At 45.8% G+C, this 57,098-nt stretch overlaps 1 protein-coding gene across 3 annotated transcripts; it reads left to right on the plus strand.

Moving 5' to 3' along the window:
• The first annotated feature begins 21,257 nt into the window (after positions 1-21,257).
• PRSS23 (serine protease 23) lies at positions 21,258-40,914 on the plus strand. 3 transcript variants are annotated; one of them, XM_053385545.1, is made up of 2 exons: positions 21,258-21,698; positions 39,765-40,914. In XM_053385545.1, the coding sequence occupies exons 1-2, from the start codon at positions 21,691-21,693 to the stop codon at positions 40,894-40,896; spliced, it is 1,140 nt and encodes a 379-aa protein (XP_053241520.1). In that variant the 5' UTR covers positions 21,258-21,690; the 3' UTR covers positions 40,897-40,914. The 3 variants fall into 3 exon arrangements, with proteins under 3 accessions (XP_053241520.1, XP_053241522.1, XP_053241521.1); XM_053385547.1 differs by lacking the exon at positions 21,258-21,698 and adding an exon at positions 21,735-21,874; XM_053385546.1 differs by lacking the exon at positions 21,258-21,698 and adding an exon at positions 28,449-28,552.
• The last annotated feature ends 16,184 nt before the right edge of the window (positions 40,915-57,098 follow it).

A 57,098-nucleotide genomic window follows, 5' to 3' on the forward strand; every position in this document is an offset into this window, starting at 1 on the left:
TACTATTAAATAGGATGCCCCTATTTTCATCGGAGGTGATGGACTCTCCTTCCTTGGAAGTTTTTAGGCAGAGGCTGGATGGCCATCTGTCATGCACTTTAGTTGAGATTCCTGCATTGCCGGGGGTGACTCTCTTCCAACCCGACGTTTCTGTGATTCTATGAATGAGAAGATGTATAAGTACCTCATAAGCAAATCTGAATGAGTGCTCATCGTCATACAACAATCCCACAAACAATTCAGAATGAAAGCTCAATAAAGACTGAGTCTATCCTCCTCGTAAGCTAGGTCCAAACCACTCTAAAGCTGGCAGTAAAAAGGTAAAGGGTTAAACCACAGAGCCTAGGACTTGCCGATCAGAAGGTTGGAGGTTCGAATCCCCACGACGGAGTGAGCTCCCGTTGCTCGGCCCCTGTTCCTGCCAACCTAGCAGTTCAAAAGCACGTCAAAGTGCAAGTAGATAAATAGGTACCGCTCTGGCGGGAAGTTAAACGGCGTTTCCGTGCTCTGCTCTGGTTCGCCAGAAGCAGCTTAGTCATGCTGGCAACATGACCTGGAAGCTGTACACTGACTCCCTTGGCCAACAAAGCGAGATGAGCGCCGCAACCCCAGAGTCAGTAACGACTGGACCTAATGGTCAGGGGTCCCTTTACCCTTTACCTAGTCCCCAACTCACCAAGGGTTTGTGAACCATCAACTAACCTTACTTGGTTTAGCTGGCCAGTTGAAGCCATTCCTGGGGTGTGGCTGCTGTTGCATCTTGACAGCTTCCAGGAGCCTCAGGGCGAAAGGTGCTTCGTTCATTCACTGGCATCCCTGACATTAAGCTTCATGAGGCTTATTTGCACTGGATTGTGGCCAAGATGCCTAAATTGTGAATCACATCAGCCTGAAGTTCAGAGGGTATTAAACAGCAGAACAGTTTGTCTGTCCTACACTGGGTCATACTGGGTTATTTTTAAATGAAAACGACTTGTACTTATGATTTTCTTCCCATACAAGTATTTTAATAAATTAAGCCTTTGGTGATCAAGAGGCATATTTTAGATGCTTGTAACATATGTAAGGATGTGAAATGGATGGGGGGTGGGGTGGGACTGGAAACTTTCAGGCCTACATTCGCCATCGTTTCCTTGCAAAGGGGAATATAAGAAGTTGATCTCAGAGGCCTTGACTCTTAACTTTCATCCACCCAGCTGAACCACTTCGTTCAGCACCTGGCTGTGGTGATCCAGGTCAAAAACAAAGAAGACCCCCTTCCCTAACCCTAAATCTTCCCAGCCTCTGTGGCATGACCCGTGCATGTTTATCTAGACTCCCTGGATGTGCAGCTGTGCAGCAGGAAACTCATTCTGTGTGACAGGGACAGTGGAGATGTTCTGCCTCCACGATCCAAGGCTTTATGGCCCCTGTATACCAGTTACAAGGGATCGCAAGTGCAGAGATTGCTAAGGCACTCAAGTACTGTTTGAAAGGTTTCCCACAACCACAGTGAAAATAGGATGTGGGACTAGATGGGCCTTTGACCTGATACAGCAGGCTCGTCTTATGTTAAGGCTCCTTCCTCCAATATAATAATAATAATAATAATAATAATAATAATAATAATAATAATACCCCATCCTCCCTGGCCAGAGCCGGGCTCAGGGCGGCTAGCACCAGTAAAACTACAGTAAAAACATAATAGGGGAAAAAACCCAATTTAAAATAGAGGTTAAGATGCAATTTAAAATGCAGCCTCATTTTAAAAGTAGCCCATAGATGAAAACCACAAGGGGAGGGAAACATAAAGGACAGACTGAGTCCAAACCAAAGGCCAGGCGGAACAGCTCTGTCTTGCAGGCCCTGCGGAAAGATGTCAAGTCCCGCAGGGCCCTAGTCTCTTGTGACAGAGCATTCCACCAAGTCGGGGCCAGTACTGAAAAGGCCCTGGCCCTAGTTGCCCTGGCACTAGGTACAGATGCACCCCTCAGCTGTCCCAGTAAGACATCCCATTATTTCCTGTGACAGCATGACAGCCACTTGGGGTGCTGCAATCTCACACAATTTCATGCTGTGATTTCACCCTGAAAAACAACAACACTTTTTCGGGGCCGTGATTTAGCAAAGTGCCCTGAAACGCACCTTTTGGGGCACCGTGCCCCAAAAAGCACTTTTTTCCAGAGCTGCAATCTTGCGTGGGTCATGTGACTTGTACGGGAGTGTGACCCTCAAAAGATGGCATCCGGGCATTTTGTTCCAACATATTGGAGGGTATGAAACTGCCCACTCCTTTTACTTATGACATTTGCTTCAGAACACATGAAAACTGAACCAGATGGACCTTAGTCACATTTTTCAGAAAAGAATGCACCTTCCTATCTCTTACATCAGAAGCCACAAACAGCTTGGTACGTTGGTTCTCAGGACTGGGGTGTTTCAACTTTACTCTCAGTGTACTATATAGATGTGTTTCAAAACTGCTTACATTTGTGGATAATTATCCGCCCCGTCAAGGGAGTCCTCTTTCTGAGGCATGCTGGCAAGAATTAGCCTCAGAGCAAGAGTTTGTTCCAGGGACAGCACCCAAAACTTCCATATAGACTGCAGTTTCCATCCAAAGCTAGCCATTTTTACAGCAGGATATCCCAGGAACTCCAAGAAAAGCAATCCAAGGCCGGAACTCCTGTCAGCCAGCCCTACTGGATTCAATTCCACCTCTCCAACAAGGGTAACCAAACGGACAGAGAAAGAGACGAGGCAGGTCAGGTTGCCTGAAGGGATTCATGGGTAGGGATGGAGAGAGTAAGACAAACAAGGTCAGCTTTGAGACCCAAGCCAACACTCCTAAAAGGATAGGGCTTCAGGTGCAAAGCCTGCTTGGATTTCCCAGAAGGCTTTGCAAGTTGCTGTGCTGTTAGCTAAGAACAAACAAGAGCTAGCCATCTCTGCATATGTTAATATAACCATTCAGATCAGTTTTCCACTTTTACATCCATCAAAAATTCTTTACTTGTTGAACTTATCTTAATGCTGCCAGCTTTTTCATCTGCATACAATTATTTCCCACATATTCAATAAATGTTATCCAATCTTCTTTAAACACATGCTTTTCTTACTTCTCTTATTTTATATGTTAAATCTGCAAGTTGTACATATTCTGTCAATTTAAGTTGCCAATCTTCTTTAGTTGGGACCTCGCTCACTTTCCATTTTTGGACTAACACATGCAACAGGCCGCAGTTGTTGCATGCCTAAATAACCTTTTCTGACACCTGGGGATTTCAGTCTGTGTTATCCCCAACAAAAAGGACTCTGGGTTTTTGGGGAGAAGGTAGTTTTGAACATTTTTTTCAATTCACTATTAATCATTTCCCAATGTCTTACTGCTGATTTTCGTAAGTTTCTCTGGCAGCATTTTGGGTAAAAGGACGGGGTGCAATGATAGGGCCCTTTTTTTCTTAATATAGAGTCAATAAACAACCAAAGAGAAAACAAGCTAGCAGGGCAGATGTTGAACATTAAAGTAAGTAAAGAGCAGGCGTTCTATATTTAAAAAATAAAGAGTGAAACACACCACTGGCAAGGCTCTTAATACAGGCCTGCAGCAGGGCTTTTCCTAGTCTATGGATGGAAACAGGGAGTGATACTGGGCTGTATTTAAAGGGAAGGCACACAATTAAGTCAGTGTGCCTGACTTCAAGAAAGAGAGCAGGAGGCTGACACCTGCCCCGGCAGCTACGGAACTGAAAAGGAAATGCTTGACTTGTTTTCTTAATAGCCTTGTTGTTCCCTTTCTCCTTTACAGAAGATATTATCAGCTCCAGTGGCTTGGCTCTGAGGCTCCAGATCGCCCTCTCTCAGAGTCTCTTGTTCGCTTGACTCTTGGATCAACTCTTCCGCTGGCTGCGCTCGGAAAGTCCCATCGCGAGCTGCTTGTTAACATTTAACCGAAGCAAGCCTTAAATCATAAGTGGAAGCTGTCCAGCCCTCATTCCAAGCGCTGCCTCCATGCCAGGTCTGAGGAACGCTTCAAGGTGGGGTTGACTTGCTAGGAGTGATTTGTGTGTTTGCGGTGACATGTTTCTGGTGGCGGTTCTGCACTAACTGGGACATACAGCACAGGCCTGCGTTTCTGACCCAGCAAAAAAGAATTCAGCCCACTGGCCATCAAGTGAGTCTACCAGAATCTTGACAACTCTCTCCCTCTGACCCCCAAGAGCAAAACAGAAGGTTTGTTGATGAGGGACTGTGCCATTTCATGAGAAGGAGGTGCCACAAGTTCTAGAACAGTGTTCCCCAAACATGGGTCTCTGGCTGGCTTTGGACTACAGCTCCCATCATCCCTAGCTAGCACGACCAGTAGTCAGGGATGATGGGAATTGGAGTTTGAAAACAGCTGAAGACCCAAGTTTGGGAAACAATGTTTTAGGATATTGCTTTACAGTGGAGCAGGGGAGGGCTAGCCTGTGGCCCTCCAGATGTTAATGGACTACACCTCCCAGAATCCCTGGCCACTGGCTACGCTGACTGAGACTAATGGGAGTTGAAGTCTAGCAACATCTGGAGAACCACAGGTTCACTCCCCCTGTTTTACAGAAATCCAGCCATGAAGAACATGGGGTGCCTCCTGTCGGTATTTTGCAGGAATAATTGAAGCACATACTGGGAAATGTAGGTTTCCACAAATAAAGTCAATTAAAGCACTCTACGCTTTGCAACAAATCCACTTAAAAAAAACCACAAACGACTTTTTGCTGTTAGGAAAGCGAGGAGATGCATTGAAAAATGCAGGATGAATGACTGACCAACAGGAAGATGAATAGCAAATCAAGATGAATAGATATTGTTGTATAACCTCCCTGTAAACAAAACAATGAATTCTGAATAAGGACCTGATATAATCTGGCCTCCATGGGAGCTTTGTACAAGCAAAGCTGGTTGAATGCTCAATAAATAGGTTGTCAGGAGAAGCCCATGGTTGATGTAAGGGAAAGATTTATTTGGCTGAATGCCTCCCTTGAGCAGTGCGTGCAGGTTTTACCACTGCAAGGGAAACTCTGTTTGATCTGCTTTCACTCTGCTACAGGGATGTGAGAGAATTCTGTCAAAATGTGAAAGGGATCAGTAATTGTAATTAGCAGTGCTTTCTAAGGCCCATTAGACTTCGCTCTTCAGGATGTCTGGCTCAAGGTCAGCAACTACATTGTCTGGGGTGTCTGGGACATCCCTATTTTTCTGGTATAATTCCTCTGTGTATTCTTGCCACCTCTTCTTGATGTCTTCTGCTTCTGTTAGGTCCTCACCACTTTTGTCCTTTATCATGGTAATCTTTGTACGAAATGTTCCTTTCATATCTCCAATTTTCTTGAACAGATCTCTGGTTTTCCCCATTCTATTGTTTTCCTCTATTTCTTTGCATTGCTCGTTTAAGAAGGCTCTCTTGTCTCTCCTTGCTATTCTTTGGAAGTCTGCGTTCAATTTCCTGTATCTTTCACTATCTCCCTCACATTTTGCTTGCCTTCTCTCCCCCCCTATTTGTAAGGCCTCATTGGACAACCACTTTGCTTTCTTGCATTTCCTTTTCCTTGGGATGGTTTTCATTGCTGCCTCCTGTATAATGTTACGAGCCTCCATCCATAGTTCTTCAGGCACTCTGTCCACCAAATCTAAATCCTTAAACCTGTTCCTCACTTCCACTGTGTCCGTGCTCTGGTCCATGGGGTCACGAAGAGTTGGACTCGACTAAACGACTAAACAACAACAAAAACCAGTAATTGCTTCAATTCACATGTCCTTCTGCAAACAGGAATGGAAACGAGGCAGGAAAATACGATTGGCATTTGCCGTCAAAACACCCCATCCCCAGTATGCTACTGATGGCATTTCTACGCACCCAGCTAGCATGGCCAATGGTCAGGGATGGTGGGAGTTGTAGCCTAGCAACATCTTCAGGACCACAGGTTCATTCCCCATCCCTTACTTACACATTTAGAAAAGCAACAACAGGCATCTCCACCAGCTGTCGCTGGCCAGGGTAGAAGGGGGTAGAAGCCCTTGATGATCATAGATGATTACATCCAATTCCCTACACCTGCAGTTGAATTGAATTGAATTTTATTATTTCGGTCGCAGACGAGTTCCAGCCCACATAAAATATCAAGGAAGTCATAAAAAACGATAGGGATACATTTGAATTTGCAATTAGGTATAACAGGGACAATACAGATATAGCAACAGTTAAAAATATATGTAAATTAAAACTTAGTCACTAACATATAACCTAAAATTATCATTTAAAACCTGAATCATTATGATAGCACAGCTTGTTCCCTAAGTTTAATGGCAATCACACAGAATTTGGCTACCCTTAACGTTATCTCGGGGTCCTTGTCCTCTACCAGGGATTTCAGACATTGAAGTTCGGATTCATTTGGAGATTTTTGCATAGCAGGGGTAATACCAAGTGTGTATCCCCTAGAAACGCCAGCGTAACAAGGCATGAGAAAGTTTCTACCTCCATCAAGCCGCAGGGGCAGACTTGTTCCGCATATGGTTTACCCTCGAATCTGCCCTGCAATAAGGCAGATGGCAGCACATTGTACATCTGCAGTTGTAGGAAGCGAATTCAGAAATATTACATGGCACTGTCCTTCAGAATGAAGGTGCTGCATGCTGGAATGTTTCTCCACAGTGAAACTAATTCCCTGCATGTAGTAAAGTAGCTTGTCAGGGAGAAGGTTAGGCTAGAACCCTAACCCTTCAAGAGCCAGTGTGGTGTAGTGGTTAAGAGCGGTAGTCTCATAATCTGGGGAACCGGGTTTGCGTCTCCGCTCCTCCACATGCAGCTGCTGGGTGACCTTGGGCTAGTCACACTTCTCTGAAGTCTCTCAGCCCCACTCACCTCACAGAGTGTTTGTTGTGGGGGAGGAAGGGAAAGGAGAATGTTAGCCGCTTTGAGACTCTTTCGGGTAGTGATAAAGTGGGATATCAAATCCAAACTCTTCTTCTCTTCTTCTTCTTCTTCTTCTTCTTCTTCTTCTTCTTCTTCTTAACATAGTAATTTGGTTAGAATACATTTAGGGAAAAGGTATGACCAGATGCAAATGCGAAAATATCCTCTTTTGGGCGTTTTAGGAACTTTGCACTGACAGGGTCCAAGTAACTGAATGTTTCCACTTGCCCTTGCTTCCCACAGGGTATTCCCCCTCCCTCCAACAGCTCTCTTGGCTGTTCAGCAATAGCTTTAGGCCAGCACAGAATTCAACATGCTTCACCCCATTAATTTCAATGGGTGTTTGCAATCATAACTCTGTATTAGATTTAGGCCTTAGTGCTCGCATTGTGGTTATAGGTTTCCTGCCATATAGTGTGTTGCCAGGAACTAGGCTGGAGACAAGCAATGATAAAGTCTGAGTAGATCAGGAAGTTGGGGGGAAGAATACAGATAAAACTGTCACGGCACACCAGCTGTCTCTTCTTGAAACAGCAGTGCAGTGCACAGCCCAGAACTGGAGTTGTGGGACAATTGTCCCATACGTCTAATAGTCTGGCCATGCCATATTATTATACCAAATGGAGCAGGAGGCATGGTTGGAAATGAACCTGTGCCATAATTGTTTTGATGCCATGGCCTATTGTGAAATTATTCTCAACTGTTTTTGCTCTCTTTTGACAAATGGGTGTAGAAATTCTGCCATACTCATTGGCACCAGGCTAGGAAATTTGGGTGAGTGATTCACCTGGATTCTCTCAGCTCAGGCTTCCCCAAACTGGCACCCTCCAGATGTTCTGGACTACAACTCCTATCAGCCCCTGTGCTGACGGAATCATAGAAATGTAGAGCTAGAAGGGACCCTGAGGATCATCTAGTCCAACCCTCTGCAATGCAGCTGTCCCATGTGGGGATCAAACCTGCAACCTTGGCGTTATCAGCATCATGCGCTAACCAACTGAGCTATCCAGGCCGAGTTGTAGTCCAAAACATCTGGAGGGCACCAGCTTGGGAAAAGCTGTCTCCCTGGCAGCAAGCGAAGCATTCTTGCTCATTTGTCGAGTGCCAGCTAAATAATGTGTTTATTCACAATGATGAATTATTTACATTCGACGGCGATTTGGTGCCTGCAGAGTTTTATTGGTCATAAAATTATTTGAGAATAAACTGTGATGTGCTTTTGATTTCCCAGTGAATAAACATTTGGGTTGAATTTGTCCCCACCCCTCTCAGCCCTGATCTTGATGTGGGAAAGAACGGCCGTGGTGATGTTGACCTGGGACATTTCACGGAGGTAAGTATTCAAGGAATTTATGTCGCTAATCAGAACAACGTGTCTTGCAGTACCATAAAGACAAACAGATTTATTGAGGCATTAACTTGCTTAGATGCACAAAGTTCTGGTCTAAGACAGCTTATGCCACAGTATGGGCTGTTTTCACCACGGCGGTCAAACACAACCCCTCCCTCTTGCAATATTTCACTAAGTTAACCTTTCACATAACAAGCAAACTTTGCAAACTGTTCTCTTTCTTTGTTATGTCCAAGTCTTCCCCCCTGCCAGAAGGATTCTCAACTGATTTACTCATGTTTAAATGCACCTAGGCCCCCCTTAAGGTGATGGCTGCCAGAACAGATGCCTTTTTGGGGGGACTATTTAAATAAATGGGTAGGGATGTGGGTGGCGCTGTGGGTTAAACCACAGAGCCTAGGACTTGCTGATCAGAAGGTCAGCGGTTCGAATCCCCATGACGGGGTGAGCTCCCGTTGCTCGGCCCCTGCTCCTGCCAACCTAGCAGTTCGAAAGCACAAAGTGCAAGTAGATAAATAGGTACTGCTCTGGGGGGTTGGTAAACAGCATTTCCGTGTGCTGCTCTGGTTCGCCAGAAGCGGCTTAGTCATGCTGGCCACATGACCCGGAAGCTGTACGCCGGCTCCCTCGGCCAGTAAAGCGAGATGAGTGCTGCAACCCCAGAGTCGGTCATGACTGGACCTAATGGTCAAGGGTCCCTTTACCCTTTACCTTATTTAAAGAAATATTGCGGTATGATGAACGTGAACAGGATTTGAGTTATGACCAACAGAAGTAATTAGAGTATAATACTGTGGTTAGGATTTAATAGATAGAAGGTAGGGTGTAGCAGAAGGGGAGAAACAACAACTGCATGGAAAACGGGATAAAAATAAGAGAAACGGTGAAATTGTGCATATGTTAAAGAGGCAGCAATGCTTCTGAAGATCAGTTGCTGGAAACCACAAGGGGTGAGAGTGTTCCTGTGCTTGAATCCTGCTTCTGGGTTTCCCACAGACATCTGGTTGGCCACTGTGAGGACAGGATGCTGGGTAAGATGAGCAACTGATGTAATGTCAGGAGCTGGACTCAGGAGTAGGTCAGGCCTCTTCTTATGTTCTTCTGTAAGGGCAAAAGCCCCAAGATGGCCTACAAATATAAATAAATAGTGCGTTTATTTAATGTATTTATATCCTGTCATTCTCCCAAGTTGGGACTCAAGGTGGCTTGCAACATTTATTGACTTTCAAAACAAAAAACCTCAAAGTGGCTTACAAAAACCCCCCAGTAAAAACAATTTAAATCATTCAAAAATCAAGTTCTCGCCGTCATGCTTCTTCAGCACCTCGGACAGCTCCAGAGACAGCACAGACTTTGCTCCGGCAGCGCTAACGCTCACCTGAGCCCTTGCATTTCTCAATGCTTCAATGCCATCCCTCCCTTGATGCCGCTGGGGATTTGAACAGTGAGTTCTCTGCCTTGGAATCTGTATTGCTATGCTTTCGAATGGCTTCAGAAGTTGTCCCCCTTTCTGCTTCCTCAACAAGAGAGCAAGTAGTTCTTAACTGTTAATGCACTAACAAATCCCCAGCAGCATGAAGGGAGGAGTTCAGACTCCCTGGAAGATGCTGTTCTTTGGTTTGGTGGTGACCTACCTGTCACAGATGAGCTATAGGGAGCATTGAGTGAAAGTCAGGAGCCAAATTAGAAAGCCCCACCAAAGTTTCCAGTCAAAATTCTCCACCTTCTTGTCCTATGGAATTCAGTGGGGCTCACTCCCAGGTATATGGGGTTAGGATTGCACCCTTAGTATTTTTTGGGGGGGGGTGTTTGCTAGTTTTATTGATGGCTTTTATTAATGAGTTTATGGTTGTACTTGTACATATTATATTATATGACTCGGTCCCAGGCTACCTGAAAGATTGTATCTCCCTATACAAAGCTGTCTGTGTGCTAAGATCTTTGGGTGAGCACCTTCTCTCCGTTAACATCAAAAGTATGGCTGGTGGTGACACAACTAAAAACATTCAAAAATACAAAATCAACGCTAAGCTTAGAAACAGATCAAACCAATTCAGCATTCTACAGGTTTGTCTAAACAAAAATGCTTTTAGCAGGTGCTACAAACCATTTGGGACACGGGTGGCACTGTGGGTTAAACCACAGAGCCTAGGACTTGCCGATCAAAAGGTTGGCGGTTCAAATCCCCGCAACGGGGTGAGCTCCCATTGCTCGGTCCCTGCTCCTGCCAACCTAGCAGTTCGAAAGCATGTCAAAGTGCAAGTAGATAAATAGGTACTGCTCCGGCGGGAAGGTAAACGGCGTTTCCGTGCACTGCTCTGGTTCACCAGAAGCGGCTTAGTCATGCTGGCCACATGACCCGGAAGCTGTACGCCGGCTCCCTCGGCCAATAAAGCGAGATGAGCGCCACAACCCCAGAGTCGGCCACGACTGGACCTAATGGTCAGGGGTCCCTTTACCTTTACAAACCATTTACTCCCCCTTTCTGCAGGATGTGGGTGCAGGATGAGCTAGCAAGGTCCCTGCAGGTAACTATAGTATAGTATAACTGTTTTATTATGGTTAATGACCAGTATCAAGATAAAATTTAAATACAACATATAATGACTAGCACCCAGGAGTAGTATAATATATTGATGGATGGTCATCTCTAGGTCAGAAGGGTTCCTTCTGACAGATAAATGACCACCTAGAACTGCTTGTTTATGTATGTGTGATTTCATACTATTTTATTTTGTTCTGAGCTTTTAAATTTTGCATTTGGTGTTTTTATCTTGATACTGGTCATTGAGCATAATAAAACGACTTAAAGAAGGACGTTGACATATTGGAGTGCGTGCAGAGGAAGGCAACCAAGATGATCAAGGGTCTGGAAACCAAGCCTTATGAGGAACGGTTGAGGGAGTTGGGTATGTTTAGCCTGGGAAAGAGGAGACTGAGAGGAGATATGATAGCCATCTTCAAATATCTTAAGGGCTGCCACATGGAAGAGGGAACAAGCTTGTAGGACCCGAACCAATGGCTTCAAGTTACAAGAAAGTTCAGGCAGAACTTTCTGAAGGTAAGAACTGTTAGACAGTGGAACCAAAAGCAGACCAACTTTGATAGGTGGGTGGTCCAAAACTGGCCCATGAAGTTGGGTTGGGGAGATTAAAATCTGGCCTGTTGGGCTGAAAAGGTTCCCCACCCCCATACAAATGGGCCAGTCGGTTTTACTGCATTATCAGAATGAGTAGCCATGCCTCATGATCAGAACATGTTGTAATTCTCTGTGTCAATATACAATGCTTATCAGTACTAAGGCTGGTCCTTGTTGACGCCTTATAACACATGATGGTTTCTCGCGCTGCTTCTGTTTCCTTCTCGTGGGTAAACAGTGTTCATATCAGTCATCTGATATGGCTAGATGACATTGGATGTAGTCAAGTCGCACATGCAGACAAGTAGTCATGGAGGGTGGCCTTTTGCTAGCTTTGTCTGCTGTGCCAGCTATGGCCCTGTCAGGATTGGGGTCACTTGGCCACTGCAGCCCATGCATGGGTAAGCTACCGCAATGTGCTCCCTTTGGGGTTGGCCTTGGGTCTGCTCCAGAAGCTCTCGCACAGGGGTAGGCAACCTAAGACCCGTGGGACAGTCTGGGAATCAGCGTGTTTTTACATGAGTAGAATGTGTCCTTTTATTTAAAATGTATCTGTGGGTTATTTGTGGGGCCTGCCTGGGTAGGAAGGTGGAAATATCTAAATTAATGGTTCTTATTAGTCTGAGTAGCACCAAGTTAAAAACAAAAGAGGAATGTAAATGGGTAAAATTGATGCTAATTGCAGCCAGACAAGTTATATTGAGTAACTGGGAAAACGCAGAAGAGCTAGGGGTGAACCAATGGAGGAAAAAATTGAATAATATTATAATTTTAGAATATCTAATTGTGAAAATACACAGAATGAAAGGCTGTAAGGTCAGTGAGAAAGAGGAGGCTTGGATTGAGAAGATATTGAATTATCTGGGTAGGTTTGAACAATTTGGAGCAATTAAAATGTTAAAAGTTAAATAACCATGTGGAAGGAGGAGTGTTAATGTATATAGAATTGTACTTACGGTTGAATTGAATATGTTATTATTGATTAAGGATACCCCATGTATCAGCTGCCTGGGGGGTGTCACTGTTTGTGTTTTGGTGGTTGGTAAAAATAAAAAATATTTTTAAAAAAATGTCTCTGGGTTAGTTGTGGGGCATAGGAATTCGTTCACACACACCCCCAAAAATAGTCCATCCTTCCACAAGGTCTGAGGGACAGTAGAGTGGCCCACGGCTGAAAAAGGTTGCTGACCCCTGCTCTAGCAGGTGCTGAATGGCTGCAGCTTGACTTTCTGAAGTAGGCACACAGCTGACATCATGGGATGTCTCCGCTGAAACATCTGCACTGCCTACGCGGCCAGGTTCAAGGATCTGAACAACTTGGGGCTGAGACACAAAGATAGCACAAGCCCTTATGTATCCCTGCTTGATTGCTGAGATCTTATAGAGAAGCACTGTTAACTCTTACCCTTGTTACAGAGGCCCAGCTGGCTTCATCCAAAAGTCAGATATTTAGTGCTGCCAACTCCATGCTGTCGAACTCTCCTCTGCCAGAGATTCAGCAGGCAGCTTCCCTTTTGACTTCCAGGCATCACTTGAGGAACTTTCTAAAATGTCAAAAGGCCTTTGTAGCTATTTATTTATTTTATTTCTTTGGTTAGCCAGTGACTTTGATTATTATCCCTACTGTTTTAATGGTATTTTGTGTTTTTTATGTTGTGCACTGCCCTGATATTTTACAATATGGCAATGCTTTTATTTATAAACAATTAAATGCTCTGTAAATGATCTAGCATGGCCTGATCTCATGTAGTTTCATGAAGGAAGGAACACACATTTTTGAGTGCCATCAGGGTACGCCACATTTAGATGGGCCCAGGGAGCAGAAGTCTTGCTCCTTGCCTCCCTGTGGAGAGCCAGTGTGGTATAGTGGTTAAGAACGGTGGACTCGTAATCTGGTGAACCGGGTTCGCGTCTCCGCTCCTCCACCTGCAGCTGCTGGGTGACCTTGGGCTAGTCACACTTCTCTCTCTCAGCCTCACTCACCTCACAGAGTGTTTGTTGTGGGGAAGGAAGGGAAAGGAGATTGTTGGCCGCTTTGAGACTCATTTGGGTAGTGATAAAACAGGATATCAAATCCAAACTCCTCCTCCTCTTCTTCTTCTTCTTCTTCTTCTTCCCTGTCCATTTTTCTGTGTGTCTTTCTCCCTGGGTTTTTTTAAATAAATGTGTCAGAAGCTAGAGGCATGCTGAAACCTCCCTCTTGTTCCTTAGCAGCCTTGTTTGGACTGCAAAACCATCCATGCTCATTGCCTGTGTTTGCTATGAGAGAGAGAGAGAGAGAGATTGGATACGTTTCCTAAATGTCACCCATGAGGTGACAAGACTATCAAATCCCGCCGAATTCTTAAAAATACACTTCTTTGTTAATTCAGAGATGTGACTGAACTGACTTGGAGCTCACAGTTGACTTATTAACAGGAGCAAAAGACAACTGTTGCCTTTTTTTAAAAAAAAGACTTCAATTACTGGCTGGTTTCAAAAAATCTTGTGCTCAGGATTAATTTGACATACTTCTCCACAGACGCATACTTCTTTGAGTGAGAAATAATACGTATCAGGATAACAGTAATTTCTATGTATCGTTCACAGTGTCATAATGGGTGGAATTCAACATTGCACTAAGAGGAACATGCCTTATACTCAGCCAGAAGATAGATCCATCTAGCTCCTAGGTTTCAGGCAGGGATCTCTCCCAACCCTACCTTGGGATGCCAGGAATCAAACCTGGGACCATCTGCAGGCAAAGTAGATGCTCTGAGCTGCAGCGCAGCCATGTCCCCATTCCACCCATGCAAGCATATCTGTTTGCAGTGAGAAACCCCCTCCCTTCTCCTTCCCCACATGCCATCCTGGGGGTCCTCCGGAGTGAATTTGGGGGAGGTTGGGAGCCCATGGAGGGAGTCAGGGGAATGAAAGTCCCATTGCATTAGCAGGAGCCCTTGCACTGGTTTCGGCTGGTTGAATCCAGCCCAATGTGGGGTTTTTTTGTTCATTTTTCTCAATTAGCAATCTATTGGAAACAGATTCAGAACAAATGAACCCCAGCTGAAATCCCCGGAGACATTTTTTGAAGGGAAATTTCACTTACCCAGGGTTTTGATTCCATCTGAGCATCTTTGAAGCTTTTTCCATTCCCCTTTGTCTTGCTTTCGACAGCATTTTAATCCAGCAATTACATGCCTTTTATGATGTTTGGCTTTTGCTGGTGGTTCTGTTGTCCCCAAGTATATTGACTTTGTGCAAAGAATTCAACAGGTAGGTTGGAAACAAATTCCCTTCTCAACAATGTCATCACCCTTGCCTTCTCATTGCGGGCTCGATCCCACAGAAAGAAGGGGAGCCCTTTAACTTATAAAGTAGGGGGTGAGGAACCTTTCTCATCTTGAAGGCCACTTTCCTTGATTAGCAACCTTCTGGGACCTGCGTGCCAGTAGTGGGCAGGGCCAAAGACACAAGCAAGTGGAGCAACAGACATTACCTGTCTATCATAGGCTATATTCTACCCATGCAGATGTCAGAGGCTTCCATATGCAACACACAATACACATTCATTCTAAGCGAGCAGCACAGATTATTACAGTCCAAGGTGACATTCCAGCCCCCACAAAAATAATAGAGAGGGGAACAGAGCAGGGCCCAGGTTGGGTGTGGCCTGGAGAGGGGCGTGTGTGATCAAAGGAAGGGTGTGGCTTTAGGGAGTCCCAGTGGCTGGGGAGAGAAGCCTGATTGGCTGCCTATGGCTCTTCCAGGGCCTAAGAGTCCCCACCCCTGCTATAAAGGTTGAAAAGACCACCATGGAATGATAGGAGATCATCTAGGTGACAAAAGGTCCCCAAAGGCCACTTTGGATGGCTTTAAAAGAGGGTTGGACAAATTTGTGGAGGATACAGCCTGTGTTTGTGGGTGGTGTGTGTGTGTGTTTGTGTGCGTGTGTGTTTACCGATACTCTCATTTTCCTACACATATTGAAATACTGCCCGTCAATGAGACCAAACTTAGATTCACAAAATGTTTAGGCGTATGCGTACCCCCGTGTACCCCCAGAAAAAAGCGCTGGATACAGCTGTCAGCGGCTAGTAGCCAGGATAGTTATGGGCCCCTGGTAATGGGTGCCCTGCACGTGACGTCATGAGGCCACATTGCGACCTGACTTCCGGTGCCACTGGAAGTCAGGTTCCAAAGTCTCGCAAGGCCTCGGACAGCATCTCTGAGGCCTTGGACATGACTTCCGGTGCTTCCTGAGGCACCAGAAGCTGCATCGGGGCCCTGTGGTGTGGGTGCTCAGGCACCCAGAGCCCCCTATAGTTGGCACCCCTAATGCTTCTGAGTAGCACTCCATGTGCTTGGGTCATACTTGGCCACTGTAAGAGAGGATACTGGAGTCAATGGGCTATTGGCTGGATCCACCAGGCTGTTACATTCTTATGATGTGGCAGAAGAAGGGGGAACGTGGCCCAGAAACCCAGTTCTCCATAATAAAGGCATCTTCTCCCCCACTATACATCCCAATAGTGCTTGTTTTTGTCTCCTGCTTTGATTAGCTTTGTTGCCAAGTCACTGTAAGCTGCAGGACTTTATATTAGAGACGCATGTCTTGAGATGCTGGTGGTTTCAGTCAGGGCTTGTAGCTGCTCATTCTTGAGATGGAACACGGCACTTTGTTGATGTCTAGGATGAGTCGGTGAGTCATCAGCTGTCGGTACCACCATGACAAAACCCAACTTGTTGGCCCCAGTGGAAGAGATTAGCTGGCTATTGATACTTCAGGGATTTGTGAGTATTTGTCAATCTGCACTGGCAGATTCTTTCCACGCTAGCCAAGATGGCAGCTTCGAACAATGCCATTTACCTGTTTACTTTTCAGCACTTGCCAGAACATTAATCTGGGCAGCTTCCTGCTTAAGTTCCAAGCTTGACTTAGATCTTTGGGAGAGAGAAAAAACCCCACTCAGTTTTGCCAAATATATGCTGCATCCTGAATCAGAAAAGAAGGCAGGAATGACTCGCATATAGTGGTAAAGTGTGACATATAGCCAGTGTTATTTGAAAACTAAACCACTTTGGTGAACTCAGATAAACCCAGAGTTGTCTGGTTTTTACAGCTTTGCTTTCCAGACAAGTATTTTATAGCATGATACATGACCCTTTCAACTCAGTTGTTGCAGGAACTCTGTGTCCATTTATAGAACTGTTGCTGGGAGCAAGGAGAGAATACTATCTTCTTAGTACAGTGGTACCTCGGGTTACAGAAACTTCAGGTTACAGACTCTGCTAACCCAGAAATAGTACCTCGGGTTAAGAACTTTGCTTCAGGATGAGAACAGAAATCGCGCGGTGGTGTGGCGGCAGAGGGAGGCCCCATTAGCTAAAGTGGTGCTTCAGGTTAAGAACAGTTTCAGGTTAAGAACACACCTCCGGAACGAATTAAGTATGTAACCAGAGGTACCACTGTACTAAATTGCATTATATATATTATTACTATTTAAATTTTTGATGGAGCAATGCAATTCTCACCTTTCTCTCAGCTAGCATATCCATTATAGTTTGGACCAGCAACACGCTGTAGTTGCACAGATGTCAGGCACCTATTGGCCAGTGTCTGTGGCAACATTGACAATGAATTCTGCATTTCTCCTTTTCCATGTTGAAACTATACTGAGAACATATTCTGGGTGCCACATTTTAGGAAGGACATTAAAAACTGGGAAGTGGCCAGGATGGTGTGTTGTTCGGAAACCAAATCCTTTGAGGAACAATTAAAAGAGTTGGGTATGGTTAGCCCAGACAAAGAAGATTAAAGGTTTTCAGATATCTGAACGGCAGACAAAGAGAAGATGGAGCAGGCTGGTTTTTTCATTGATTCACAGGACATGATGCATAGAAATTGCAAGGAATCATATTTCGATTAAACACCAGGAGAAACTCCCTAAGGAGCTGTTTTGACTTCAGACCCCCTCCAGACAACCTGTTTATTGAGCATTCGCTCTGGTTTGCTTGCACAAAGCTTACACGGAGGTTAGATTATATCCAGGACTTTATTGAGCATTTATTCTGATTTGCTTGAGGGGCAGTTATAAAGCTCTGAGCCTTTGTCCTGCTTCCCTCTTAATTTGCTTGCACATCTTCCTGTTAGTCATTCCTTCATCACACACTTTTCAACGCATTTCCCCAGCAATTTTTAACCGCAAAAAAAGTCTGATTCCTTTTAAAAAGTGGATTTGTTGCACCTGGGCAACCAAGCCCTTTAATCCACTTAAACTGCACAAACCTAAAGTTCTGCTGCTGTGCTTGAATTCCTTATGCAAAATAGTGACAGCCCGGAGGCTCTCCTTTCCTGCAGGCCTTGAAGCACAGGGTGGACTCGATAGCTGTCCATCAGAGATGTTGCCTCAAATTTGTTCCAGTTCTATCATTCATCTATCATATTTTCTGGAAAGTTGCTAATACAGAAGATAGAATGGTTGGATCTTAATGAGTGAATACTATATTTAGCTGCAGGACAGAGAACCAGAATTCTTTTTTAAAAATTTTTTTAATCTTTATTATTCTTCCTTCCTTCCTCCTTCTTTTTGCCTCTGTTCTTTTTTAAGATTAAGTAGTTATTTTATTTCAGTGTTTTATAAAAAGATACTTAGTAATGAACTTTTTTGTATCTTTGAATAAGTATCAAAAAATACTTTTAAAAAAAGTTGTTCGTTCACTATGCAGTTGGACACCTCTTAGGATACTGTAACAAAATTTTGCATGATAGGTTTTTTGTCCATCTCTGAATGCAAAATTGGATGCCTTTCGGTACGAGATGGCAAACTGAACCTTTTAAAATGATACTGGTTTTAACCAAATGTTACTGAGATCAAGAAGCAGTTTTCCACCTATGTTTGGAATCAGAATGGCAGACAGGACTTTTCAGAACTGGGCTGACTTTAACCCCTTATTTCAAAACTGCAACAATTTTTGGGTTTCTTAGAATGGCTCCTAGTCATGCATGCCTAGTGCTGGATTTACGTATAAGCTAAACAAGCTATAGCTTAGGGCCCCGCTCTCTTGGGGGCCCCCAAAAAATGTAAAGGGGGAAAAAAACACTGAATGAACATTTCCAAAATATAAGATAAAAAACAAATAAAATAAAGCCTACATACAGCAACAGTGTTTTGTGTTGTGTAGGCTCCTATTTCTTATGTGCAAATGGCTTTAGATACCTATTAGGTCCATAAATGAGCATATAGCTTATATTCAACACAAAACACAGCAACAATTGGTTGTTGACAAAGGACAGCTGGACATATCAAGGGCCCCATTACCTTCAGTAGCTTAGGGCCTCATCAAACCTAAATCCGGTTCTGTGCATGCCTACGCATGATCCAAAGTTAAAACGCTTTCAGATCCTATTGATTTCCAAGCAAAGGAACCAAGGGCATGCCTATTTCTGTGAGTGTGCTCAGTTAGACTTTGCAATGATTAATTTTGCGTGTGTGCTCTCATTTTTTATAAAACGCTGACAGCTTGCCATTGCACCACTCCCAGCAGACGGATTATTGTGCCCTGAAAACACAAAACCTTGGTGAGCACCAGCAAAACTGTTCCCTTCCTCTTGAACTGGTGTCTGAATGCTGTTGAAGGAATGGCATCCCAACAGCACTCCCGGTGGAACCAGTGACGTCAGCCTTTGGCCCTGCAGCCAGCAGTTTAACTTGCCCAGACAGCGCAGCATTGAGAGCTCAAACTCCCCAGTGAGGAGGGAGGGAGGGAGTGGGTGGAAGCTACAGGCAGCCAAGAGCAATAGCTGCGTTCGTAAGGACCAAAACTACACCATTCCATGCAAACATGGGGAAGTGTGATGTCCTTGTGACTGAGAAAAGATCATTTTTGGGGGGGGGGGAGAGAAAATGCTTAGCTTAATCAGTGGAGGCTGGTGCTGTGGGTTAGGGAAAATGGGGTACTGCCCCACCCTTCGGAGTGTCATGGATCACAGAGGAATGGTGGGAGGAACCAGCTAGGGCAGGGTCGGCAACCTAAGGCCCATAGGCCACAAGCGGCCCATGGGGGTCATTTAACCAGCCCACGAGCTGCCCTCAAACTGAGCCACCCACTTGGCTAAACTGGCACAGCACAGTGCAGGGACTCGCTTCCGTGGTGCCAGAAATTGCATCTGCGCATGCTCAGATGCCGGAAATCGTGTCTGTGCAGATGCGCAGTGTTGGTGCTGACCTTTAAAGCCCTAAACGGCCTCGGTCCAGTATACCCGAAGGAGCGTCTCCACCTCCATCGTTCTGCCCGGACGCTGAGGTCCAGCGCCGAGGGCCTTCTGGCGGTTCCCTCACTGCGAGAAGCCAAGTTACAGGGAACCAGGCAGAGGGCCTTCTCGGTGGTGGCACCCGCCCTGTGGAACGCCCTCCCACCAGATGTCAAAGAGAAAAATAACTACCAAACTTTTAGAAGACATCTAAAGGCAGCCCTGTTTAGGGAAGCTTTTAATGTTTAATAGGTATTTTAGTGTTTTGCTGGAAGCCACCCAGGGTGGCTGGGGAAACCCAGCCAGATGGGCTGGGTATAAATAATAAATTATTATTATTATTATTATTATTATTATTATTATTATTATTATTATATGCTGGAAATTGTGGTCACTCACGCTCACGTGCGACTCGGCCCATGGAGGAATTTCCACTGGAGTGAACCGGCCCAAGCAAGGGAAACCTTGCCAACCCCTGAGCAAGGAAAGAGGGCTCCCAGCCAGAGGATTGGCAGTGGGATGACGATGAGTGGTCAGGGAGAAGATTGGGAAGAGGAGGTGTCGGAAACTGAGGAAGTTACAGGGCTTAGTGAGCTGGGAGAGTCTTGACCAGGCACCTTCCAAAAGTTCCGGACTACAACTCCCATCAACACCAGTTAATACGCACAATGGTCATGGATGATGGGAGCTGTAGTCTAAAACATCTGGAGGGCGCCGGGTTGGGGAAGGCAGCATCACAGCCTAGATAAATAAATACAAAACCAAATACTGTGCCTTTGCCAGAATTATTATTATGCTTGTAACTCAGCACATGAGGCGCTTAATCTCAGGGTGGCAGGTTTGAGTCCCACTATGGGCAAAAGATTCCTGCGTTGCAGGGGGCTGGACTAGATGACCCTTGGGTCCCTTCCAGTTCTGTGATTCTGCCTGCCTACCTCTGGGTCCTCCAGTGTGAAGGGGGGTACTTCAGTGGCAGTGCGTCTAATGTCCCAGGCTCATTCCCCGGCAGCTCCAGGCGGGGCTGGGAATGTTTGGAATTCTGGTGAGCAGCTGCCAGTCAGTGCTGACAATATGGAGAGAGATGGAGGGACGGTCCGCCTCGGTACAAGGCGCAGAAGCCGAGCCATTCTTCCAGAGGCCATTCATTTTCTCCCGCGCGCGTCTGCTAACTCTGGCAACGCATCCTTCACTTGCAGTCAGTTTCTGCCTCCCTCTCTCTTTCTCTGGGCGAACTTTGAGAAACTTGGGCGCGCTCTTTCGTCTGAACGCATCTCTCTCCCCCTCGAGGGAACAAAAAACCCCATGGGGTGGGGGCGGACTTTTTTTTAAGTCCCTTTTGGCATGGGAAAACGGGAGAGAGAGGGCTCCTTTCTTTCCTCCGCCCCTCTCCCCAATTCACTGCTTCTGAGGAAGGGGGAAATGCCTTGCCCCCTTTTGCAAATCCTGCCCCCGCCCCGCGCGCGCTGGAGCTGCGCGGAGGCTGCCTCTGTTTGCGCACGGAGGGGCGTGGGCATAGGGGGGCAGCGCCTATGGGGGGGTGCGCGTCGTGGGGAGGGGCGGCTCCTCGGCTGCAGCCAGAAGGGGGTGGCTTGAGTCGCAGGGCGCCTGCGCCGAAGTACCGGCTTGCCTCCTCCTCGGGTAGGACTTTTTCCCCGCCTGCCCCCCTCGCCGCCAGCCCCATCGCGCCGAGGGGTGAGAGCAGCAGCTGGGCAGGAGGGGGCTCCGCGGTGACACCTGCAGGGAGCTCTCGGCTGCGCTCCTCTCCGGGTGCCAGGTTTTGCAAGAGAGAGAAGAGAGGCAGGGCGGGGAGGACATCTATCTGCAAACCTCGTTTTGTGTGAGGAAGGGGTTGCATTGATTCGGGGGAGAAGGAAGGTATCGTCCGAGCTAGCAGGGAAGAAGTCTTCCTCCCCTGCGGCGCCGTGAACCTGGGAGTGATGGGACTTCAGTCTTCATCTGTCTGAGTTGTGTCTTAAAAAAAACTTTGCTCCCAGGACCCCTGAGAACTCTTAAATCAGCGTCCTGGTACAGCCATGAAGAGGTAAGTTGATCAAGAGTTCTAGAGAACTGTAGAGCTCTAAACCAAGGAAGCAGCCCTGGGTATCCACAAGTAAAGTCCATCAGGTACCAAACTTCCAAGTCGTTTTTAGCCCAGAAGGGACTCTTCTTGGAGAGCATCAGCTGATCTGAGAGATGATCTGGCCACACACCTGATAGGTGATGTTGATTTGAACAATTCTATAAGATAGGATCATTTCCTCTTTAGTGGATTATTACAGGCGTTGGGATGGCTACTCTTCCTGGGAGCCATGTGAAATGTTTGGGACTTGGGCAAGTCGAAGAGATGAAACAAAAACCTATTGTGTTTTTTAAAATTTAAACTCTTTGGGGTGGTACTTGTCTCCTTTACCTTTTTCTTGTCTACCTGAGCTTTGATTCCCTATCCCTATTCTGATTCCCTGTGATTATCTGTGCTTAACATATTGTGGAGAGGGGCTGTAACTCAAGGGTAGAGCATCTGCCTTGTATACAGAAGCTTCCAAGTTCAACACCTAACCCTAACCCTGGTCTTATCTTATTGGAGAAACCCTGGCTTAAAACTGCTGCCAGTCCGTGTAGACAATACTGAACTAGACAGACCAATGGCCTGACTCTTGTGTTTCCTATATTCCTGCATAACCATACAAAGCACAGATCAAGGGCAAGTGATCTTGATTCTAACTCTTCTTGGAAGATTTGAAAACTTTCTCCTACTTGCTGTTTGTCTAATCTCTTTGGACCCTCCCAAATTCCCACGGACCAGCCGTCTCTTTAAATTGTTTTGCATCCACCGCTGTTGCAACACCACCCTTTGAGGCAGGCTCTGGGGCTTGGCAATTCCCCCCTCGGTCCCTGCATACCGAATTATTGAATTATGGGGTCTATCATGTTCTGTCCTCTCTACTAACACAGAATTGTAGAGTTGGAAGGGACCCCAAAGGATCATCTAGTCCAACCCCAAAGGAATCTCAGCTAAAGCATCCATGACCATCCAACCTCTGCTTAAAAGCCTCTGAGGAAGGAGAGTCCACCACGTCCCAAGGATGACTATTCCACATGTGCCAGATATCGCTGGACTAGGACTTCTGTCTTCCCTGACCATGGGCTATGCTTCTTGCAGGGGAAGCGTGCGGAAGTTGGATTACACTGCCTGGCGACAGTTATCCAGAGTTTCAGGCAAAAGTCTTTTCCAGCCTTATTCGGAGACCCTGGGGATTGAACCTGGAACCTTCTGTATGCTGAGCCCATGTGCTCTGCCGCTAAGCCACAGTCTCCCCCCCCCCATAGTTGTGGTTATCCTCTGGTGGTCTAGTTGTGGTTATTCCGCTGTGAGACCTAAGTGCCTCTTATGTACGGTTGCTAAGTCACATCGTGGATACTCCCCTTGTACTTTTTAATTTGGCAGTGAATTGGGAGTGGAGGCAGGAGCTGCAGCTTCTCGTCTCTCTCCCCCCCCCCTTTCTCAATCTCTCCCCCCTGCCCCCCCAATTGCCCATCCTTTCATCTGCAGTTCTTCCTGCTGTGCCCTGTAGCCCTACTTGCTTAAGTAGTCTCATGTAATTCCACAACAGTCCTATAAGGTAGGCTAGAAGAGGACTGAGAAAACAAAAGAGGTTTGATAAGGCAGCAGCAAATTAAACCATGCCAGCTTTGTGCTGTGGGCACAGCATAGCTTCTCCAGGTTATTTTATTTCGACCAACTTGGCACCTTTTGCAGTGCCTGCTGTAAATGTGGTTTTGGGGTGCTGTGTGTGTTTGTTTTGCGAGAAGTACATTTTTCTCCAGTTTAGAGATAAGGTCTGTTGAGAGAAAAATATGCAGGCCACGTGGGGAAGTTTTGCAAGGACCTCTTTCGACATGAGCCACTATAACTCAGCAAAAGAAGACATTTGTGCAAGTGTTCCATGGGATGGTGTCCTTCCTCGACTTGGTGCTTTCCAGATGTTTTGTACGGCAGCCAACATGACTGGGACTGGTGGAAGTTGCCCTCTGGAGGGCATCAGCTTGGGCCAAACAAATGTGCATGCTGTGTTCCTACTGCACAAAGGTGGCATTGGCATCCAACATTCCTTCCACTTCCGCCTGTGCTTTTGACCACCATCTGCATGTGGCTCTCATATGGTTGCCTGGAGGGGAATGCGTCTCTCTGTAGAGGGTTCCACACCCCTCAGCTAGAGCCTCTCCCAAGTGTTCCATTTTGGAAAAGGACAAGAGAGGCAAAGAAGCAGGAAGCACTGGAGAGTTTGTTCTTCCTGTCCCCCTCTGTGCCATTGTCACTTCTGAAGCAGCTCTTAGGCCTGAGATTTCACTGGTGGCTGGTGGGGAAGTAAGTCCTTTGGAGTTCAGATTGCAGACACGGCCATTCTCCTAGAGACCAGGGAGAAGGGGGTCTAGCCCAGCTGCCTTTGACAACTGGCTTTCTATGTGCAGGGAATTTCATATCCCTCTCTCTTTCTGCAGGAACATTAATTCATGTGCAGTCCGGAAGCTGATCTAACACCTCATTTGCCGTTTGTGAGAACAAGACCAAAGGGTCCAACGTGTAAATAAATTTGGGTGGCGATGGGCATGTGTTTATGATGTGTGCCTGTGAAACTGAGCCACTTTGCCCTTTTAGTATAAACACTAACATTCCCTGGCATGCAGTTATCAGAAAGAAACTTTGTGCGTGTGTGTGGTTTGAGGAATTCCAAGAACACAAGGCAAGTCCACGCATGGACTTCATTTTGCTTGCCCTTGCCTTGGTTTTATTTGGATACTTTCAAAGAGTATTCTATCAAGCTATGCCTTTGGAAAGCAATTAATGTTTAACTTCTTATCTACATGCATGCGAGCACACCCAGTCTGGGCTGCCCCTGCATTTTCTCAATTCAGCCTGGCTGAAAACAGACGGAAAATAGACCGGCTTTTCTTTGTTCTTGGATTCTGATTGATGATTACAGAAGCAACACTGATTGGAAGCAAATGTCCAGCTATTGTAATCCATGCTTTAATGAGGTAATGAAAGTCATGCCCTAGTTGGACATTATGGTCAATGCATATTTTTGGAAACTCCAGCACAGAATGCCTATGCGCGCACACACAGGCTCACGCGGAAACAGCTGATTAATATCATGCTTGCTTTCTTGGGTGACACCCAGGAGATACTCACTTATTTCCACCAGCTGTAAAAAGTTTCCCTTCGTTGCGAAATAGTTGGGCTTCAGTATCCTGGAACGACTTCCAAAGTCTCTTGGAATCCATATAAATACAGTACAATGGTGGGGAAGGATCTCTCTAGCTTGCACACGCAACGTCATGAGATTGCAGCCTCAGCTGCATAAATCTGCTGTGCGAAAGCCTATAAAAACCCATCCTTTTCCCAGAGTGGCTGGCACTCAGAGTTGGCATGATGTGATCCTGGGCTATTGGCGAGTGTGTCTTGATGAAACAACCACATGAGCCGCATCCTCCTTTTAGCTTACAGTTAGCAAAAGGCTGGCATTTCAAGAAAGGAAAGTGAAGTTGCCCTGCAGACCTGACCAGTCCCACACCTCTCGCCTCTGCATTTTTGGCAAAGTCTGAAAGAGAGCTGGCTGCAGTCATAGGGTGCGCGCATTTAAAGGACCCTTAAAGCACATTGCTTCCCCTGAAAGAATCCTGGGAAGGACAGTTTACCCCACACAGAGCCACCATTTCCAGCACCTTTGTTAAACTACAGTTCCCAAGCTCCTTTGCGCAACGGGGAGTCTTGCATGACCAGGGCTCCCAAGCAAATGTAGAAGCCTGTATGAAAGCTCTTCATTTGTCACATGCAGTGGTTCCCAACCTTTTCCAGGCCACTGACCCCTTGGTTCCATAAACTTATTCTCGGTGCTCCCTACCCTATAAAAAGCATTATTCAGAATAGTGGTTTGCACTATGGAAGACAATAGCACAATAAAATCATAGAATTATAGAGTTATAGAATAGCAGAGTTGGAAGAGACCACGAGGGTCAACTAACCCAAATCTCTGCAATGTAGGAATCTTTTGCCCAATGTGGGGCTCAGACCCACAACTCTGAGATCAAGTGCATCTTGCTCTGTCAACTGAGTTGCCCCCCCATGAATTCTGAATAAAAATTCAACAAATGAAATTTGCTTTGAAATTCAAAACAGTAACAATGAATTGCACATGCATTCAAAATCCAGTTAAAACTATTTAGTTTAATTCATTCAACAAATGAATCTCGATTCAGTGATACCAGCTTTACTAAGTCTGATGGTCATTTACTCCTCCAGCAACCGCACTGTTGCCTCTGAGCATCCACCTAGGTAATACCACCGCCCCCCAGGGGGTAATACTGTCACCCTTGGGAACCACTGATCTAATGCACAGACATCGGATGGGTGTTGGCAAGGGGCTGGGAGGGACAGGAGAGATGATCTCCCTGTGCCAGGTAGCAGGAGAGAGATCCCCAATCTCTTTGGGGACACATTTTCGAAAATCTAAGAAAATGCCATAGGCAGCCCAAAGAGCCATTCCAGGCTTGCTTTGTATTGTATATTCGTGATGATTTGTGCTCATGATGGGGCAGATAAGCTTGAAGCCTCTTCCTTTCCTTTTTTTCAATACTTTTATTTTGCTTTAAACAAATACAGATAAATATAAACAACCAAAATTACAAAAGAAAAATCCTTAATTATAATAATGGAAAAAGCTAAAAAACTACAAAAAAATCAAACTACATGGCATAGAACATAAGCCATTATGGGAAAGAAAAAGGAAAAAGGAAAGAAGGAGGGGGTGGGAGGGGGGAAAGAAAAGAAAAAAAGAGAGGAAAATGAGCCAAAAGACAAGAAGGCGCATCTATTGTACGCTTCCGTCAAGGTCACAACAGATCATTATTCTTTCAATTCTCTCTATCTCATTCCATAGAATCCCTCATCTTGGTATCAGCGAATATTTCCCTATTCGGTATCATTCTAAGCATAACCAGGTCTTTATTGATGAACCCTTATCCTCTAGAGAATTATTTAAACATTCCCGCATGAAGCCTCTATCAGTACTGTTTGCCCCTCCCCGCTTCCCACAGTGGAGGGGAGCCACTAAGTTCTCTCCTGCCAGTCCAGCACTAGTTTCACTGTGCTCCGTTGGCTCTCTGCTACTGTTCTGCCGTTGGATAATGGTACCCATGTTGGGCAAAAGATTCCTGCATGGCCAGGGGGTTGGATTAGATGAGCCTCATGGGTCCCTTCCAAAACCCACCATTCTATGATCCTGCAACTTAAGCGTAGGAACATAGGAAGCTGCCACTAGTATATAGCTTCATCCTAGCAGGGAACTCTCCCTGCCGTAACTGGAGACACTGGGGATTGAATCTGGGGACCTTCTGAATGCCGGCAGATGTTCTGAGGCTGCATTAGAAGAACCTTTCCCCAAAAGGAACTTGGGAATGAGAGAACAGGGGCCAGGAGGACAGCTCCATAGACTGCATAGCAGAGTCAAGAAATCCAAATTCCTTTTTAAGTGTGTGGGGTGTGTGAAGAGTGGGGATGTAGGCGAGCCAGACCCAGTAATTCTTAAACTAACTTTGCCAGCTGGTAACCAAATCACACAATGATCCTATTACTTTGGCGCAGGGCTGCACTCCGGCCAGCTTGCCAGCGTACCTGCTGGGTCTACTGTATGCGTTGGCAGGTACCCTGGGCCTGGACGCTCTGGCGACCTGGTTCAGATTTTCCAGCATGTCTCCTCTCATAACCCTCAAATTAGCAGGGATTTAGGAAGGAACAAGTCTCAAGAAACACAGCATCTCCAACAGGCCGTGTCTCAACATATGTAGCTTGTGTGTGTGTGTGTGTGTGTGTGTTTGAGTGTCAAAATGTCCTTCCTTTAAGGATTTTGTAATCCTTAAAGTGCCTTGCTTGTGTTTTTAACAACCCACACGGCCGAGGAAAGCTGTTTGGATGCTTTGCCAGGAGTGGGAACAGTTGCTGGATTCTCATTTTGTATAATACAGTGGTACTTTGAGTAACAGACGCTTCAGGTTACAGACTCCGCTAACCCAGAAATAGTGCCTCAGGTTAAGAACTTTGCTTCAGGATGAGAACAGAAATCGTGCGGTGGTGGCAGCGGGAGGCCCCATTAGCTAAAGTGGTACCTCAGGTTAAGAACTGTTTCAGGTTAAGAACGGACCTCCAGAACGAATTAAGTTCTTAACCCGAGGTACCACTGTGTAATAATTTGTTTAAAGACGCTCTTTGCTCTGCCTTCCTGCCTCCTCCCCCTGCACTGCCCCCCCCCCCCCGTTAATCATTCTGGCTCCTTGCCCTGTGGAAAAAACTATCTTCATTGCAAAATGTAATGGAGACTATTCTTCTCGCAGTTTCCCCCCTCTCCTCTCACCCCCCTCAAAACTGTACATTGCAGGAACAAATTCTAATTAGCAGGACTGAAGAAACACCTCCTAAATAGTGACCTTCATTACAAAAACAAACCGTAGGCATTTAGAATGGATGTCCTTACTGCAAAGGTGATTCATGCCGTAGAGAGAGTGAGTTTGCAGGTATGGAAAAAAAGAGGCCATGCTCTTTCCATGCCATATTCCTGAGAGGTGAAAAAGGCTGCTTGCATCTCATCCAGATGTAAGTCAAGTATTCCATGTGGTCAAAGAACACCCAAATTGCCTGCCACAAGAAATAAAGTAAATTATCCAACTGAAGTCTCCCGTGAGCAGGAGAAACAGCTTTCCAAATACAGGAGGCCTTCTCTCTCCAGCTCTGTCGGATGGGAAGGCTGCCCTACTGTATCTGATAGAAGCAAGACCCAGTTAACTCAATGGAATCGCCTTCTCTCAGCAGGAATGTTTAGGTTTGCACAGTAATTGCTACAGGTAGGATATCGGTGCATGCTTCAATTTGTTTTTTTATTGGTTGCTGGTTTTAAATTTTTTTCAATGTAGCTGTTTTTAGTGGTAATTTTATTGGGCTTTCTCTAAGCACATGTGTTCAGGTTTGCACAATAATTGCTGTACCTGCACAGGTAGAATGTTGGTGTGTGTTTCCTTTCTCTCTTTCTTTTTATAAAATTTATTTATTTTGTTTTTCAGATTAAAATTTTACAGTCACATATCCAACATACAACATAAAAATAAGATTCCAAGGAATCTCTTGGAATTCCCTCCTCCCCTTTGCGGGTCCTATTGTTAATCATTTCCTCCTGCATCTTTTATGATAATCTAAATCTTTTACCTCTCCATTATGTCCAAAATTCACCATTCAACTACAAGTGTTATCCCAATCCTACTAAAGATTTTAACAGTTTACAATGGTCTTTAAGATAAGTTATAAATTTTCTCCATTCTTTATTAAAATTTTGGTCTTTTTGATTCTGGTTATTTTAGCCATCAACTTGATCTGCCATTCTTCTCTGTTAGGGACTTTTTATCTTCTTTCCATCATTGTGTGTTTCAGTTTGTTTTTAGTTGGTTGCTGATTTTAAGTTTTTAAAAAATAAATAAATAGGTAACTGCTTTTAGTTGTGAGTTTATTGGTTTTTCCCTTTTAAGTCACTTTGAGGGTTGGTTTTTCAATCAAGCGGTGTATAACTATTATGAAATAAAATAAATAATGGTTTTGTTTGGCAGGTGGGGGCTATCAGTAATTTTGGGGACGCTGCTTTTGTGTAAGCGCTTTACTGCGCCTCTTCGCAATGGCAGGTGTGGGGATTCCCAACTCTGCAGAAATCAGGGTTGCCGTTACATGCACACAAACACACGCTTTTATAGGAGAAGCGGCTTCCAGGGTCAGCTTCACTGCCTAGCATCCCCTGCTGGCCAGGTACTGCAATTGCAGGCATTTCTGAACAGGAAGAGGAAATGGTTCAGCAGGAAACAGGAAGCAAACCCACTCCAGTAGCCATCACAGTGGTATAGATGGAAAGTGGCAGGGAATGGGAACCACCCCGAGTCCACTGCTGTGCGAATAAGAGATCTCCATGATCTGGCATCATTTTCTGTGAAGAGAGCAGATGCTAGAGTTTTCCAGAAGGCTACTGACTTTTTTGTAATTAATGTGGCTGCCTGTGCTTTCCTAAGGTTCCAGTACACCTGTGCCTTAATGACTTGACCCAAAGTTGATGGTTGTTGACCTCTCAATTGACCAAAGTATTTTTTGACCCATCTAAGGCCACCTCTGATCCAGCCTTCAGTAACACTAATGCACTAGAACTATAGCTATCTACGTTTCCCTTTTTAAAAGGGAAATTCCTTTATTCCGAATAGGATTCCTTGCAAGAAAAGGGAAAAGTTGACAGCTATGGCTAGAACCTAGTTTGATCTATGGCGGGAAGGCGGGTGGGATGGAGACATGGCCGTTAGACACCCTGCATAGGCTGTGTGCCTTTCTCTAAGCTTGCCGTCATGCTCAGGTGTGTAATTACAGGGATGACAAAAGACAGGCAACTCCCAGCTTTAAAAGCAGGAGAGAAGGAAACCTCCTGTATTTTCGAGCCCAGGGCCATAGCTAAGGAGGGGAGCCAGCTGGGGTCTCAGCCCTGGGTGAAGCCTCTAGATGGGCACCACTGAGGCTCCCAACTTGACAGCGGCTTCCTCCAACTGCAGCCCCTCCTTGGGCTCCAGAGTCTAAAAGTGTCCCTGATCTAGGAGAAGCAGGGAAACCAGGAAAATGATCATACCCCCTTCCCGTTTGTTTATGGTATCAGAACATCACCTCCTGTCCTTTTTGGAAACAGAAGCACTTTGGAGTATTGCTTGCTCATGTGTTCTCTCTCTCTCTCTCTCTCTCTCTGTGTGTGTGTGTGTGTTTGGATCTAAATGACAACATACATGTTTACACCATGTGAATATATAAAGAGGGCACTGCTGCATAAAATCTGCTGCAAACACTGAGTCCTCTTTATACTGAAAATAAAATACCTGCAATGAAAGAAATGTGATGCTGACATGCGGAGCACTTTGTATTTATCCCTTCCTGTAATTTGGAATGAAAATGTAACCAATCCACTTAAAATTCCTTAATTGCAATGGTTCAGCAGCCAGCAATTTTTAAAGGAAACTTGTGGAGTATTTATTCTTTTATTTTATTCTTTAGAGCACGGGTAGGCAAACTAAGGCCTGGGGGCCGGATCCAGCCCAATCGCCATCTAAATCTGGCTGCGGATGGTCCGGGAATCAGCGTGTTTTTACATGAGGAGAATGTGTGTTTTTATTTAAAATGCATCTCTGGGTTATCTGTGGGGCATAGGAATTTGTTCATATATTTTTTCCAAAATATAGTCCTGCCCCCAACAAGGTCTGAGGGACAGTGGACTCGCACCCTGCTGAAAAAAGTTTGCTGACCCCTGCTTTAGAGCCTTAAACTGCAAGTCTTTAGTGCTCAGAAGTAAGTCCCACTGAATGCAATGGAGCTTACTCCCAGGTAACTGTGTAAAGATGCTGCAGTCTTATACTGCAATCTTAAGCATTTTTACTCAGAAGTAAGTCCCACTGAGTTCAATGGGGCTTACTCTCTGGTATGTGCCTGATCATTAACACGGTTTCCGTTGTTGTTGTTGTTATATCATACAGTCATAATACTTCTTAAAAAGGTGAAGGGACCCCTGACCATTAGATCCAGCCATGACCGACTCTGGGGTTGCGGCACTCATCTTGCTTTATTGGCCGAGGGAGCTGGCAGACAGCTTCCGGGTCATGTGGCCAGCATGACTAAGCCGCTTCTGGCGAACCAGAGCAGCGCACGCAAATGCCGTTTACCTTCCCACTGGAGCGATACCTATTTATCTGCTTGCACTTTGACGTGCTATCAAACTGCTAGGTTGGCAGGAGCAGAGACCGAGCAACGTGAGCTCACCCCGTCGCGGGGATTCGAATCGCCGACCTTCTGATCGGCAAGTCCTAGGCTCTGTGGTTTAACCCACAGCGCCACCCGCGTCCATAATACTTCTTAGAATCCCTCAAATGATCTATTACTCTCTGATGAGATCTACTTAAGGTTGAATGAAAGCCAGATACACACAGAGACAATTTTACTCTTTGGAGAGACTTATCTCTTCTCCAGCCTCTTTCAAACTCCTTTTTAGGCCCTTTATGAACAATTGTTTTGAGGTGTGTGTGTGTTTCTGTGTACACGCAAACACACGTGGGGTGTGTGTGACAAACTGGGTCTTTGCCCCAGGTGACAGAAACCCTGGCTTCGGCCCTGTGAAGCCTACTAAACATAAGCTCACCAAAAAGTGATGGAGGAGGTGAAGACAGCAATGTTGCCTTGCTGTTGGTGGCTCTTAGCTATGAAGGCTGTGCTTGGCCCCCATAGCTGGAAGAAGCAAGGCTTTTGAATGTCGGTTGCTGGGAACCACAGGAGGTTAAAGTGCTCTTGTGCTCAATCCTGCTTGCTGGTTTTCCGAGAGTATCCAGTTGGCCACTGTAAGAACAGGATGCTGCTCCCGCTGCAGGCTATTGCTGCATTCTACAGGACTCATTCAGTCAAAGGACTGTTTCTGACCCTTTTCCAAGGAATAAAATCAGGAGCGGTGGTTGTTTTAAGTAAGAGTTTACCCAGTGCACTTTTAGGTTATTTTTTAGTGATCAAGATTTAATATATATTTTTAACTGCCGCTATATCTGAATTGTCTCTGTTATACCCAATTGCAATTCAATGTATTCCTGTTGTGTTTTATGATTTTCCTGATATTGTAAGTGAACCGGAACTGGTCTGTGACCATAATACAGTGGTACCTCTGGTTATGTACTTAATTCGTTCTGGAGGTCCGTTCTTAACCTGAAACTGTTCTTAACCTGAAGCACCACTTTAGCTAATGGGGCCTCCCGCTGCTGCTGTGCCACCGCTGCGCGATTTCTGTTCTCATCCTGAAGCAAAGTTCTTAACCCGAGGCACTATTTCTGGGTTAGCAGAGTCTGTAACCTGAAGGTACCACTGTAATAAAATTCGTTTACCCAGTGCGTGCTTCAAAAAGAAAGAAAGATGGAACTTAATCATTAAGTAGCATGAGGTAATGGTACCAATAGAGAAATATGAAAAAGATGAGGAAATGAACTATTATTATTATTAATACATGCATATCCCATATTCCAAAGGAGCCCAATGTGGCATATATGGGTCCATCCCCCCTCGCAATGTCATCCTGACAACATTTCTGTGCGGTAGAAAAGGTTGAGGGAAAGTGACTGACCCAAGGTCATCCAGTGAGCTTCTTGGCTGTAGTGGGAATTCAAACCCTGATCTCCCAGGTCCTATTCCAGCCTTCTCATCACTGCACCACATTGGCTCTAACAGAGCATTATCTTTCCATTTCTCCTGCTGTTGCCCCACTGTTCACCCCCAGCACCTGGAATGCAAAGACTCCCTGTCCCTGAACATCAAAGCTCCACGGATGTAGCAAATAGCCGTTGATAACGCAGTCCTCCACGAATCTGTCTGTCCCATTTTAAGCACCCCATCCAAGTCAACATAGATAGGTGGGCTGTAAATTCCACATTCCACATTCCATTATGGGACACCCAAAGAAGTGTGTTCCTATGCCTTGTCCTTAACTTATAGCACGTCAGTTTGTTGGAAGCCACCCAGAGTGTCTGGGGAAACCCAGCCAGATGGGTGGGGTATAAATATTAAATTGTTGTTGTTGATGTTGTTGTTGTTGTTGTCATCGTCGTCACCATCATCATCATGGAACCCTTATTGCTATGCGAGGAGGAGGAGACTGTCCAACTTGCCCATAATTTTTATGCAAGATGATGCTCCTTTATACACCTTCAATATACAGTATTCCTCCTTTTCATAGAATCATAGAATCATAGAATCATAGAGTTGGAAGAGACCACAAGGGCCATCGAGTCCAACCCCCTGCCAAGCAGGAAACACCATCAGAGCACTCCTGACATATGGTTGTCAAGCCTCTGCTTAAAGACCTCCAAAGAAGGAGACTCCACCACACTCCTTGGCAGCAAATTCCACTGTCGAACAGCTCTTACTGTCAGGAAGTTCTTCCTAATGTTTAGGTAGAATCTTCTTTCTTGTAGTTTGGATCCATTGCTCCGTGTCCGCTTCTCTGGAGCAGCAGAAAACAACCTTTCTCCCTCCTCTATGTGACATCCTTTTATATATTTGAACATGGCTATCATATCACCCCTTAACCTCCTCTTCTCCAGGCTAAACATGCCCAGCTCCCTTAGCCGTTCCTCATAAGGCATCGTTTCCAGGCCTTTGACCATTTTGGTTGCCCTCCTCTGGACACGTTCCAGTTTGTCAATGTCCTTCTTGAACTGTGGTGCCCAGAACTGGACACAGTACTCCAGGTGAGGTCTGACCAGAGCAGAATACAGTGGCACTATTACTTCCCTTGATCTAGATGCTATACTCCTATTGATGCAGCCCAGAATTGCATTGGCTTTTTTAGCTGCCGCGTCACACTGTTGGCTCATGTCAAGTTTGTGGTCAACCAAGACTCCTAGATCCTTTTCACATGTAGTGCTCTCAAGCCAGGTGTCACCCATCTTGTATTTGTGCCTCTCATTTTTTTTGCCCAAGTGCAATACTTTACATTTCTCCCTGTTAAAATTCATCTTGTTTGTTTTGGCCCAGTTCTCTAATCTGTCAAGGTCGTTTTGAAGTGTGATCCTCTCCTCTGGGGTGTTAGCCACCCCTCCCAGTTTGGTGTCATCTGCAAATTTGATCAGGATGCCCTTGAGTCCATCATCCAAGTCGTTGATAAAGATGTTGAATAAGACCGGGCCCAAGACAGAACCCTGTGGCACCCCACTAGTCACTCTTCTCCAGGATGAAGAGGAACCATTGATGAGCACCCTTTGGGTTCGGTCAGTCAGCCAGTTACAAATCCACTGAGTGGTAGCAAAGTCAAGACCGCATTTTACCAGCTTCTTTACAAGAATATCATGGGGCACCTTGTCAAATGCCTTGCTGAAATCAAGGTAGGCTACATCCACTGCGTTCCCTTCATCTACCAGGCTTGTAATTCTGTCAAAAAACGAGATCAGGTTAGTCTGACATGACTTATTTTTCAGAAATCCATGCTGACTATTGGTGATCACAGCATTCCTTTCTAGGTGCTCACAGACTGTTTGCTTAATGATCTGCTCCAGAATCTTCCCTGGTATTGATGTCAGACTGACTGGGCGGTAATTATTTGGGTCCTCTCTTTTCCCCTTTTTGAAAATAGGGACAACATTTGCCCTCTTCCAGTCTGCCGGGACTTCGCCTGTTCTCCAGGAATTCTCAAAGATGACTGCCAGTGGTTCTGAAATCACATCTGCCAGTTCTTTTAATACTCTTGGATGCAGTTCATCTGGCCCTGGAGACTTGAATACATCTAGACTAGCCAAGTATTCTTGTACTATCTCCTTAGTTATTCTGGGCTGTGTTTCCTCTGCTGAATCATTTGCTCCAAATTCTTCAGGTCGGGCATTGTTTTCTTTATCGGAGAAGACTGAGGCAAAGAAGGCATTGAGGAGTTCAGCCCTTTCTGTGTCCCCTGTTTGCATTTCACCATCTTCTCCTCTGAGTGACCCCACTGTTTCTTTGTTCTTCCTTTTGCTACGAACATACCCATAAAAGCCTTTTTTGTTGCTTTTAACCTCTCTAGCAAGCCTGAGTTCATTCTGTGCTTTAGCTTTTCTGACTTTGTGTCTACACGTGCTGGCTATTTGTTTGAATTCCTCTTTGGTGGTTTCCCCCCTTTTCCATTTTTTGTACACATCCTTTTTTAATCTTAACTCAGTTAAAAGTTCTTTAGATAGCCACCCTGGCTTCTTTAGGCACCTTCCATGTTTCCGTCTCATTGGTATTGCCTGAAGTTGTGCTTTTACTATCTCCCTCTTAACAAACTCCCAACCATCATGAACTCCCTTTCCTTTTAGTATTACTGTCCATGGGATCTCACCAAGCACTTCCCTAAGTTTTATGAAGTCGGCTTTCTTAAAGTCGAGAAATTGAGTCCTAGTATGCTTGGCTGCTCCTTTCCGCTGTATAGTAAACTTCAGAAGAGCATGATCACTCGCGCCTAATGATCCTTCCACTTCTACCCCACTAACCAGGTCATCAACATTGGTTAGGACCAGATCTAAAATGGCTGTTCCTCTTGTTGCTTCTCCCACTTTCTGGACAATGAAGTTGTCTGCAAGGCCAGTGAGGAATCTGTTTGACCTTATGCTCTTGGCTGAGTTTGACATCCAACAAATATCTGGGTAATTGAAGTCCCCCATTACTACTATCTCCCTTCCTTTTGCATGCTTGGCCATCTGTTCCAGGAAGGCATTTTGGTTTCCCTAAACCCCCAAATCACCATTCATCTCTCTCTGCAATAAGGTCTGTAGAGAAAAATATGCCAGATGTACCAGCTAATACAGAGCGTTCCCTAGTCAGTTCCCTTGATGCCGTCGTGTTTTCCAGCGACAGTGACATCTTCTGGACATGACAGTGCCTAGAGGCAAAAAAAAGGGAAGCTGAGTATTCTTCGTTCCTCTCCCTTTCTTTTAATTCAGCTGAGCTAGCTAAGCCAGCGGGCAAGGGAGATTTGCAGCAAACTTAGCAAGCCAGGTAAAACAACAGTATTAGAGCACTTGAAAACACACACATGCAAACCACTCCCATTGGTAGGCACAGTTCTTGAAGCACATTTTCTTGCGAGTTTCTGTTGTTTTTGATTTGATGGAGAAGCTGATGGAAAAAAGCAGGTGCAGCTGTACCAGGCTCACCTAGTGATCTGCCCCGAATGACTGCTGCATAGTCAGTTGGATGCAATGCACCACGGGCATATTTTGAGTGTTCTGTTTTTCGAAAGAGAGCTCCTTCCATGCCATCCTGCCACCTGGAACAGGGAAAAGAAGCGCATGAAGACACCAGCTGTTGCCTCCTGAAGTTTTGCTATTCATTAAAAAAATACCAGTGCGGCATACAAGAATTTTATCTAAAGCCATACAGTACCAAACCACGTAGAAAGGTAAAATCAGAAATGGCTAACTGTTATGGAAAGATGCGTTAATTGCCTGCATAAGCCTGATGTTTTCAGCAGGCGTTTAAAAGTTGGCACAGAAGGAGCCCGCTTAATCTCTGCTGGCAGAGCCATTCCGCAAGAGGAGACTGGTGGCGCTTAGGGCTCGGTTCCTTGTGGTTGTCAAACTAGCCTCGCCAACTTGGGAAACAACCGACGACCTAGAAACCAGGATATCTGGGTTCAGGCAGTCTCTGAGGTACCCTAGACTTTAGTTGTCCAGGGCTTTGTAAATTCCTCCAAGGACCTTGAACTTGGCTCAGTAGTAGATAGGCAGCCAGTGCAGATGTTTTAACAATGGCGTCACATGTTCTTGGCCATATGCCCCCATCATCAGTCTGGCTGCCATCCTCTGCACCAGCTGGAGTATCTAAACCAGCCCTTGAGATATCTGAAGATGTCCATCATACCTCCTGTCAGTCTCCTCTTTTGCAGGCTAGGCATATTCAGCTCCTTCAACCACTCCTCATAAGGCTTGGTTTCCAGGCCATTGATCATTTTGGTTGCCCTCCTCTGCACACTTTTCAGCTTGTCAACATCCTTCTTAAATTGTGGTGCCCAGAACTGGACACAGTACTCCAGGTGTCATCTGACCAAGGCAGAATAAAGTGGTAGTATTACTACCCTTGATCTGGACACTAGACTTCTGTTGCTGGAGTCTAGAAGAACATTAGCTTTTTTGCTGCTGCATCACACTGTTGACTCACGTTAAGCTTGTGGTCCACCAAGACCCCTAGATCCTTTTCACATGTTCTACTGACAAGCCAGGTGTCTCCCATCTTATATTTTTGCATCCTGTTTCTAAGTGCAGAACCTTACATTTGTCCCTATTGAAATTCATTCTGTTAGCTTGGGCCCAAGGTCTTTTTTGAACCCTGATTCTGTCTTCTGTGCCATTAGCTACGCCTCCCATCCATCCAGGTTGTTACCTGGATCAAATAATTCGTGTGGATTTGTGCTGCGCAGCATGCAAAGCAGATAGATATTCTGCCAGGGCTCAAATAATAACATTTAGTTAGTGACTTCATCTCTTGACTTTAGTTAGCCATCATCTCTTGGTCCAGCCTACCTCACAGGGTTGTTTTGAGGAATAATTGGAGGCGAATCCTGAGCTCCTTGCAGCAACAGGGGGAGGAAATAAATGTGGTACAGAAAACAAACCAGAGAAGCAGGCATGCACCCTCTTGGCCTCCATCTGGAGAAGATTTGAGGACTGGCAGTAGCAGAGCTGTGGCCTAACTCTGGCCAGGTACAGCAGGTAACCTGATTATCCGCAGACTGAAGGCAGTGTGGGGTGGAATTGTGGCTTGCAGCACAGAGGACTGCTTTGTGAATGCTAGGAGAGACCATTCCTCCCTCGCACAGCTGCGGACACCTTCTCTAAGAGCCGGTTGTATTCTGTTCCTTTGAGGCATTTCAAGAATGATGCTAAGCTGCTCCGGCCATTATTGGTTTAACCCCAGCCGGGTTTAAATATGCATAAGCTGCGTCTAATAGCTGTGATTTGTTTGAGTAATCCCTTATCGGGAATGGGCAGGCCTTCCCTCCTCCTCTCTCGCAAGGGAGCATTTAGGCTCCTGCAGAGATTCAGCTGCCTGGCTAATTTTCAAATAAGCCAAAGTCCTGCATATTTCCTTGGCACAGTTGTGGTACCTGCGGCTCTTCGCTACCGGAGACCTCACTTAATCTGCCTGTCATCTACAAATACACCCTACGATGTGGCTTTTATCATCCGAGCCGAGGAAGAACGCTCCCCTGGGTTTCCTGGGGGATTTAATTTAACATGGAAAACTGTGGCTGCTATTAGTCTACAATTCTCACCCACCCACACTGTCCAATTTAGCTGCAACAGTAGATCCACTCCGTTTCCCCCAATGCAAATCTGAAAGGCTACGCTATTTAATTGGACTTCTTCACCGCTTGCGACTGTGAAGGAAAGGAGCCCCTAGACCTCAAGAGCAGAATAAACAAGATCATGCATCTCTCGTCTCAGGTCTGTTTGTTTCAGCTGTGGGATGCTTCTTGCTAACAAGTTAGGACCAGTGTGGATTTGTGGACTGCAGAAGAGGCATAGCTCAGTCGCAGTAAATCTGCTTTGCATGCAAAAGGTCCCAGGTTCCATCCCTGCCATCTCCAGTACTGTCAATACTTACTGGCAACAGCTCTCCAGGCAGGGTTGACCTCTTCAGCCCTATCTGGAGATAGTGGGGATTTCAGTTATGAACTCCTTTGGGCTAGTCACTGGGAATGGAGTTTCATAGAATCAGGCCCACAATACTGCTGGAAATGAGTGGAGCATAGGAGCCATGCGGGACCACAAAACAGTGACTCCCCTGAAGATCCCAGTGATCAGGCAGGGATTAGGTGAGCCTTGAGGTATCCACACAAATCGTTAAGGGCCTAGTAAATTAATTACAAGAACCATGAATCTGGCCTGGTAGTATCTGGACAGGCAGTGTAGACTTTTGAACACTGGAGTTATGCGTTGGAGGTAGTTTGTTCCACTCAGGAGTCTTGTCCTGGCGTTTTGCACCAGCTGGAGTCTCCACACGAGGCCCAAGAGTAGCTCCATCTCAATAACCATCTTGCAGTAACCAAGTCTTGAGGTTACCAATGCATGGATCTCTGTGGCCAGGGTGGTTGAGGGAGCCAGGAAAAGGGGAGATATGACAGCCATCTTCAAATATCTCAAGGGCTGTCAGATGGAAGAGGGAACAAGCTTGATTTCTCCTGCTCTGGAGGGTAGGACTCGAACCAATGGCTTCAAGTTACAAGAAAGGAGATTCCAATTAAACTTTCTGACAGTAAGAGCTATTTGACAGTAGAGTGACCTCCCTTAGGAGGTTATGGACTCTCCTTCTCTGGAGGTTTTTAAGCAGAGATTGGACGGCCATCTGTCTTGGATGTTTAGTTGAGAATCCTGGATTGCAAGGGGTTGGACTTCGATGACCCTCAGAGTCCCTTCCAGCTCTACAGTTCTATGATCTACTTTGATGTTCTGTAATAAATCGCAATATGTTATATAAATGATAAATAAATAACATCTTCCTTCCTTTTCACAGCTCAGGGTTCACCATGGCTAGCCTACCATGCCTTCTCTTACTCCTGTGGTCCATCAACGGTGTTCTACCTTCCAGTTCTCATTGGAGGCCCACCTGGCCGGCCTACAGAGTCCCCGTCGTTCTGCCACAATCAACCACTTATTTGGACAAACCACAGTTTGATGCCGAAGCTAAGCTGGAAGTGGTCTCGTCTTGCAGCCCGTCTTGCCACAAGAGTTCCCCGCTACCTACTTATGAGGAGGTGAAGGATTACTTGTCCTACGAAACTTTGTACTCCAACGGCTCCCGAACCGAGACGGAAGTCGGCATCTACGTTCTGACCGGCGGCAGCGCCGGGACGCAGAGCAGATCTCGGGCCAAGAGGCAGATCTACGGATACGACACGAGGTTCAGCATTTTCGGCAAGGACTTCTTGCTCAACTACCCCTTTTCCACTTCTGTGAAGTTGTCCACAGGCTGCACCGGGACTCTGGTGGCCGAGAAGCATGTCCTCACGGCCGCCCACTGCATCCACGATGGCAAAAGCTACGTCAAAGGGGCCAGGAAACTGCGTGTGGGGTTCCTGCGGCCGAAGCTGAAAGATGGCAGCAAGGGGGCGAACATCAGTAGCTCCCCGGAGCCGGAAAGAATGAAATTCCAGTGGATCCGAGTGAAACGGACTCACGTCCCCAAAGGGTGGATCAAAGGGAATGCCAACGACATTGGCATGGATTACGACTATGCCCTCTTGGAGCTCAAGAAGCCCCACAAACGGAAGTTTATGAAGATTGGCGTGAGCCCGGCCGCAAAGCAACTGCCTGGCGGGAGAATCCACTTCTCGGGGTATGACAACGACCGGCCCGGGAACCTGGTCTACCGCTTCTGCGACGTCAAAGACGAAACGTACGACCTCTTGTACCAGCAGTGTGACGCCCAGCCGGGCGCCAGCGGCTCGGGAGTTTACGTACGGATGTGGAAGAGGCAGAGCCGCAAGTGGGAGCGCAAGATCATTGGGATATTTTCCGGGCACCAGTGGGTGGACACAAACGGCTCCCCGCAGGATTTCAATGTGGCCGTTCGCATCACTCCCCTCAAATACGCGCAGATTTGCTACTGGATTACAGGCAACTATCAGCACTGCAGGGACGGCTAAAGACAATGGGCATCCTTTTTTTAAAAAAAGAAAGAAAATAAATGGCCTCGGTTGCTGAATCGGGGGCAGGGTGGGGTGGGGGGAAGGGGAAGCAAAACTCTTCTATATTGCCGGTGCTATGGGGCGCAGTTCTGTTTTTCTTTTTTATAAATACGTGGATGCAGGAATCAATAGGGAAGTCTGTCTTGTTTGTTAAGGTGCTTTGTGTTACATACTATGCGCAGCCAGGCTGGCCTTAGATATTGGGGCATCCTGGGGTGCACACCTGGCCCTGCCCTTCTCCCACAACTCCCCTTCCTGGTGCCCATGTCATGGCAAAACACTCCCCCCCCCTTTTGGCTGTCTTCTAACTTAGGCGCTTTGCCTAACTTGTGCGCTTTGTATTTGATTTTTGCAAACTGTTGTTCCTGGGGCTCCTGGCCCTCAAGTCCAGTCAGAGAGCATGGCGTTGATAGGAGCTGAACCAGGGATGGTGGCCAATTTAAAGTTGAAGTGAGACAGGGGTAGGCGTGAGTGTGGCTGTGGGCTTTGGTTTTTGTTGCACTGCCGTGGCTGCTTTCTGCAGGCAAGCAAGAGAAGAAAAACTCTCAGCTTTGATGCTCCCGTGTAGATAGACGATACACTTTGCATCAGTCTAGTTCTCCCTGAAAAAGGCTTTTTGTCTGAAATGTATTTAGCGTCGGTAGCTCTGATTTCTATTTCTGGAAGCTATTATATTCAGAGCGGGGGATATTATGAGTCTGTGGGAGCACAGAACAGCTTCAGAATTTACCGTAAATTCCTAAGAATCTCAGGGTGTTTTGGAAGCTAGTCCACCACGGCAACACACCCACCATATTCGGCCATATGCACAGACTTCTCCACTAACCTGTTCTGCTTTGCAGCCAAAGCTTGATTTGCACAATGTTGGTTCGACTAGCCCACAAAGCCACCTCCCACTTAGCTGGAGCAGGGCTGTGCACAGCGCTGATTGGTTGCTCCTTTGTGTCAATCGCAAAACCACCTCTCCCTTCTTGGAGCTGTGCTGTACATGGTTCTGATTGGTTGGCCCTCACTGATCATGAAGCCACTCCCTCCCTCTCTCATTGTTTTCGCCCAAATATATATATTGCAACCTTTAAAAAAATGCAAGGGACATTCCCAGCCCTACCTGGAGTTGCAGATGGGGAGCTGAACCTGGGACCTTCAGCATGAACAGCAGATGCACTAACACGGAGCCCTGTCTTTGTGGGTGGCGCTGTGGTCTAAACCACTGAGCCTCTTGGGCTTGCTGATTGGAAGGTTGGCGGTTCGAATCTCCACGACGGGGTGAGCTCCCGTTGCTCTTTCCCAGCTCCTGCCAACCTAGCAGTTCGAAAGCAAACCAGTGCAAGTAGATAGATAGGTACCACTGCAGTGGGAAGGTAAATGGCATTTCCGTGCGCTCTGGCACTTGTCACAGTCCTTTGTGCGCCAGAAGTGCTTTAGCCATGCTGGCCACATGACCCAGAAAACTGTCTGTGGACAAACGCCGGCTCCCTCGGCCTGTGAAGCGAGATGAGCGCCACAACCCTATAGTTGCCTTTGACTGGACTTAACCGTCCAGCGATCCTTTACCTTTACCCAGAGAACAGCTGAAGGAGAGGAGAGGCACTTCCCAATAGCATCAAATTTCAACTGTCCCGAGTCTGTTCAAGCCAGGAGCAAAGTTTCCTTTTAGCTAGAGGGACTGGCAAGGCTAAGTGGGCTTTGCAGCAGAAGCAGCTGCTTTCTTTCTTTCTTTCTTTCTTTCTTTCTTTCTTTCTTTCTTTCTATCTTTCTTTTTTCTTTCTTTCGTTGGGTAGCCCATGCCAATGCGGAGTTCAGAAGTAAGTTTACTGAGTGCTGCTCGCTGTGTGGGATCTGTTACCTTTATTTATGCCTTGTCTTTCTTTTTTCTCCCGTGGTTTTACCTTTCCTCTTGTTCCCCCCCAAATTCTCCAGCGATTCTCAGCAACTAGAGAGCAGGCAAGTTTTAGTGAGGTTCCCCCTCCCACTTTTTTCCCTTTTAACTCCACTGATATCCCTTAGCATAATGGATGCAAACTGAGAAGGGCATTTGAGCTTTCGCACACCAAGATTGCCAAACACAATCTCTCCAGGGTTCAGCTGTTTTTCCAGAGCACAGTGCAGTCTCGGAAGCCGGGCTGGTGCCTCGCAATTAGGGATAGCAGAAGATGTCTGTTTCAGTTTCTTGCAATCTCTCATTTTCCCCATCTTGAGTTCTCCACATTTCCGCATCATTTTGCAATTTTCACAGAATCCCTGTGAAAATTTGTCAGCATTTTAATGCAAACTTTCTCCATGCACATTTTTGTAAGTTGGAGTTCTTGTTATTAAATATACCACGAAAAAAGCACACCAAGAACTCAGGCCAATGTAAGTTACAATAGTGGGAGTTTCTAACCCATAATTGACTTCTAACTTCTGCTCTAAAGACCTCCACGTCGAATCTGACTGTGGACTAACATGAACTTATCTCTACTCATAAACTCTTATCTCTAATTCTGTAACGAATTTCTGTGTTATACATATCTTGATGAGTTTGAGTTTGTAATCTCTGTTAGAGTTTGTAATCTCTATTTGAGTTTGTAATCCTTGTCAGAATACATACTTTTGAATAGATTAGTTTTTGTTACTATTGACTATTGATTTGCGAGCAGGGACCACTCCCACTAGTGGAACTTACATTGGGCTGAGTTCTTGCTTTGCACATTTTTGTATGCAGTCTTCCCTGTCAACCACATTTTTTGCAATGCAATTTCCATTAATATAATGCATTTTCCCGCCAATAAGTGCAATTAAATGCATATGCATTTTTGCACATGTCGCCTGGCCAGAGAACCACACTTGCAAGATCCTTCAAAATGTGAATTTCGAAGGGCGGCTGTGTTTTGGTTCGCCTATTGATGCTGAAAATGCAAATTAGGTAAGTTCACATTTAAATGCAAACTGAATTGAGATTCTCCTCCATCCCATCTGGAACATAGAGGACTGAGCTGCTGTGGACTTACCGGCCTCAGTGCCCTCTTCAGGCATGAAAGAGAACTGCAGCAAGCATCACTGACCCCTGCAGTTGGCAGGCAAGACTCTGGGTTGGTCTGTGTCAAAAAGAGAGAAAAGCTCTGAACTGTTGGTTGTTCCAAGGTAGCATCTCATCAACTTGTGATTCATTGCGTCTTCAGCTTTGTGCATGGCGGGTGGCCTTTCCCCCCAGACACAGACAGTTGCTCAAACAGATTCTCCCCATTTAAGCAGCTCAGTTCAGACATTGCCCCCAAACCATGGTTAGCAGGATCAGATTTCGCTTCATTTCCCATCTGTTCAGTATTCCCATTTATGTGGTGCAGCAACCTCCAGGGTGCAGGGATGGTTATAACAATGGTATGTCGGCACAGTTATCACATCTAGCAATGTTTGGTACAAACCATGGTTTCCCAAACACCCCTGCAGTGCATGAGAGCTGTGATGAAAAAGTGAGACCGTGATCAATGTTAGTCCCTCCCACTTGGTTTAAAAAACATATCGGCAAATATAACAAAAGGAATGAAAGAGGAAAGCAGCAGACATTAAGAATATTTGATCAATTTTTTTTAAAAAAAAAATTCTTAAGGTTTATAGAGAAAAATACCAAACTTAATATACAGTATTTCCCCTTTTTTTAAAAAAAACAACAACCCAAACTTTTATCTGGATAAAAATACAAAAAGGGGAGAGAGAAAAAGAAAGAAAAAGAAAGACATAACAAGAGTAAGAAAGAGGTTAAAGGAGAAAGATAGAAAGATCCAGAAAATAAAGTACTTCTGATTCTTCACCTGTCGACTATGAAAAAAGCCTATCAAATGAGACCCATCCCTTTTGTTTATCAATTTTATTTATTGCTTCACAACAAATAGGGAGTCTCAAAGTGATATACAAGTAAAGTAAAATACAAAAGTACATAATAATACCGTTTGGTAGGAGAGGGTCTCATTCAGATACCCTCTCACCAGGAGGTCTGTTCCATCTGTGTCTGAATCAGGCCATTAGTGTGGCAGCACCTGTGCTTTGAAACTCTTATTACATGTTAAGACAGGCATCTTCTCTAATGTCTTTTTTGGCGCCTGTTTGGCGCCATTTCCAAGTCTTTTAAGCAGAGGTCTGTATCCCAGTCCGCATCTGGATTGGACTTGAAAAATGTTCTTAGGGATGTTTTTATCATTAAATCAGTTGGGGATAGTTCAGGCCTTATATGTGACAAAGAGAGACATTCAACCAAACGGACAGAGGAAAAACTCCCTCAGAAAGACACAGCCAATCAGAACACATGCTACCTCAGTGAGGGTCATGTTGCTGTGATTGGTTGCTAAGTAAAACCTACACACACACACACACGGTTAGCTGACTTACTGTTAAAAAATTAACTCTTTAGTCACACACAGAATGATCCCTGCTGTTCTGCCAAGCCATTCATTAATTAAACTATAGTTAGCACCAGGCAAGCATCCCCAGAAATATCAATCCTTTAACCTTGCATCAGACCTCCCTGCAGATGTCCACTTTCCAGATGTTCAGCAGAGACTGAGATCTCCTGATGAGTGTTTACAAACCAGACCAGAGCAATCAAACTGAGCAGCACATTTTCATCAGGGTAAAGCCTTTCAACAGGGAGCCTGCTAGTGCATTTGCAAAGCTAAGCAGGGTCCGGTATGGTTTCAAATTGGATGGGAGCCCACGTGTTGAGATTTCTGCATTGCAGGGGGTTGGACTAGATGACCCTCGGAGTCCCTTCCAACTCTATAATTCTATGATTCTACAAATTAGAATGTGTCAGGTGAGAACTTCCCCCCGTGTATGTATCTCCTTTATTTCCACTCCACCCAACTGTTGTCAAGGGTGTTAATGGTGCTTAATTTTTTTCAGTTATTGTGGTCCCTCTTTGGAATGCCAAAATTGCTTCTCAACACGTTCACATACCAGGTGTAGCTTTCACACATAATGCTAGGACTCTTCTTCTCTGGCATAGACAGTCGCGGATGTTTTAAAACGAAATCTGGCAGTGGGATGGTGGGGGGGGAGAGGAGAACCTTTTTGCATTTGGCAAAACCTCATCCACCTCCTTTCTCTGTAGACACCTGACTCCTGTGACTGTTTTAATGCCAGTTCTTTTGATGAATGTATCGCAGAAAACCAAGAGGAAACGGAAAGAGACAGAGGATTTTGTACCTATTTATATGTTATCTGCCAGAAATGAAAAGCGCTCATTGTAATTACACTTCATTTGTAAGGATGTTCAAATACAGCACAGTTTTTATTGACCTCTGCAGGAATAATATGCTTGTTCATTTTCTTGTCATTTTTTAAAAAAATGCTTGCAGAAAACTGGATGTTGCTTTGCATGCTTCCTAGCCACATGAGATTGTGATAGGTGTAGCTCCAGAGCATAGCTGTCAACTTTCCCCTTTTCTTGCGAGGAATTCTATTCGGAATAAGGGAATTTCCCTTTAAAAAAGGGAAAAGTTGACAGCTGTGCTCCAGAGAGTGGCAAGCCTGAGCTTCAAAACCATCGTATGGTCCACCACCCTAACCAGTGCTACTGTATTTTGTAAAACACTTTTGAAAACAACAACAATAAAGTGGTATATAAATTTTAATAAATAAAATAGAAATAACATTGATGCTTTGAGCAGAGAATCCAAGGAAATCAGCTGCAGTTTAAGACAATTCCTTGCTTCCACATCTTCCAGGCTGCCCTGTGCAAAAGGACCCGTCCTCACCTAAATCCTGATACCAGCAGCATTGCATCTTTTCCACCCAGGAGTACATCATCCCAGAAGCAGCTCTTTTCTACAGGAAAAATGAATACTCAGAATAAACATGAATACTCCCTGAAGCAAGGACTGGGAAAGGGATTATTGTTTTTCTTTTCATTTCTACAATTCATATTTTTAAGGGGATTGGAATCTCAAAGTGGCTTGCAACCTATATTAAAACATCAAAGGAAGCAATTCCAGAAGAAAGTCAGACATATACATTCAAAGAAACGTAATTCACAGGAAACCATTATTATTATTATTATTATTATTATTATTATTATTATTATTATGTACTTAGTTACATTTGTATACAGCCCTATACCCATAGGTCTGAGGGTGGTTCACAACACAAAGTTACAGCATACAAAGCACAGAATACATAATGAAAATAATGAAAACATAAAGGCAGTAAAACGTGGCTTTTGACTCAGCGAGAAAACTCCTTCTCCAAAGCAAGTAAAACACCACACAGGAGGTCAAATGCAGAATGCACATTTAATGCAGCAAAGGTAACAATTTTTTATCTTAAACATTTCAAACGAAAGCATACCCAAAGAAAGTCAAATAGGAAATGTGCATTTAAAGCAGCATAATTATCAAGAGCATAAAATAGTATCATAAAAACATAGAACATATCTTCTGCCGTTGCTGCCAATGGTGGTTCATGGCAGACGGCGGAAGCTCAAGCTCGATGACCTGGGTCTGCACTAAGAGGACTGCAACACAGTCTCTGGCCTCTTCCTCAGTCTCAGCTTTTGTAGCTGGAGTCAGTCCGGCAAAATAATCTCTGGCCTTTTCCTCAGTCTCAGCTTTTGTAGCTGGAGTCAGTCCGGCAAAATAATCTCTGGCCTTTTCCTCAGTCTCAGCTTTTGTAGCTGGAGTCAGTCTGGCAAAATAATCTCTGGCCTTTTCCTCAGTCTCAGCTTTTGTAGCTGGAGTCAGTCCGGGCCCTGTCCTCCCAGATCAGGTGGGGGAAAGCCGGCAAGGCAGGGAGTGGGGCTATCAGGACTCACAGCCAAGATAGGGATCATTACCCTCTTTCTCTAGTTGTCAGTTGCTCTCTCCCTATGGAAGACTCTACATGTTCTGTGAAACAATGAGGACACATCCACACAATACAAAATACATTTACTGAATGTGGGCTTTTCCTAAAGAATTCTGGGAACTGCCATTTGTTAAGGGTGCTGGGAATTGTAGCTCTGTGGGTGGGTGGGCAAGACAACTGCACCGAATTGACTGTTAAACAAGCCCACGTTTCCTTATCAGCCTGTGCCGCCACATTGCCTTGACTCTCGAAGCAGCCTTGCAAAGCCCCAGCTGGAAGTTGCCTTGCACAAGCAAATATGACACATACTTGAGATTCTTCTCTGCATTGCCTCTTGTTAGGACCTCTTGTGGGGAGAGCCAACTTCAGGTACACATATCCTGTCCTTGATATGGAACCTGGTCCCTTTAGCTTCTGTTTGGCGGCACTAAGAGAAAATGTGATATTAGATGTGTATTCTCATTGAGAAGGGAAGCTCTCAGGAAACAGGGCAGTGGAAAAGAAAGGAGCTGGGGTTTTGTTTTGTTTTTTGCTTTTGGAACAGTTACTATTTCCCTTCTCTCTGTGTTTGTTTGGGGTTTTTTGGGAGCGGTGCATTAATTTTAATGCATCTGTACTGCACCACTTTTCCTAAAACAAAAGTGCAACATCTTCCAACTGCACTGTGCAGAAATGCAACTTGTTCAAATGCATCAGACCAATCGCAACCCACAAATGAAGGCTGTTTGGGGGGAAGAAATGTGTACTAACCTCTTAGCTGGGGGGAGGGGCATTGCAAAGCATATGGGGCCACTACCGAGAAGGCCCCGCTTCTTGTGGCGGCTAATGCAACTCCTGTAACTTTCTAAGGCTGTCTAGAGGATGAGAGTTCAACAGGTGTAGCTGGCACAATTCCCTCGCAGGGTCATAGCTGTCAACGTTTCCCTTTTTTTTAAGGGAAATTCCCTTATTCCGAATAGGATTCCTCGCAAGAAAAGGGAAAAGTTGACAGCTATGCGCAGGGTACAGCTTGGATAACAGCTGTGTGGCTTGCATAACATGACCCTGAAATCTGAGCACCTTTTACATGTGCTCTTTTGCATCTGCAAAACTTATATCCATTTGCCAAGTGCAGAAATTCCTTCCATATTGAAGGCTTAGGAAGTTGCTTTATGTGGGATGTAATCCACTGAGAGTAGTCAAGTACAGTGGTACCTCAGGTTACAGACGCTTCAGGTTACAGACTCCGCTAACCCAGAAATAGTACCTCAGGTTAAGATCTTTGCTTCAGGATGAGAACAGAAATCGTGCGGCGGCGGTGCAGCGGCAGCAGCGGGAGGCCCCATTAGCTAAAGTGGTGCTTCAGGTTAAGAACAGTTTCAGGTTAAGGATGGACCTCCAGAACGAATTAATTTCTTAACCCGAGATACCACTGTAGAACATTCCTTGTTTTCCTAGAGTGGACATGCAAGGGAATGTTTGGTCCAGCCAGTCGAAACTTCCTCCTGGGCTGGAACATCCTTCCTTGCATGTGACTAGTTGGTGGATGTGACCTTTCCAGACCTGGCAAAAGGACAAGGCATGCTACCCCTCTCCTCTTTTTTCCATCTTCTTTTCATCCTGCGAATTTCCTGGAATGAACTGCTGGCTGCCAGCCAAGCAGTCCCCCAGGCCATCTTCCTTATGGGATAAACCTGTTAGTATAAGTTTGTAGCTTTAAGCCCTAAGTCTGCCTTCAGTGATCACACTGTGCTCTGCCTGATCGTGAGTAAACTTTCTTTTTATTGCTTATGAATAAGACTGTGGTGTCTTTATTCTTTTAGGATGGATTCAAGGGGTCTTACCCGGAAAATATTAGAACACACTTCAATCTGGACAAGCCAGATAAAATTGTGTATTGTCTTAAGAAACTCACACGAGTTTGCAACTAGTTTTCTGTTGTGTAAACAGGAATGCACTCTGCCAAGTAAAGAAATTTGCTAATGCAAGTTAGGAAGGATATTAATAAACAATATATCCTCTCCTGCCACCCTGAACATTTCCACACCTTACACTGAGTCAGACCACTGGTCCACCTAGTTTAGTATTGCTGACACTGGCTGGCAGCAACCCTCCAGGGTTTCAGGCAATGGGGACATTTCCAGCCTTACCTGGAGATGCCAGGAATCAAACCGGGAACCTTCTGTTATGCAACGCAGCCCTTCCCCCACTAAGGCTGAGCTGCAAGCATGGAGCCTTTCACGTGAGCGGAGGGAGAGAACTGGCTGCTCACCAGGAATGATCAAAATCTGGCTCAACACTGTTCTTTTCAGACGAATAAGCAAAAAACAAAGGACCCTTTTGCCTGGCTTGTGCACACACAGCAGACATTTCCACCAGCGAGAAAACGGGGGTGGCAGAGAGAAAATGTCAAAGGTGGGCCTCGTCTGGCACCTTCAGCTCCGGGCCACATGCATGAGATCGAGAAGTCACGTGACCTGCAGAATGTCACCGCCAAAGGGTCATGTGGGATTGTGTTTCTCCTTGCCGGTGTCTGTCCTTTCTGTATATAAGCTATACTAGCCATTGAAGCAAAGAATATACTAGCTGATGAGGTCACACATTGTGTGTGTGTGTGTTGTGTGGCTACTCTGATAACCAAAGAGGAGAGGGGTCCCTGTGCCTTTAATAATTATGTAGAAGAATGAATTTTGGAAGGTCAACTTAAGATTTTTCATCACATTTTGGAGAGTTGATTCATTGCCTTATCAAAACAACAAGCCTGCAAGGCAGATCAGGATCATGGCCCCTCTATATCTGCAACAAAACAGGAGATGGGTGGAGGCTGAAGGAGACAGTGAATTCTCTGAAGCTACCCAGTGAGAGGTGAGATTTGAACCCAGTGCTTTTCGATTCACAGCCGAGGCTGCCATCCAAATTCCTCCGTTTGCTTCTGATTCAGCTGGCCTCCCACGGAAGTGTCATTCCACCAGCCCAGATCTCTTCCTTCCTCCTGCTGAATGTACGGACAGGTGGAAGTCTCGCCAGCAAGAATTCCACCAGCAGAAAGTGCTGAAATGAGATACCCTAAGGGGAAGGGCTGAGCCATGGATCCTGAGCCGCTCTCACAGCTGGCACCAGCCACAATTGGGCCTGATTGCTGTACCACCCCAAAGCTGACCCACCTTCCGTTGCCGCCGCCATGATTAGTCGTGCTGTGGAAGCAGTGGCTGTGTAGTGGTTAAGAGCGGTGGCCTCGTAATCTGGTGAACCGCGTTCACTTCCCCGCTTCACCACATGCAGCTGCTCGGTGATCTTGGGCTAGTCGTACTTCCTTGAAGTCTCTCAGCCCCACTCACCTCACAGAGTGTTTGTTGTGGGGGAGGAAGGGAAAGGAGAATGTTAGCCGCTTTGAGACTCCTTCGGGTAGTGATAAAGCGGGATATCAAATCCAAACTCCTCCTCCTCCTCCTCCTCCTCCTCCTCCTCCTCCTCCTCCTCTTCTTCTTCTTCTTCTTCTTCTTCTTCTTCTTCTTCTTCTTCTTCACAGCCATCACAGCCGAAATCTGCAGCAGTAGCAGCAGACAATGCACTCCTTGGAGGGCAGATCTGTTGCCCCAGTGCAGTGGCAGACATTGGGCTCTCAAATTTCGGCGGTGCTTAGTGTGACACTAAAATTCAGGGCCCCCTGCCTCTAGTGCTCCTTTCTAACAGCATTGTTTTGGCACCCCCTGCAACACAGCACCTAGTGCAGCCAAACCGGTCATGCTATCCTAAAACCGCCTCTGCCCAGTGGGTCCTGCCACCCGAGGCAGCTGCCTCACCTTGCCTCATGATTGGGCCGGCCCTGCAGGCATGCAATATAGGTGCAGAGGCAGGGTGAGTGGGGAGCAGTGTGCCCCACAGAAAAACTTAGTTTGGGGCTGCTGGGAATCACAGTCCAAAACATTTGGAGGGCACCAGATGCGTGTGGAAATATACCATATTTTTTGCTCTATAAGACGCACCAGACCACAAGACGCACCTAGTTTTTGGAGGAGTTAAACAAGAAAAAATATATTCTGAATCTCAGAAGCCAGAACAGCAAGAGGGATCGCTGTGCAGTGAAAGCAGCAATCCCTCTTGCTGTTCTGGCTTCTGGGATAGCAGTGCAGCCTGCATTCGCTCCATAAGACGCACATACATTCCCCCTTACTTTTTACGAGGGAAAAAGTGACTCATAGAGCAAAAAATACGGTATGTAGAAAAATGGCAAGGACAATGCAGGTGCCAGAGACGACAGCAGTATTTCGGAGACCAATGCTCCGCTGGCTGAATTCTGGCAAAGGAATCCTTTGTGATACCATCGGAGGACTCCCATTCAGTCTCTAAGTGCAGGGGACTTTCTTTTGGAGATCGTGGGACAGTTCCGGTTGCAAGTGTGAAAGAACAGCATGTGCTGATCTTTGTCGGCGGGACATTAAAGAGCTTCTCACCTCCAAGGTCCATGGGGCTTGCTTGTTTTAACAGGAAGAATAGGAACAAAAAACAGGGGGTTTTTATTTTTATTTAATCATCCGGAATCCTGCCCTTGGCAATAGATGGAAAAGGAATGAATGGTTTTTGGAGAAAACCTAACCTTTAACAATTCAGGAGAGGCCCCAGCAGCTAAGGGGGCAGGAAGTTTGAGTAAGGATGGATTCACCAGCCTGGTTCAGTTTTTCTGAATTTTTCGTTACTCCAGTCTTGAGCTCAGCTTGCCACAATTCCAGAGTTTGCAACCACCACCACCACCTTCTGGGGAAATCTGCCAGCATTTTGGTGTGCTGTTCTCCTAACATAAAATTTTTGCATGTGATTTGAACCCTCCCTGGCAAGGCTTAACAGAGCGCTAGGACCACCCGCTCAGACCGGAAGCAGCAGCAGCGCCACATGGAGGGTCTGGCTAGAGGGCGCAATACTTGCCTTAGGAGCACAATACTTTCCTTGCCCTGGGTGCCGGCATCCCACGCTAGTGGTGATGACACAACACCACGGCTTCACATTGCACAATCAATGTTTTACATCACTTCAGTGTTCAAATAAAAAGTGGTGATGACACAACACCACGGCTTCACATTGCACAATCAATGTTTTACATCACTTCAGCGTTCAAATAAATGGGCAGCAATCTTTCGCAGAGCAGCTTATTGACATCAAAGCAGACAGCAGCTCTGCCAATATGCCAATATGGTCCGAGGCCACCATCTGATTGCAGCCCATCTTGTCCAGAATGGCAAGGAAAGTGGTCGATTCAACATCCTCATTATTGTCTGCCACACTCTCTCAGTGGGATTCAGCTGGAACTTCTCAAAACTGATAGAGCAATCATAGATTCACAGAACAGCAGAGTTAGAACGGACCCTGGGAGTCATGTAAACAGCTATATAACTTTTCGTAGACATCTGAAGGGAGCCCTGTTTTGGGAAGCTTTTAATACTTGGGTCCCCGCTTTCCCGCCTCTGTATTTTTGTTGGAAGCCGCCCAAAGTGGCTGGGGCATAAGAAATTATTGTTATCACATACCCTCCAGCAGTTCTCCAATGAAAATAGGGAAGGAAAAGTGAGACATTCCGGGATCAAATCAGAAACTGGGGTGGCTTCTGTAAATCTGGGACTGTCCCTGGAAAATAGGGACACTTGGAGGGTCAGGTTATCATCATCATCATCATCATCATGTAGTCCAACCCCCTGCAATGCAGGAATCTCAAATAAGGAAGAGGTTCATGCTGATTATGTCTCCGTAGGTAATTATCTGGATGCACGTCAAGAAGAGTTTGGATTTGATATCCCGCTTTATCACTACCAGAAGGAGTCTCAAAGCGGCTAACGTTCTCCTTTCCCTTCCTCCCCCACAACAAACACTCTTTGAGGTGAGTGGGGCTGAGAGACTTCAGAGAAGTGTGACTGGTCCAAGGTCACCCAGCAGCTGCATGTGGAGGAGCGAGGAAGCGAACCCGGTTCACCAGATTACGAGTCCACCGCTCTTAACCACTACACCACACTGGCTCTCAAGAAATCCTTAACGGAAGGAAGAACAGGCCTCTCGTCTGACGCCAGTGTGTGCTCCTGTTCTAGAAAGCCTGAGGGATACATGTGGCCCTCAGCCTCATTTCATGTACTCTCAGTCTAATTTCAGGTAGGGGGGAGGATGGGAGAAAATGGAATGGCAGGAGAAGGGGAAGGGGGAGGGGATGGCAGAAAGAGTGGTCCCACCCACCACTGGCTGTGGCCCCTCCCATTGCTGGCTTGTGGTTGGGGAAGCTCAGCTCCAGGGGCCAAATGTGGCCCTCTCCACTTGGCCCATTCCCTGCAGGCAGCACACCTTTCCGAGCCACACACCACACACCCTGCTTTGCATTTTCCTGCAGCGTTTTTCCCGGGCAGGAATGCAAACTTGTACTCTGATAACACAGAGAGGTGTGTTTTGAGTGTGTAGCCTAGTAAATCTTTCGCTATCTCCAGTTTCGCCTCTGGCCCCCTGGAGATCGCCCAGAATGGATTGTGGCCCTCGGATGGAAAGAGGCATTGCAGCCTATATTTCTTACTTCAGATATTGCTGCTCTATATTCCTATTACCAGGCATGATAAATCGAGATGAGTATTTCAGGAGGTGGCAAATTCGACCTCACATTTTCCTCTTGATCTTATGGATATTGCTCTGCAATTAATAGGTATCTTAGGTTTAGGGCACCCCCCCCCACACCTCTACTAATATATACCTTTGATTTTTGTCCCTTCAAGTTATTTCAGCTCATTACGGTGGCTGGAACTTCATGGCTTATAAAAGTTGAAATCAGTGCCTCATCAAATTGTCTAGTTAAGAGAAACGACAAAGGGTATGTCTGATTTATTTATTTATTTTTTTTAAAAAAGGCTCTTTGAAGTTCTGGCATTTTGTGATCTTTGAAAGCTTTAGGGAAAGAGCAGATTTGTGCGGGAGAAGAGAATGAACGAAAAATGATCATCATTATCAGAAAGTCGAAAAATTCTCAGGAAAAAACAGCAATGAACAGTATCAAGCCATTTAAACAGGGATGTTGTTAAGGGGTGGCCCAGTGCAGAATTGTGTGTGTAAAACCCCAGATCATTTGCACTGGGGGAATCTGCAGCCCCTGCCCCTGTACATATAATTTAGCACATGCAAAGTGTATACAAATTCATGTCCTCGATCTGTGGCCTGAGATTTTTAAGGATCTAGCAGTATCCTAGCATTGAAGCCTATTTAAGCGAAGAAAGGTCAGGCACTGCATTGATTTAGCACGGAAACGGTGGCGGCACAAGATTTTTGCTGCCTGATGTGGAGGTCAAACATTGACATACGCACACCCAGTGCTTCTGATGCAAACACTTTGAAGAGTTTTGTTGACACCAGTTTCTGCCTTTTATCTATTTCCGTTCCTGATCCACAAGTTAAAAGACCAATGCTGGGGGAGACAATAGACCATGATTTCTTTTCTCACATTCCCGGCAGAGGATGTAGCCTCCCATGCCCCACATTTCCTCTGAGATGTCTTAGCTAGCCTGCTGCCCCCAGGTAGAGGAAACTCCTTGCCCCGTGACCAGCGATGAAGTAAGACTCCACTGCCACTCCCATTGGTTTCTGCATGGGCAGAGATGCCCTTTTGTCCTTGGCCTCAGGCCTCAGAAAATATTGGGCTGCCTCTTCCTCCTCGCTCGCCTCCTCATGGGGCAGACGTTGGAGCCCTGTTTGCTCCAGTCAACTGAGTCTTAGGCAAGAGACTTGGTGGGTGAACAATGCACATTTTTGAATCATAATTGTTATAAACACTGATTTATAATCCCATGGCCATGGGATTATGCAATTTAGCAGCATTACCCATGTGCTGATGGAATTAAAGTTGGCATCTCTTCTTAAGATAACCTTTTCTAAGAAACCAGAACCTTTTCTTTTGGGAATAATAGGATTTGAGATACCCAAACAATATAAAAACTTATTGATTGATTGATTGATTGAGAAGCAAAGCCTGATCTTTATTTTTCAAATATATTTTTTTATTGAAGATTTCTTGGTTTACAAAAGTATCTGCAATGTCTCTTTTGTCAAGTTACGTTTTCTACATGTCAGTTTCATTTGTTGAGACATTAGTGTTACATTAGGGACACGGGTGGCGCTGTGGGTTAAACCACAGAGCCTAGGACTTGCCAATCAGAAGGTCGGCGGTTTGAATCCCCGCGATGGGGTGAGCTCCTGTTGCTCGGTCCCTGCTCCTGCCAACCTAGCAGTTCGAAAGCACGTCAAAGTGCAAGTAGGTAAATAGGTATCGCCCCGGCGGGAAGATAAACGGCGTTTCCGTGCACTGCTCTGGTTTGCCAGAAGCGGCTTCGTCGTGCTGGCCACATGACCCAGAAGCTGTACGCTGGCTCCCTCGGCCAATAAAGCGAGATGAGTGCCGCAACCCCAGAGTCAGGGGCTGCCTTCAGATGAGTGCTCACTGGAAGGACAGCTCCTGAAGCTGAGGCTCCAATACTTTGGCCACCTCATGAGAAGAGAAGACTCCCTGGAAAAGACCCTGATGTTGGGAAAGATGGAGGGCACAAGGAGAAGGGGACGACAGAGGACGAGATGGATGGACAGTGTTCTCGAAGCTACCAGCATGAGTTTGACCAAACTGCGGGAGGCAGTGGAAGACAGGAGTGCCTGGCGTGCTCTGGTCCATGGGGTCACGAAGAGTCGGACACAACTAAACGACTAAACAACAACAACGAGGGTCATCTAGTCCAACCACCCTGCAATTCAGGAATCTTTCGCCCAATGTGGGGCTCGAACCCACAACCATGAGGTGAAGAGTCTCATGCTATACTGGCTGATCCATCTCAGTTGGGATGGCCTCCCCAGGATCTGTCCACCTGAGGGCTCCATGTGTTGGTAGAAGGGAAGCAAGGTGATCCCCAACACTGTTCACACAAACCTGCTTTAGCAGTTTCTAAAGCTCTGAAGACCCAGCATATGCTTAGAGAGGGTTATCTCTTATTATTTATTAGTTCGGTGGTGTCTCATGATACAAGGGTGCAATTCTGTGCAAACCTATTCAAATGTGGACCTCACTGAGTTCAGTGGCACTTACTCCTAGGTTAAGTGTGTCGATTGAAATCTTAAGCCTTGTTTTTATCTACAAATGCTTTTTAGTTCTTCACTTTTGCTGCTTTCATCAAGAGTGTAGTAGTATTTTCATTGTTTCGTTCCCAGATAACTGGTTTCATCTAAGGGTTTGGTTCTGAATTGGCTTATACTCTATTGGACTATTTTAAATCGCTCAGATATTTGGAGAAAACATCTAATGAACCCCAATGAAAAACATGGCACACACCCCAATATGTTTTGACCGACCTGCCTTCCAAAATGTA

The sequence above is a fragment of the Podarcis raffonei genome, chromosome 4 (assembly GCF_027172205.1).
Source record: "Podarcis raffonei isolate rPodRaf1 chromosome 4, rPodRaf1.pri, whole genome shotgun sequence".
Taxonomy (NCBI): domain Eukaryota; kingdom Metazoa; phylum Chordata; class Lepidosauria; order Squamata; family Lacertidae; genus Podarcis; species Podarcis raffonei.